The following is a 72,089-nucleotide window of genomic DNA, read 5'->3' as shown; positions in this document are numbered from 1 at the left end:
GCATTTAGAGGGAAACAAAGGGTTTGTATTGAATCACTAAGAGGTTAGTGATTGGGTAGCATTTACGAGTGTGAGTGCAAGTGCTTGTGAGTTCAAGTGCGAAGTGACACCTAGAGTTAGGTGTGGGGATCACGAGTGTGATCATTTGTAATTGCTTTTGTTTTTCAGAGTTGATTAATAAAAGTAATTAGAGTAGTGGAGGACGTAGGCTCAGAGTTGAGCTGAACCTCGTTAAATCTTTGTGTTGATTATTTATTGTATTTTCTGTTTCCGCTGCAGGACCAGTTCATCATCTGGTCTCCCTACATAAATAGAAGAAAATCCAATAATTTCTAACACTGCCCTGTACTCAATTCAACCCCCCCCCCTTCTTGAGTACCAGCTGCACTTTCAATTGGTATCAGAGCCTCGGCTTCTTGTAAGGGTAACACCTAGAGAAGTAGATCATGAGTACTCAGGAAATGAATGCTATGGGATATGACAACAAGACACCAAAGTTCAATGGGAAGAACTATGCATGGTGGAAGAACAGAATCAAGAACATCATCATTGGCATTGATTATGAATGCTGGTTGGTTGTTAAGAATGGTCCCTTGACCATTGAGAAGTCTGATCCAGAAGGGAAGCTAGTCCCAAAGACTGAAGATGAATACATCTCCACTGATTACAAAAAGCTGGAGAAAAATCCCTTGAACTGGCTCAGTCAATACTGCAACAGGCTATTGCTGAGAATGAGACAAACAGGATCTCAGCATGCACCACTGCCAAGGAGATCTGGGATACCCTTGAACTTGCCTTTGAGGGTACCAGTGAGGTAAAGAGGTCTAAAATTGATTTACTTATGTCAAAATATGAATCTTTTAATATGTTTAAGGATGAAGATATTAATACTTGTTTTGGTAGATTCATGACTATTGTAAATGATTTAAAATCTCTTGGTAAAAGCTTTACTGATGAAGATCTTGTTAGAAAGATTTTGAGAAGTTTGACAGGTGAATGGACTCCCAAGGTTACAGCCATTTATGAAGCAAAGGATCTTTCAATTCTATCAGTTGAACAGTTGATAGGTTCCCTCATGACCCATGAAATGCTGGTTGGATCTAAGTCAGAGAAGGTACCAGCAAAAGGAATTGCACTAAAGGGAACAGTCGAAGATGAGGATGATGAGATAGGAATGATGGCTAGAAGGTTTGAAAGAAGTTTCAGAAACCAGAAGGGAAAATTCATCAAGGGTAAGTTTAATAATGCATCAAATAAAAAATCTAACAACTTCTCTGCAACAGGATGCTTTAAGTGTGGTGAGAAGGGACACCTTGTGAAGAATTGTCCTCAATGGAAGGACAACCAGTCCAAGGAAGCAGACAAGATGGCCTACAAAAAGGCCATGGTTGCTGCTGTTTGGGGAGATACAGACAGTGATGAAGAGGGAGATGATTCAAGTCAGTCAGATGTATGTATGACAGCAATACTGAATCAAAGTTCAGAAGAAGGTACCAGGAACAGCAGAGGAACCAGCTCAGATGTCCACTGCCTCATGGCAAAGAAGCACCCCTTGGATTAACATCAGGTAAACATTGATCAGATCAAAAAGGATATGCTCTTTTATGATAGAGAAAACTTGATGGAATGTGCTAGTAGTGCTTTAGATCAATGTTTAGAACTTGGAATTGCTTATCATGATTTTAAGAGAAAGTTTAAAGAAAAGTCTAAAGAATATGATATTGCTAATTCAAGTTGTGATCTGTTGGAAAGTGTCTGTGCTAACTTGAAGCAGGAAGTAGCTGAACTAGAGATTGCTTTAGATCAAAGCAAACTTGAAATTCAGAGAATAAAATCTGATATGGGTTTGTGTGATGACAGTGATGATGAATGTGAGAAACAGTTCACAAGTTGTGTCATTAATGTGCTTGATTATAGTGGTGATGACTTGTATGACTTTGATAGTATAAAATCTAGGGCAAGTGCTCTAAATAGGTCTAAACTGTTAGAAGGATTCAACTTGTTAGTTGATGATGTAGAGGAACTATATAAAGCGTATGTCCTAGTTAAGAACAGCAAAAGTACTGGTTCTGAAACTGTTTCTAGTAATATGCATGATGAATGTGAAGCTAAAATTTGTAGCTTGCAGGTTGAGTTAGCCCAGCTTAGAAAGACTAATTCATGTGATTCTGTAGTTTTGCATGATTCAAATATTTCAAAATTGCAAGCTGAGCTTGAAAGAGCTAAGCTTGACTTTGAGATAGTTGTTGACCAGAATTTATCCCTGCATGAGAAAATGAACTTAAAGGACAGAGAGTTCATAGAATTTAAGAAGAGAATGGATAAAGTCCTCCAATCCCAGAACTCATTGAACCAGTTAACTTTAACTGCTAGAAACAGTGGTAGAAGGGGACTTGGTTATACTGGGAAGGGGAACAGGAGGAACTGGTCTCCCAGAGACACTACATGGTTACAGGAATATAAGAAAGGTAAGTATGTCTTAGCAAAACACATGCATGTATGCTATCATTGTGGCAAGAATGGCCATAAGAAATATGAGTGTAAAGACAGGAAAAGTAGATTGGATAAAAATAAGAAAAATGTTAAGCAGATTTGGGTTAGAAAAGACTTGCTTGAATCTGTTGTTGGAAAGGGACCCAAAAAGATTTGGGTTCCTAAAGCTAATGTTTGAATTTCCTGTGCAGGCTGAAGTGAGAGACAATACCTACTGGTATTTAGACAGTGGCTGCTCAAGACACATGTCAGGGGATAGGAAACAGTTTCTCTCACTTACAGCTCATGAAGGGGGAAAGGTGACTTTTGGTGATAACAGCAAAGGTACCATTCTTGGAATTGGTAAGGTTGGTAAGTCACTTTCCCATGCTATTAGTGATGTATATTATGTTGATGGTTTACAACATAATCTCTTGAGTATTTCACAATTATGTGATAAAGGTAATAAAGTTGAGTTCAAAGACAACCTTTGTCACATAGTGAATTTGCAAACAAATGAACTTGTCTGCCAGGGATTCAGACATGAAAACGTTTACATTACTTATTTAAACCAAATCCCTGAGAACAAGTCCATCTGTTTGAGTGCTGTTTCTGATAGGGACCAGTGGCTTTGGCATAAAAGGATGGGACATGTCAGCTTTAGACTTCTTAACAAACTCAGGTCTCAAGAATTGGTGATAGGCCTGCCTAACATCAAGTTTGAAGCAGATAGAGTTTGTGAAGAATGTGCTAAAGGGAAACAGGTCAAATCCTTTTTTAAGCCAAAGAAAACTATCAGTACCAGCAGACCTCTAGAACTTATTCATATTGATTTATGTGGACCCATGAGAGTCCAAAGTAGAAATGGTTCTAGATATGTGTGTGTCATTGTTGATGATTATTCCAGATACACATGGGCTCTATTTCTGTCTTCTAAAGATGAAACTTTTGATGAGTTCATTGTGTTAGTAAAGCAGGTTCAGAACAAGATCAATCATCAACTGGCTGCCATAAGATCTGATCATGGATCAGAGTTTGATAACTCTAGCTTCATAGAGTTCTGCAGGGAACATGGAGTTTCTCACAATTTCTCTGCCCCAAGAACTCCTCAACAAAATGGAGTAGTTGAGAGGAAGAACAGGACTTTGGAAGAAATGGCAAGAACAATGCTCATTGAGAGTTGTCTTCCCAAGTCTTTTTGGGCAGAAGCTGTAAATACAGCTTGTCACATGTTAAATAGGTTGATGTTAAGGCCTCAAATGAAGAAGACTCCATATGAACTACTTAGAGGAAGGAAACCTAACATAGCATACTTCAGAACCTTTGGTTGTAAGTGTTATGTGCATAATAATGGTAAGAACAGCTTGGATAAATTTGATCCAAGAAGTGATGAAGCTGTTTTCCTTGGTTATTCCTCTCACAGTAAGGCATATAAAGTATTCAATAAGAAAACTTTGTGTGTTGAAGAAAGTGTTCATGTAGTCTTTGATGAATTTAATATGTGTTGTGAGAATGTGCAGGTTGATGACTTAGATGAGATAGGACTTTTGTATTTTACAGGAGAATCAACTGCTGTTTCCTTAGAAGAGCCAGGTTCACCTACTGGTTCACCAGATGCTGCTGGTGAAGGACTTGGTCACAATGAAGGAGATCCTCAACAAGTAGATACTCATGAGGATGGAGATGAAGGCCCCCAAGTAAATGGAGAAAGCAACACCTCAGGGGGAACAGAAAACCTTCAGGACAAGTTTTCCACCCAGGTAAGGGAGGTAGGGGGAACATCTCAGCATACTGGTCCATCTGTGCAAAACCAATTCGATGGCACAAATGAACCAGGGATGCATGATGGTTCTGATGGATTAAATGAGAATGCACCTAGGCCTAGCATTTTTAAATATAAATCTTCTCATCCTACTGAACAAATTCTGAGTGATATCAGTAGAGGTATTCAGACTAGGAGAGCTGTTTATGAAAACTTTTGTGCATTTTTCTCATTTTTATCTAATATAGAACCAACTGACTACAAGATGGCTTTAAAAGATCCTGATTGGGTTTTGGCTATGCAAGATGAATTAAATCAATTTGAAAGAAATAAAGTGTGGCATCTTGAGCCAAGACCTGAGAACAGGTCAGTCATAGGTACCAGGTGGGTCTTCAGAAACAAATTGGATGATCTGGGTACTATAGTCAGAAACAAAGCTAGACTGGTCGTGCAAGGTTATAATCAGCAAGAAGGCATTGATTATGATGAAACCTTTGCCCCAGTAGCTAGACTTGAGGCAATAAGGATCTTGATTGCCTTTGCTGCTCATAAGAACATTAAGCTCTTTCAAATGGATGTTAAGACAGCATTTCTTAATGGTTATTTGAAAGAAGAAGTATATGTTGAGCAGCCCCCTGGCTTTGCTGATAGTCAATTCCCAAATCATGTATATAAGCTGGACAAGGCACTCTATGGTCTTAAACAAGCTCCTAGAGCTTGGTATGAAAGGCTGTCCAACTTTCTGATGGAACATGACTATAGAAGGGGAACGGTTGATAAGACCCTCTTTATCAAAACCAGGAATTTTGATTTGATTGTAGTACAGATATATGTAGATGATATAATATTTGGTGCTACTAATCAAATTTTGTGTAGTGAGTTTGCAGATCTGATGCAAAGTGAATTTGAGATGAGCATGATGGGAGAACTAGGATTCTTCCTAGGATTGCAGATCAAGCAAACAGTTGATGGGATCATGATACATCAACAGAAGTATCTAAAGGAACTAATCAAGAAGTATGGATTGCAAGACAGTAAATCATATGCAACTCCAATACCTACAAATGCAAAGCTAGACAGTGATGATAAAGGAGAGAGTGTGGAAGCTACACTGTTTAGAGGTATGATTGGTTCTCTTCTCTACTTGACAGCTAGTAGGCCAGATATAGTGTTTTCAAGAGAATACTTAGATACTTAGTGTTTTCAAAAGAATCTCACCTAAAGGCTGTCAAGAGAATACTTAGATACTTAGTAGAAACAGATGATCTGTACTTGTGGTACCCCAAAGGTGGTTCAATTGAACTATTAGGATACACAGATGCAGATTATGCTGGATTCCTAGTAGACAGAAAAAGCACATCTGGTATGGCACATTTCTTAGGTCCCTGTTTGATTTCATGGGGATCAAAGAAACAAAATTTTGTTGCTTTATCTACAGCAGAATCTGAATACATAGCTGCTGCAGCTTGCTGCTCCCAGCTGTTGTGGATAAGGAACCAGTTGAAAGATTTTGGTATTTTCTATGAAAATGTACCTATTCTATGTGATAATACAAGTGCTATTAACATTTCTAAGAATCCTGTGCAGCATTCCAGGACAAAGCATATTGAGATAAGACATCATTTCCTAAGAGATAATGTTGAGAAAGGTCTTGTAGAGCTGAGTTTTTGTAACAGTGAAGAACAAATTGCAGATATCTTCACTAAGCCATTGGGTAAAGAGTCTTTCTGCAAGTTTAGAGTCATGTTAGGTCTGACTAGGTCAAACTAAGAGACCTCTCTCAGCTGTTTTCCCCAATGATTGGCTAATTAAGTATTCTTTAAATGTGTGCGTGCATCATACCTTTGCAATCTGTCTATTATCTCAATGTTAATTGCTTATCTCTATGTGAGCAATATTGTAGCTAATCACTTTCAGGATTGAAGGTCATATTGAATAGATAAGCAACTGTTTCAGTAACCCTACCAGTAGAGGAAACAGCAGCAAATACGAACGGATTAATTTTGAAATTAATTTCAAATTAAACCGTGAGAAAATATTTTTTTATATTCTTATTTGATTTTAAAATCTTTCAAATATGGCAGTTATTTTCCTCTGACGGCAATTTGATCTGACAGTTGCAATTATGGCCAGTTGTTCATTTATGGAAGTTATTTCTAAATCAAAATAACTTCCAAATATCTTCTGATTCTCTGATTTTATTTCTGTTTGTCTCTATAATTTCTCTTGCTATATATTTGCTTCCCTTTCCTTGCTCCGTGATTATTCATCATTCATCAAAAATTCTCAACTTCTCTCTCTACACAAGATCAATTCTTCGAAGCTTAGACTAGCAACAATGGTGAGAAAGGCTGGAACTGGAAGGAAAGGAGGAAGGAAAGGAGGTTCCAAAGGAAGTTTGGCTAGTTCCCCCTCTTCAAAATCTCAAGAAACAATCAAGGATGTTCTTATGAACGTCTCTGAGCAGACACCTTCACAAGCAACACCAGAAATCAACCCCTCTGAAACTGAACCCATCAAGGCCGTTCCCTTGAGACAAACTCCTTCAAAAGAGAATGTCTTGAAGGAAAAACCTGTTTCACCATCAAAGACTAAAACTTTAACCCCATCTCCACAAAAATCCAAATCCAAAAAGGCCCCAAAAGAAAAATCCATCGAAACCCTCACTCAAATAACTGAAACCGTTTCTTCAAACCCCAAATCACCATCTGAGGGGGAACCTGATAAAAAGATAGCCAAGAAACTTGAAAAACAGTTAGAGGAAGTGGCTGATGAAGGATTGGATGAGGAGAAGGAGGACAAGAAGATGGAGGAGGATCTAGATGTAGTGGTGACCAAGGTGGTTGCTGGTACCACTACTGGTTCTGTAAGGAAAAGGCAGACTAGGGCTGCTTCAAAGGTCATTAAGGGCTCAGATGAGAAGGAGACTACACCATCTGAGACTAAGAGAGGAGAGAAAAGGAAAGCAACATCATCTGTTTCCCGTATCTCCAAGGCTGCTAAAGGTAAACAACCTGTTACCCCCAGTACTGGTGCAACTTCTTTAAGTTCTAGGACTGTGTTATCTGGTTGTGGTGTTGAGAATGAATATTTTGATATTCCTGCTTTGAGTCAAGTTAAGGAACTTCTTGAGTTCCAAGGATGGATGTCTCTGTTTAATGATTTAAATGATGCTTTTGTTGGTCCTGTTCGTAAGTTCTTTGTTAATCTGAAGCAAAACATTGATATGTCTGTGGTATCAACTGTTTCTGGTAGTGTTGTACATGTTTCTGAGTCTGTTTTATCTGAGTTGCTGGGTATACCTAGAGATGGTTTTGGTAGATATAGCAGTGATGGGTGGCCCCTAATGGGAGGAGTAACACCTGAGGTAGTTACTCAGTTTTTGTTTGGAAAGAAGGAAGAAGCTGGTTCCCCTAGTGACTTTAGGGAGGCAATTATGTTGGTTCTGCACTCCATGTGTTTGAAGGTCTTTCTGCCCAAGGGTCAAGGCAGAGGTACTGTTAGGATCATGGACATGGTCCTGATCTATCTGATCATGAAAAAGGTTAAGGTAAATCTGCCAGCTCTAATGATGGAGCACATGCTGTACTGCCATGCTTCATCCCACAACTCCCTGCCCTATGGTTCCTTTATCTGCAAAATCATCAAGGAGCAGAATCCCAAGTTTTCTTTTTCTGGTGAGGTGGTGAGTCTTCAGTTGTTCTCCAAGAAAATACTCACTCAGAAGAAGATTGACTACTCTGGAAAGAGGCTGACCTTTGTAGGTCAAGAAAGTAGCCCAAGGGATGAAGGGAACCAGGAGGAAATCACTCCTGAGGATGTGGCAATGCTTCTTGCCAAGTTGGAAAGGCAGGATGAGAGGATAATAAAGTTGGCTGCCAGTCTAGTGCAGGCTGAAGAAGAAAGGAAGCTTGATAAGCTTATGAACAACAGGAAATTCCTCACTATTTGCAGGGTGATTGATCACCTGTTGCCCCCAGAGTCTGGGATGAAGTTTGACCCCGCACACTGTAGGATCATTGAGACGGATGATGAGGAATCCTCCAGTGAGAAGGGTCCTGATGCTGAAGGAGGAGAAGGCTCTGAGGAAGAAGAAAATGAATCTGATGAGGACGAAGAAGAAGAGAAAGAGGAAACAGAAGAAAAGGAGAAGAAGGAAGAAGAAAAGACAGATGAGGAAGGGTCTGACTTCGAGGAGGAGATCAACCCAGAGGGTGAAGAAGAGGATGAAGATGATGATGAATGATCACTTCAGTCTCCCCCTCCCCTTCCATTAACTGCCATAAAATTTGCTGTTCCCCCACACTGCTAGACTGTTTTTAATGCAGTGTGGTTTCTATTATGTTTCTAACCTTCTGGTGTGTAATCCTGAACAGTTTTAAGCTTTTTCAGTTTTATGTGATTGAATAACCTGTTTGTGCTAACCACTATTGGACCCATATCATGGACCAACCAAACTGGATTGGCTGTTTTCTTAAAATAAAGTTTTCAAAAACAGAGAGAAGAGAAAAGAAAAGAAAAGAAATAAAACTTTCCGCAACACTAGACCTTTCCACACTTTCGTTTCATTCGATTATGATTCGACGTGAAAGGCACTCATCACCGGGTTTGGTTTTGGGGAGACACAAATGGGTGTCTATAGAAGCCCCCACTTTGACTGAGTTTGGAGAAACGCAAGTTTCGAAAAACGAAAGCCAAAGTAACGATAGGGACGGAGAATGATTCAGAACGTTCTGCAATCCTAAATCAAACTTGTAACGCCGATACCTGCAAAACTAGCATTAGCTAAACAGATAAAAGAGTTAAGAAACGCGTATCTTGCACCGTCGAGCACACGTCTCTGAAAGTAACCGATTGCTTTGATGACCTCCTGCAAGCTAGAGAATGTCATCCCGCTTGAAAACCGCTATGCCTTGTAACTGCTTCCAAATTAGAAGATTGCTTCGCCTGAAACGATCCTCCTCCGCCGTGATAATATTCCACGTCCAAGGGAATATCATCGAAAATTATTTCTCTTGAAATAATTCTCATCCGCATTATGATCATCTTCCATGCCTTAGGAACTATGATTGAAGACAATTTCGCCCGAAATCACCTTCAGTTGTTTGTGACAACTTTCCGCAAGCTAGGGAATGATGCCGAAGACATCTTCTCTCGAAGTCATCCTCATTTGATGCGATAATCTCCCAAAGGAAAATACCGAAGATCCACACCCGTCGATCTTTAAAAGTTCGCCTGAACTTTGCTTTTTGCTATGCCTGTACGTCGACGCTCTTTGCTCTTGAACCTATATGTCGGTGCCCTTTTTTGCTAATGAACTTGTATGTCGGTGCCTTTTGCTAATAAACTTGTATGTCGGTGCCTTTTAAGCTTAGTGAGACGATCTTTTCATCAGGTCGATCACTTCATGTAATCAAGCCGATTACCTAATCATGTCAAATTGCTCAGAGGGCTAACTGGCGTACCAAGGAACCCAAAATATATTGCAGAAGGCTAGCACTACCCCAAAAGGTGGTTGGCTGCTTTGGCGTCGCTGAAAATCTATCAGCGCCAAACATATGGCATTAGCGCCATGCGCTGAAATTGGCGTCTGGCGCCAAGCACATAATGTGACGCCAATGCCTAGAGACTAGCGCCAGCACGGGAATCACTTTAAATTCCCGTTTTCAATTTATTTCGTGCTCTGGTTTGTTGCGAACGCTGCTCGAAAGAAGTCGGAACTTCAATTGATCGTTGCTCATTCGTTTCTCAACCGAATTTGCTCAAATTTGTTGCAAATCAAAGCTCTTTTCATCCATATTCCCGATCTATGTAAGTTTCCTTCCAACTCGCACCGGTTTTTATGAATTATTGGCATGTTCATTCACGAATTTCATGAAAATTCGAAACTTATAATGCTCAATTTGCTTTGTTTATCAAGTTTTATGCCATGAAATTGCTTGTTTATGTTTGTATATTGCCTTGGGAGTAATTTGAGACTTGTTTGACTCAATTTGGCGAAGAAATGAGCAATCCGCCATTGTTGGACCTCCTAAGGTCGTGAAAACAATGTGGCTCGTTCTTGATGTTTTTGCTAGCAATTCTTGTTCAATTTGTCACAATAATCACTATAGTGTTGCAAGAAATTGTTTGATTGCTTGAAAAATGCTTATCATGCTCAATTCGAATTTGTGCTCTGTTTTAGTACTACGTACTCTGTTTTTGCGAACATAGTATCATGCGGCTAGGCAAACCTTTAGATACTATAGAACCTTGATTTATGATGATTCTGCACAATGTAGCATGGCTAGACAACGAGGCTCCGGTTCACGGTCCCGAAACACTAGACGGGAGCATGAGCCCGTGGAGGACGACACTACACCGTCCGCTTCGCTTAGTCAGTTCCCAGAGTGGGATGAGCGGACCTTGTTCTTTGCCCCTGTCCACCATATTTCTGAGAGGGTGAGACGGGGAACCGAGCCGGGAAGGAAACGACATCACGGCTCTGGCTGCGATGGTCTCGGTGATTTGTATAGAATGCATATCGCCAGAGATCGAGAGACGAGACTCCTATGGGAGTCTTGCGGGTTGGTTGCCCTATTTGAGACCTCCGAGGCTATGGTCGCCTCCAGCGGGGGTCACCACGTAGTACGCGCTCTGGTGGAGTTCTTTTGGGACACCACCAACACATTTCATTTTCCATGGGGTGAGATGATGGTCACTCCTACAGACTTCAGTCTCATCACAGGACTGGATTTCTCTTCCGTGCCGCTGCCATTCAACGGCGGTATCGACGTCTTTTCTCCAGAGGTCGAGGAACTACTGGGGCCGATTGCTGTTCGGGCCCGAGCTGAGGTCGAGACGACTCAGTTTAGTGCTAGAGGGATTCGCCGCTCGACGTTGGCAGCGGCTCTTGATGACGATGCGACCACCCGAGAGCAGCGGGTGCGCATCTTTGTGCTGATGTTGTTGTCAGGGACATTCTCCCCTGATAAGGGTAGTAGGGCGTTGCTTTACTATCTCCCTGCTGTTCGCGATCTCCGGCGGATCGGGACTTATGACTGGGCCAGCTTGGCCTATACTGACTTTGTTCGCGCACTGAGGGACTCGTGTCGCCACCGGTCTCTTAGGACGAATGTCGCTTTGTCCGCTTTCTGGAAAGTTGTAGAGGTAAACATTATTCCCTATAAAATTTAGCCATATATGTTTAGTTAGCATTTACTCATGCTTTAGCCTTTTGTAGATCTGGTTCTATGAATACTTTCCTTCCATTGCGCCGGCGAAACCATCGCCGAGGGGGTATCCGGTGAGCGCCTCTTGGGGCGGCCACCATGTGGACCTGTCTACTGCACGTGTCCGGAGTCGGATCATCTCGGTGCGATTTTTGGCGCTTATCTTGTTCTTCTGCGACGTTTTATACATGTTCTTACCCGATTGGTATTTTTATAGGGACCTGAGGTAGTATACCGGCCATGGGGTGGTTGGACAGTCCCTGGATTAGCTGCACAGTACTCTTCTTAGCGCCGTTACTTTCTGGGGACCTACGGAGCAGTTGCATATTTAGGAGAGAGAGTTGCTAGACAGCACTCTTCCGATGTCTTTGTCGTTCCTGCTCCTTCACCACGCCACATGTTCGACGAGAGAGAGTTGTTGAGCATGGCTGAGGAGCCTGGTTCTCTTTGGCGGTCCCATGTGATCCTTGGGCTGAGTTATGCTGAGGAGCTACTTCCTTTGTTAGCTCCAACCCCCGTGCCGGCCGAGGATGTGAGGGTAAGATTCTTGGCTTTTTGTTTTTCGCTGAGTAGCCCCCAAGTAACACCTTACTGATTTCTTTCTGTTTTATCAGGATGGTCCCACTGAGTTTGTGCCACCCCGTATGTCCATCCACTACCAGGGGATGTACGGGCCGATCGAGGAGATGATTTCTCCGGCTCCTGAGGGCGAGCGCTTCGTGGAGCGGTCGATTCCTCGTCATCAGACCAGAGTAAGTCTAGCTCTAATTCAGAATCTTGTATTCAATTATCATGAATTTTTACTGACTTAACTTTCCTTGACAGTTCTCACGCGAGGTGGTTTCGGCTATGGCACGATGCATAGATGCCTTCCGGAGCCAACTCGTCCGGATGAGGAACGCAGCTACCTGTCGTCGAGACGACGCTATCCGAGAGGTAACTTTTCTTTACTTATTGTTTCTGCACTATGCTTCAGTTTTCACCTTGTTTCTGATTTATTTCTTTTTGCAGGGTCAGCCGATTGCTTCTCACACCCGTACGATGCCTGAGGGGCGAAGAGAGCCGGCGAGGTCTAGCTCGAGACGTCATCGCACTTCGTCAGGAGGTAGAGGTGGTCGTTCCGAGGCTGTTCGAGCCGACGTTGCTGAGGGCTCAGGGTCTTCTTCTGAGGAGGTTCCGGCTGCACCGTTAGGAGAGGCTACCTCGGCTTTCAGAGGTGGTGGGATGTACGAGGTTGGCTCGTCATCGCAGCAACCTCCGCGATCTCAGCCTCAAGTTGGCCTTGGCTGGAGCGGTCCTGTTTTGAGTTTCCCTCCTCCTACGGAGACTGGGACTGGTGCTGAGGCTGGAGCTGGTGGAGAGGTGACTCCTCGGACGGCGCAGTTTTATGGCATGATGGGCCTACGTCCTCCGGCGCCGTAGTTTATTTCTGTATATGCATTTTATTTTGACTTTTTATAGAACTTTGCCTTTGACTTGTTACTTAGACACTCTGTTCTGTAAATCGACTATTATGTATTATTATTATGTTAGTGTATGTTAGTGTGTGCAAATGTGATAACAATTTTGCGCAAAAATTCCGTCATTTTTATTATTGATGGAGGGTATTATCCGACTCTCTCCCCCAAAAGGAAAAAATAAAAAGGAAAAATAAACGGAGAGAAAGGCTAATATTTGAATTTTAATAAAAAATCCAAAAAAAGAATAAAAAATTAACTAAACATAATTGCTATATTTAATTAATTAAGAAAAGGATAGAAAGAAATTAAAACGGGGCCAGAAAGTCATTAACCGACTCCGATTTAATATCAAAACGCAAACTGAGCACACGCGGCTGTCCTGCTGACTTGGCGCCAGCTGGCGCCAGCCTGTGGCGCGTGGCGCCAGGCGCTATTGCTAGCGTGTGGCGCCAAGAGCTGCTGTGTGGCGCCAATTTCGGGTGTGTGACGCCAATTGACGCTGACTACGTATTCCAGTCAGGTTGAAATTCCTCGAAATTTGTGCATAAATAGCCCCCTGCTCAGTCGATTATTCACATAATTCCAGCGAAAAAATTATTCTTCTCTTTAGAAAAAATAGTAATCATGTCTTTAGCCACTAAAACCTTCACCCAATATTCTCATGAATGGCGTCGATCTCTCAATGCTAGAGAAAGAAAAGAATTGGATTTATTTCACTTGGGGGGAATATATGGCATTAAAGGGGTAGATCTAGACATAGACTTCATACATACCGCTTTAGAATATTGGAACATTGACACACATTGTTTTAGAATAGGGTATGATGAAATTAGCCCTTTGCCAGAGGAATTTGGTGCTATTTTAGGCTTCTCTGCAATAGACCTGGTAGTGATCCCTAGAGTAGATGCATATTACTATAAGGATTTTGAGCGCTTCTTTAATTTGAAGGAAAGGGATTTATCAAGGATAGTGAATGGCAACGTGGTGAACTTAAAAGAATTCGTACGCTATTATTTTGATAAACCGCTTTCTGAATCTCTTCACATATATAGAAGAAGGGCGTTCTTATTCTGCATGCTTAATCAATATTGTCTTAGTAGTGGTAAAATTAATGAGGGTCGATCAATTATAACCACTGTGCTAGAACAAATTGAATCAGGGAGAAATCCGATGCCTTTAATAGTTGGAGAGACTATGATTGGTCTAGATGAGTTGAAAAGGGACCCAAAAGCACCTCTTCGCGGTTCTCCAATTTTATTACAGGTAGAAAAATAATATTTTTAATTACAGAAATTAAAAAATATATTTTTGTATTGTAATATTGATTTATTTGCATTGAAATTTTTTTTTTTTTTTTTTCAGATGTGGCTAATGGAAAGGCTAGGATTAATTAGCCCTCCGGACGACATTGAAAGTTATACGCCCACCTGCTTTGTAAGAAGAAAGAAGTGCATCCCTAAAATTGGGCGCCATGGGTGGAAGAAAGTCTTTGAATCACGTGACTTTGCTATCAAGTGGGTCATCCCATGGTGGAAAATAAAAAGGATGGTTGGTGTTAACAAGCAACCTTTCTGCCGTCTTCCAAGCTTGTCTCTCATGACATATTATTATCCCTGCAGAGTAAAGAGACAATATGGCTTGCTTCAAAATATTCCTTCCGGGGATCTTCGTCCTCCCTATGAGTATCCCATATCTCAAGAAGTAGATAAATTTGACACGTACTGGAGCGCTAGACCTTTATGGGAAGTGATTACCCAAAAGGTTCCCCCTTCTTTGCCTAATGATGTAAAGAAGTGGTTGCTGAAGAAGTCTTCAATTGATCAGGGTAGAACTGATGTGAAGAATCGTCTAGGTGACAGGGTGACACCGGCCAAGGAACGCTTAGGTGCAAGAATTGAGTTCAAGACACCTATAATGCCTAAGAAGAAGCATTCTACTAAAGACAAGGGGAAAAGGAAAGCTACCACTACAGACAAAAAGGTTTGGGTGGAAAAGAAGCATGGGGTGCTAGCGGAAGGGGAAGCAATCCATTCCAAGATTGAATGTAGGTCCTCTAAAGGATGCCTACTAGCTAAAGTAATGGATGAAGAGGAGGAGGCAGAAAAGAATTGGAAAAGAGCAAAGAAGGAGAAGAAAGATTAGAACATTGCTTAGCTTTCGATTTATTAGATTCTTAGTTTTTATTTAAAGTTAATTTATTTCAGCTTTATTTAAATTCCATTAACAATGCAATTTTATTTTATTAATGAAATTTCAGCTTTCAATTAAATTGTTACTTTAAATTTGTTTTATTAAAGCAATGAAAAACCGAAAAAATTGATTTTCCAGAAATTCTTCGAGTACGGAAGTCGAAAATTTTCCGAAAAAACACCGAAATTCGCCCAGATTTTATTACTGAATTGGCGTCAATAATTGCGAATTGGCGCCAGATATTGAGGTCTGGCGCCAGGCGCCAATACTGTCGTCTGGCGCTGATGGCCTTTTGCTGGCGCCAGGCTCTGTTCTGCAACGCCAGTTGCTTTTCCGACTTTTGTTGACTTTTTGTTGATTCTGGAATGTGGATATGTCGGAAAATAAAGTGGCCGCACCCGTAATGGGTTGCCTACGTATCCTTTACTAAGGAATCAGGCCGAACGTAGCTCTCTTGAGTGTCCTACTCAAGTAATTATGGGTAGTATTTTTTAAGTTGGTCAAGATTGGTCATGTTTGAGAATTCATTGCCATCCATGTCAGTTAATTTTGCTGCACCACCTGACAGGATTGTTTTGACAATGTAGGGGCCAGACCAATTAGGTCTAAACTTTCCCCTTGGATCTAAAACATTTTTCCTTAGTGCCTTTAATACTAAATCTCCTATTTTGATATTTCTTGACTTGACCTTCTTATTAAAATGTCTAGCCATACGAGTTTGATAACACTGAGTGTGATGTAGAGCTTCTAGTCGTTTTTCGTCGAGTAGGATCAATTCTTCATATCGTGCCCTAGTCCATTCGAATTCATCGAGTTTACTTTCTAGCGCGATACGTAGAGATGGTATTTCTAGTTCGACAGGTTGTACGGCATCCATTCCATATACCAAAGAAAATGGTGTATTTCCTGTTGACGTACGGATTGACGTACGATAACCCCACAATGCAAAGTGAAGTTTGTCAGGCCAATCCTTGTAATTTTCTGTCCTTTTCTCGATGATAGTCTTTAAATTTTTATTAGCTGCCTCGACTGCTCCGTTTGCTTGAGGTCTATAAGGGGACGAATGATGATGTTGGATACCATATTTATGTAGCAATTCTTCACATTCGGCTTGAAAGTGAGTTCCATTGTCACTTATCATTTCATGTGGGACTCCATATCGACAAATGATATTTCTCTCGATAAAAAGTGCTACATGTTTTGCGGTGAGTTTAGCATATGATTGTGCTTCAACCCACTTCGTAAAGTAATCAATCGCTACTAGAATAAATTCATGGCCTCCTGTTCCTAGAGGAGTGATCTTGCCAATTATGTCAATTCCCCATGTAGAGAATGGCCATGGTGATGTGTAGGTATAGAGCAAAGATGGAGGAACGTGCTGTAAATTGGCATAAATTTGACACTTAGGGCATCTTTTTACATATTGATGGCAATCCCTATTCATGGTAGTCCAATAATACCCTTCTCGCATTATTTTCTGGACTAACATTTTGCCATTTATATGAGTTCCACATATTCCTTCGTGGACCATTCTCATTATTCTTTGTGCGTCCACCTTCCCTACACATAGGAGAGCTCGACCCTTAGGTATCCTTTTATGTAGTTCGTTGTCTATGAGTACATATTGAGAAGCCAAAAGTCTCAAGGCTCGCTTTGCTCTTTTGTCAGCATGAGGAGGGTATTCTCCATTGGTGACATAGTTGAGAATGTCTGTGTACCATGGTTCTTCTTCTTGTTCTTCATCTTCGTCTTGGACTGGGTTGTCGTCTTCTATAGCCTGTATATATGCTGGTTTGTGCCTTTTTTCGATAGTTAGAGGCATTTGCTCGATATCCGTGGGAATCCTAACCATTGAGGCTAATCTTGCCAAGGCATCAGCAAATTGATTTTCTTCTCTTAGTAGATATGTGTATTCTACCTTCTCTAACTGATCAGTAAGAGTTTCCAGATAAGTTTGGTAAGGAGCTAGGCTTTCACTCCTTACTTTCCACCTTTTAGATATTTGATTGATGATTAGAGAGGAATCTCCGAATATCCTTAACTTCTTTACTCCCAATGCCAGGGCTATTTCAAGGCCTACCACGCATGCTTCATATTCAACAGCATTGTTGGTAACGTCGAAATCAAGCTTTATTGAGATTGGGACGTGTTCTTCTTTAGGTGATACTAATAACACTCCGACACCACATCCCTTTTGGTTTGAGGCTCCGTCAAAATACAAGGTCCAAGTATCATCTTCAGTGACCATCAAATCTTCATCTGGAAATTCACTGTCCTGTATTGGTGTCGAGTCTTCTATTGGAAAGTCTGCCAGAAAGTCTGACACCACGGATCCTTTAATAGCTTTTTGTGGCATAAACCGTACATCGAACTGGGCTAAGTTGACTATCCATCTTGAAATACGTCCATTGAGCGTTGATTTCTCGAACAAGTATTTGAGTGGATCCAATCGAGATACCACGAACACGGTATGCACCAACATGTAATGTCTTAACTTAGTTGTGGCCCACACCAAAGCGAGGCACAATTTCTCGAGTGGTGTATAGCGTGTTTCGTATTCGAGCATCTTCTTACTTAAGTAATAGATTGCATTCTCTTTGTTTTCTACCTCTTGTGCTAGCATGGCTCCCATTGTCTCTTTGGTAACCGTCAAATATAACCTAAGAGGTATTCCGGGAAGTGCTGGCGCTAATACGGGAGGATTTGCGAGATAGGCTTTGATCCGGTCAAAGGCCTTTTGACACTCGTCATCCCATATTACTGGTACATTCTTCTTGAGCTTTTTGAAGATTGGTTCAAATATCGTTGTTAATTTTGATATGAACCTACTTATGTATTGTAACCGGCCAATGAATCCTCGAATCTGTTTCTCGGTCTTGGGCAGTGGCATTGACATGATTGCTTTAATCTTGGTTGGATCTATCTCTATTCCTCTAGAGCTTATGACGTATCCCAAGAGCTTGCCCGAGGTAACTCCAAAAGCGCATTTTGAGGGATTTAACCTCATATTATATTTTCTTAGCCTTTCGAAAAATTTCCTTAAGGCTACTTGATGGCCTGGACGGTCTTTTGATTTCACAATCATGTCGTCTACATATACCTCGACTTCTTTGTGCATCATGTCATGGAGCAAGGCAGTTGTTGCACGTTGGTAAGTAGCACCTACGTTTTTCAACCCAAATGGCATTACCGTGTAACAGTAAGTGCCCCATGGTGTGATAAAAGTTGTCTTCTCCATGTCTTCTTACGCCATGAGAATCTGATTGTACCCTGCGTATCCGTCCATGAATGAGAGGAGCGCGTGATTTGCTGTGTTGTCTACTAGAATATCGATGTGTGGCAAAGGGAAGTCGTCCTTTGGACTTGCCTTATTTAGATCTCGATAGTCGACACACATCCTTACCCTTCCATCTTTCTTTGGAACTGGGACGACGTTAGCGACCCATTCGGGGTATTTGGATACCTTGATGAAACCTGCAGTTATTTGTTTTTGAACTTCTTCTTTTATTTTAAGTGCTACGTCGGGTTTCATTCGACGTAGCTTTTGTTTTACAGGTTTCATTCCTGGAATTAATGGTATAGTGTGTTAAGCTATTTCTCTGTTAATGCCTGGCATATCTTCATATGACCAAGCAAATACATCGATAAATTCTTTAAGCAAGTTAATTAAATCGGTTCTTTCTTGTTTATTCAATGTTAGTCCGATTTTAACTTCTCTTTTATGAGTTGAATCTTTTGAGATGTCAACTGTTTCAGTCTCTTCAATTACTGGTGTTTTCTTTTCAAGTGTTTCCATTGCTTTAATAAATTCTTTATCTTTTTCATCGTTAGCTAAGCAATGTTCGTCATCTTGGGTTAGGGAAGAACACGAGAAGTAAGGAGAATGAGCGATATTATTATACTCTGAGATCATTACATCAAAGAGTGATATGTCCTCAGGGACTGGATCACTAACTATCCTAGGAGAAGAAACAGGAAGGGAAGGCGTTATAACTAAAGACTAAGAAGATTCTAAAGGGAAAGACTCTGACTCAGACTCTGACTCTGACCCTGACGATTCTTCAAACATTGGCCCTTGTCCTGTCGTGATTGATATCTTCCTCCCACTTGGAGTAATCACCTTGATAGTCTTGTGCCACCCTTGCAGTAATCCTTCAGCTGGAGTAATTAGCTTCGAGGGATCGAAGTTTTCGCTTTGTAGGATCGTTTGAATGAGTGAGGAGTTGTCTTCCTCATAAACTGGCTCATTCTTTTCTCGCCCAAACAGTAATCCCATGACGTTAAAGTCAAAGCATGGAGGTGCTTTCTCCTTATGGACGAGAATTGGGATTTCATCAGTGGAATAGCAATCCAAGAAAATCTCGAATCCTAGTTGTCGTATGCCATTTACAACAAATAGTTCGGGAAATTCATAGTATGGATAGTCCTCTCCCTCTTTTATAAACTGATCGTTAAGCGTAAGAGGGTACTGATCCATTGGAATTGCTTTCTTTTGAATGCGAGCGTCCCTGCGTGCTTTCAATTTGTCCTGGGCTCGCTTGAGATCTTTCCGAGTCGGTTCGAAACCAAGTCCGAAAGTATCTAGTTTAGGGAGGCCAGGTGACTCTATCGATTTTGCTATCCCCTTCTTCTTTCCTAAGGTCATCCCAGGGAAGTGTCCTTGTTTTTTCAGCATAGTGTTGATAATCATGTTGGAATGGGGGTCGTGGCAAAGAGATGTCCTTTCATCCTCTTGGATTAAGGAGACTTCTTCGTTAAAGCCCCATAGGTCTTCATCATCTTCGTCGTGCTCCACGTTGATGATTGGATTCTCTATTGACTTGATCCTCATTGGCGAAGCATCAATGGTGATGGGGATTCCTCCAACTATAGCTTTCACTTGTTGGTGAAGAGATGAAGGGACGGCCTTTAGATCATGGAGCCAAGGGCGTCCTAACAACAGATTGAATGAGGCTTTGATGTCTACCACTTGAAAAGTAGTAGCATGTTCTATTGCTCCTGCCGTCACATTTAGGGTTATTTTGCCAAGAGCTTGACGTCGAGTATTATCGTAAGCTCTTATTCCTTGTGTGGACGGAGTTAAATCCTCATTCTTTATGCCGAGCATCCTCGCAGTCCTAAGTGGACAGACGTTAATAGCCGATCCATTGTCTACAAGCGTCATGGGAACATTCATTCTTTTGCAGACTACTGTGAGGTTTAACGCTTTGTAGTGTTTGTCACCTTCTGGGGGTAAATCTTTATCAGAGAAGGTGATTAGATTAATTGGACTAGGGAGATCACTCGTGAGGAAGTTAGCTAGTCCCTTAGGAGTGGTGTCAGAATCTATCCCGATTTTATCCAAGGCATTCATCACAGCCAACCTATGTTCTCGAGATGTTGCTAGAAGCTTCCATACATTCATCTCAACTTTTGTCTTCTTGAATTGTTTAACAATGTCATTGTCTTCGATGATAGGTATGGGAACTTGTTGTACTGTAGGCATGGGTTGTGTTGAAACAGGAGGTTGTATTCTCCCGGATCTTGTGAGGACGTCTATTGATGCATCTTCTTCAGCCCAATGTCGTCTGTGGTGTATGATATGGAAGGTGAAGGTTCTAATATGTCTTTTAGATAGACATCTTCTTCATCACTGTCCCATACTCCATTAACATTTATATCCTCTTCTTGTTGAACTTGGACTAATTCCTTTCTATCGATTATTTTGCGCACCAAATCCTTGAATTTGAAGCAGTTTTCTATGGTGTGTCCTCCTGACTGATGGTATTGACAGTAATATCTATCTGTTCTTTTTAATGATTCAAATGGTCTTGGTTCGAGAGGTTTGACCTTGCCACTCTCGGAGAGCATTTTAAACATTTGTGCATACGGGATCCCAATTGGAGTATAAATTTTATTGCTCTTCTTGGGTCTTTCGGTGACTTGTAAGGGAAAGTATTTTGCCTCATAAGTCGTTTTTACTGGTGTGAATTCTTTCTTAGGTTCTTGATCATATTCCTTGCGAAGTTCATTTAGAATTTTGAGAGTTTCATGTAACAGTTGTGATGTCTCCCTCAGATATAGTGTGAGTATTTGTATCTCTACCTCATTTGCTAGTTCTGGAGGATTATCCTCGACATCGAAAAAGATCTCTTCTTCTTCATCTTCGGTCACTTTGACAGGCTTAATGAGAGATGAGGGGTCAACTTCGCTTTCTTCATCGGAGATAACCAATGTGTGAGCTAGAGGTGCATTATCAATACTTGGTTTCTTACTGGCAGGAGGCAGCGGCAGCTTATTACTGTCAATCAGGTCTTGGATAGCTTCCTTAAGTTTCCAACAGCTTTCAGTAGAATGGCCCCTACCTTGATGATACTTGCAATGTGCATTGGGGATCCAATTAGGCGACCTTTTCTCGACTGGCGGATCTCCAAATGGTCCAATGGGAGTTATAAGACCTCTTGCATTTAGCCGATCAAATGCGGTGTCATAACTCATGCCAATAGGAGTGAAGTTTCTCCTAAACAGTTTCTTTTGTCCTTGGTTGTTCATGGCAAGGACTTCTCCTAGATTAAAGGCGCTAACATTATTTGAGTGGGCGGTTTTGGAAGAAGAAGGATTGTCGTTCTTCTTTCCTTTCCAGCCACTGTTGGAGTTATTGTTGGCAGCTTTAGATTTAGTTAAGTCATCTTCAATATTAATCCCAATATCATAAACAGCCTTAAAGGTATGAAGGTTATTTTGATATTTAAGATGTTTTGAATATTTTTCTTGGAGATTTTTAATGAACAATCTCACGGACTCTTTTTCACTTGGTACCTCAATCATTTTAGCTGAGGTTTCTCTCCATTTGTTAAAGAAAGATGTGAAGCCTTCATTCTCCTTCTGCTTGAGAATTTCAAGTTCTCTATGGTCAGTTTCGACTTGAACGTTGCACTTGTACCTATCAACGAAAGCATTTGCTATGGATTCCCAGGTAGAGGTCTTTTCTTTTTCAAGAGAAAAGAACCATTGTTGGCAAACGGTCTCGAGAGATAGCGAGAACAGAGAAGGGAAAATTTTCTTATCGATACCCTTGATACTCATTATTGTTTCAAATGCCCTTAGATGGAAGTAGGGGTTGTCGATTGCCCTAAACTTTGGGATGTCGTTGGCACTGAACTTCTGCGGAAGAAGATCCTTATCCACCGAGACCCCTTGGGATGTGAGTTCTTGAAACTTGTATTCACTGGACAACTTGCTTAGGCTTTCTTGCATAAGGTCCATTTGTTGTTGCTTCGCGGGATCCTCGATCTTAAGTGTGAGAAGCTTTAGTGTCTCAGTTACAGTAGCCAATTGGTTTTTGAGATCGTTAACTTCTTCTTGAGTTGCCATTATAACTCTTGCTTTCCTCTTGCGAGCTATAGGTTTGTCGAAAAGTTGGACTTGTACGAAGAGGTTATCTTTGATTAATCGTCCTTCCTTTCTTGACCACGCGCTGTAGATTAAGCCAGTTTGCGTTTTAATTACTTGACTCGAATCAGTTTGACTTTATGGCTTTTATATATAAAAAAAAGTATGCTTATTTTTAGGGAGCAATAATGTACATGTGTTTAGGGAACTTAAGTACTATTATTTATTGGAGGATTAATATCCGACTTACCCCCCTAAAAAAAATGACGAAAAATAACTCGCGCACACAAGACTCCCTTAATCATGGTCAAGATATGTGTAATGGTGTGTGTATTGAGTGTAAGTGACATGCTTGGACTCTTGTGTAAGACCACGAGACTTAGTGCCTAAACTCGAATATTGATTCAATTAAGCAAAATTAACCGAATTAAACAGGAAACTGAATAATTAGACATTAGGTGATGACTCGACAAATAATCCGAACTGTCGGCCAAGCGACAGGACTGGCGTCACAATATGGTGGTTGGCGCCAGACTTTTTAGTAAATGTCTGGCGCTACACACCATACAGTGGCGCTACAGCCCAGATTTTGGCACCAACATTGGAGCCTCGGTCTGGGACTGTTTTCGATATTATTAGTCAACTTGGGTATGCCTAAAGTCTTACTAGGTCAATTTCGATTAAAAGAAGAAAAATCTTATTGACTCGAATTAATTAATTAATTAATTAATTAGGCAAAGTTCTTTAAGTCATTGATTATAATCTCAACACAAATCAACAAACGGTTAGGAGGAGCATAGAATATATATGCACAACAAATAATGCACAACTAGGCAAGTAGGCACAATATGATGCAATGAGTTTGCAACCTAACCATGGCTCTAGTTCTCTAAAGTTCGGGATATGGTTTAGTCAAATAGGGTCCATGGTTAATTGTTCAGATGCACCGCGTAGAAGCCTAACCGTGAAGGGTTAACGCGTGTGGATAGAACATCGCAAGTTTTTTTAGAAAAAAAAAAACTCACTTCCACGGTTTGGTGAATTCAACATCTCAGATGTACCCTTTGTTGCCAGGAGCGTTCAATCGGGTAGATAGAGCATGAATTCCCAGAGGGTTATGTCCATATGTAGAACACTTATGGGTTTCAGAAAAAATGAGAAAAAATTCAATCAGGAAGTAGGATCGAGCAAACAATACGAAAAACCGGTCGAAATTAGAACGCATATTTCTGGCTCGGTATTGGGGGAAATTGGCGCCAGCAAACAGAGACTGGCGCCAACTTTTAACTGTAGCGCCTGGCGCCAATACTGGCGTCTGGCGCTACGGCTAAAAGTATGGCGCCAAGCTCCGGCCCCTGACGCTACTTCCCACATGCCTCAGCAGCTTTCTGTGCTCAATAAAATCATCCAGTTTCGCGCGGTGTTATTTCAGTCCTAGTTGTGAAAGACATTTCTCAAATTTCCTACGTGTAAAATCCTATGTTTTTGACTCATTACGGATGGTCTTTCCAATGAGAACCTTTTTATGCATATGCCACAATGTTAATCAAAATTACGCACATGAAATACTTAGAACTTTTCGAGTCTCATCCACTCATTCTAAATCATTGCCGAAACAAATTCAGGAATTAAAATAGAAATCCTCCCCAGCGGAGTCGCCAAAAACTGTAGAGAATAGTTTCAAGCCTTTAAAAATCCCACTAGCTTGAACCCCACTGTGATCATACACTAAAGTACGGTGGCGTCCAAAAGGGAAGAAGATAGAGCAAAAGAGTCGCCAACAAGTTTTTAAGGAACTTGTAAACCGTTCACGAGGTGAAGGTTACACCCCTTAACGATCCAAGAGATCGTCAACTCCATAAGGTCATGAACCAAATAAGGGTCCGGGGATGAAGGTACAAATCCAACCTAAAAGAGATTGAACCTGCCCTAATAATAGGCCTCTACTTTATTCTGCTCGTATTCATGTGCGCTTTCTGACTAACATACAATCAATAGATTTAACCCTAAACCTGTTTAATCTATGTTGGTTGAATTTAATGCACAAACAAATCTATTATTGGCGATCACTTGAATTATAATCACAATTAACCTAACAAGATTATTAATTATCTTATTAAGCGTGATTGCAAATACCAATTCCCTTTAACCTGCAATAAAAGGTGATCAAGCAATAACAATATACAATAATATGCATATCAAGCAACATAATGAATAATCATCATCAATCATAATCATAAATGTTAGAAAGAACATAGGAAGCATCATATTCTTAATCATGCTTAATATTAAAAACACCCTAGACATGATACTAGGAATATCATAATAATAATATAAACATGATGTCTACATCACAAAAATCAATTAATCAATAAAGTACTTACTTGGATGCCTCGTACCTCTTTCTAATAACAAAATACACACGTTAGTAACTTCAAGGAAAATAATAAACAAAACAATTAAATTAAATAATTGAAAGAGAGATTTGGGACCAAACCCTCAGAAATTAAAACCTTTCACGTCTAGGGCGAAGGCAACTTCGAATATGGCTAGGTGTATCAAGATCTTGTGAATGTGGAATTTTGTGTAAAAGAATAAAGTATTAGAAAAGAAAGAATTAATGAAAGATTAATGATTCATAAACTAATTTGTTGACGATTGAAGATTGTAGATGAATGAATGAAAACGGAATTTATTAAAACTTAAGAATAAAAAGAAGTGGTGAATGATAGATGATAATCCGTCCATCAAAACGGAGTTTTTGATACGATATTTATAGAGAAAATCGGCCAAAAAAGATAATTTATCAAAACAGAGTCTGAAGATCGCAAAAACAACTTGGCGCCAACCCTGGCTCATTAGCGCCAGGACCAGTGGCTAGCGCCAGGCGCCAATGGCTGGCGTCTGGCGCCAATCCTGGTTCCAGGCGCCAAGGCCTGGGGTTGGACGCCAAACCGGCTTTTAACACGTTTTCGAAAAACTGATAATTTTACCGTACTGGAAGATAAAATAATATAATTTCAGTCGAAAATGCTATTTGATCTTGATTAAAACTCTAAAGAATCCTAATTGAATTAAGAATGATAAGAACCTTCTAGAATGTTCTAGAAGACCAAAACCATTCCTAATTACATTAGGAATGATAAATCATATTAGGCCCTCCCCTAGATCATTGGGCCGTACTTAAAACTCAAACCGGGCCCAGTTTAGTAAATTGGCCATAAATTCCTCAATATTCATCGGAATTGGGCTTATAATATATCGTTGGAAAGGTCTTTACAAGCCCCATCCAACTACATCACTATTGGACCCATATTATGGAGCAACCAAACTGGATTGGCTGTTTTCTTAAAATAAAGTTTTCAAAAACAGAGAGAAGAGAAAAGAAAAGAAAAGAAATAAAACTTTCCGCAACACTAGACCTTTCCACACTTTCGTTTCATTCGATTATGATTCGACGTGAAAGGCACTCATCACCGGGTTTGGTTTTGGGGAGACACAAATGGGTGTCTACAGCCGGCTGTACGGCTTCAGTTATTTCCCTGGAGAAAGCAGAGGGTTGATCTCCAAGGTGTTGCAGCCTAAGCTGCCAGTCCATCGGCTGATAGCCGTATGCCGCCTGTCCTCCAAAGAGGGCAGGTTGCATGTAAGGTAAAACTGGCGCCTGGTACAATGGTTGTGCCATGTACTGGGCCGACTGAATCATATGAGGACCAGACTGAACCCGTTTGCTGCTTGCTGGAGTCTCATGTACAGATTGGGAACACCTCACAGAGGTATTCCGAAAGCTATCATGATAAGTCGACGTTGAAGCCGACTCTGATAGCTGGGTTCTCTTCTCCTCAATGTATTGCCGAGCGTCAGAGAACGTTTTCTTGCTACCATCCGGCTGTATGTGCCGGATGGCTTTTCTTGTGCCCATTTCTGGGAAACGGAGCCGAGTAAGGTCAAACTGGGGCCGGGCCTTCTCCTTAGGGGCAGGATGAGGAGTTGGCTGACGGTCCCTGACCGACTTCTGTTTGCCAGCTTGGGCTGGCTTCTTAGCCGACTGCTCCTTTCTAGGAGCAGGCGACTTCTTTGAGGCGAGTTGTTTGATTTCACCCCTGAGGCTGCTCAGGAGTGTCATTAGTTCATCTCGAGTGACGGGAGTCGATCCTGCCGCCTGGGAAGGATCAAATGGCCGCCCCAAGGGCTTCTTTGGCTGACCAGCAGTTTTGCTTGGGCCTGCCTGGTCATGGTGGCGCTCCCGCCTCTCCTTACTGCGGATGCGTTTAGAGATGAGGGATCCATTTGGATCCACATAGGTTTCGACATCAGCGTCGTCACCTGAGTCATGATCTGTTTGGACCTCTACGTCTTCTGGAGGCCGATTGGCCTCTAGGTTCGGTACAGGTGCTTGTGAAGCCATTTCAGAGGTACTCTCCCCACAGACGGCGCCAAATGTTTCTGGGGTTTTTGTCCCTTGGGAGAGTTACAACACTGAGACTGGATTCAACAAAGGACGCCTGCACCTGCAAAGCAAACGGACCGCCGGATGGTCGGTGGTCCGCCTCCGAAGATTAAGTTAGTAAGCGTTCGGTAATAAAACGTGCGGAAGTAAAGTTTATCTGCTCGGATTCCAAGCTCAGGTAAAGTGTTGTGTGTTCCTTGAAAACGACAGCTCTGTGGTAAGTGACGTGTTGTCTCGTATTGCGTGTATATTCTCTGTCTTGTCATAAATGTAAGAATGTCCCTATTTATAGGGTCCTTTTGGAAAGTGTGCCCTCCCTAGGATCTGGTGACCTAGGGATTAGGGCACGCCGTTTTTTAAGGGCCCCTTGGGATTTGGGCCTTGAAAGCCGCCAATCCCAGGGGGCAATATCTGCTCCACATGTGTCACCATCTGGATGGTCCAACTAAGTGCCCCTTCCAGTGACATGTGTCATGCTCTGATTAGGCCACTTGGCAGGGTATAAAATACCCAAATCATAGTGCATACACTTTCCAAACCTGATCAAGATTATCCGGAGCCACCGGACGGGTCATTTCAACAATGAAGTCGGCAAACGCCCGACCTTTCACTGCCTTTCTTGGTTCATAAGTGATTTCAAGACTTTGCATTTCAATAGCCCATTTCAACATTCTCCCGGATGAGTCCAAAGTAGACATTGGCCGCTTGAGTGGCTGGTCGGTGTAAATCACCACCGGATGGGCTAAAAAGTAAGGCCTCGGTTTTTTGAATGCCATATACAAAGCAAGGCCAAATTTTTCAACCATGGGGTACCGGAGTTCAGCATTTTTAAGAACATGGCTAATGAAGTAAACCGGGAGTTGCACGCCGTCTCGCTCAGCAAGGAGAACGGCACTGAGGGCATGATCTGAGACGGATAAATACATGTACAACGTCTCCCTAGGTAAAGGACTTACCAACCTAGGTAGAGAATGTAAATGCTCTTTCAACCTCTGGAATGCCGCCTCAGCATCCTCCCCCCATTCAAATCTGGTCTTCTTCCTGATTGCTTGGAAGAAGTTGAGGCACTTGTCGCCTGACCGACTGAGGAACCTCCCCAAGGCAACCAGACAGCCGGTGAGCCTCTGCACTTCCTTGACAGAACGGGGTGACTTCATGTCTATCACCGCCTGTATCTTTTCAGGGTTAGCCTCTATCCCCCTTTGATCAATCAGGAATCCGAGAAACTTCCCAGACTCAACACCAAAGACGCATTTCTTAGGATTTAACATAACCTTATGCCGCCTGAGGGTGGTGAATGTTTCTCGGAGATCAGCAAGGTGATCCGTCTGTAGCTTGGATTTGACTATCATGTCATCAATGTACGCCTCCACATTCCCCCCAATCTGATTAATGAAGACCGTATTAATCATCCGTTGGAAAGTGGCAGGCGCATTTTTCAAGCCAAACGACATCACAGTATAACAGAATAACCCCTGATCAGTGACGAAGGCCGTCTTCTCTTGATCTTTCTTCCACAGGGGTATCTGATGGAAGCCGGAGTAGGCATCCATAAAGCTCATCAAGGCGTGACCAGCTGTAGAATCGACCAGACTGTCGATCTTTGGAAGTGGGTAACTGTCCTTTGGACACGCCTTGTTGAGGTCTGTGTAATCAACACACATGCGCCAGGTCCCATTCGGTTTCTTAACAAGGACCACATTGGCCACCCAGTTGGGAAAATTACAAGGCCGAATGAACCTGGCGTCTAGCAGCTTTTTGACTTCGGCAGCTGCCGCCTGACTCCTTTTCTCACCATGGTTTCTTTTCTTTTGCCGGATGGGCTTCTTTTTGGGGTCCACGACAAGTTTGTGGACAGCGAGATCCGGGCTGACGCCTGGCATCTCTTCCACTTCAAAGGCAAAAATGTCTTTGAATTCCTTCAACAGAAGGTGCAAGCTTGCACCCAAAGTAGCATGAGCAACCGTCCCAACCTTTATAGTACGTTCTGGACGGATGTCATCCAGAACGAGATCAATGCTTTCACCAGCCGGTTGAGGACGGAGCTCATCTGACCGTTCACCGGACAGTGATTGCTATTTTTTCTCCTTCTTCACCTCCACCAGCATAGGTGCCTTTCTTTTCTTCCCGGCTGCTGGTGGGACAGGCGCTGGGTCGGCATCCTTGACATTGTCAAGGTCTATTGGTTCCTTGCCGTCTGGGGCCACATTGTCTCTGACGGCTGAGAGATAACACTCTCGGGCCGTCTTCTGATCCCCATTAAGGGAACCAACAGTGCCGTCATCCCTCTCATACTTGATGAGCATGAGAGACGGGATGATTACTGCCTTGGCTACATTGAGGGTCAGCCGGCCAAGGATAATGTTGTAGGCGATCAACTCCTCAACGACCAAGAATCTGACGACAATATGTCGTCCTTGGCCCTTCTCTCCCAGCCGGATGGGTAAGTCAATTCTTCCGGCTGGGTAGACCATCCCGCCCCCAAAACCAACCAAGGGGTGGGTGACCGGATGCATGCTGCTGACGTTGTATTTCAGCTTTTGCAAGCACCGGAGGCTGATGATGTCTGATGAGCTGCCGGTGTCAATAAGGATTCTTCCAAATAGTTGGTTGGCAACCTTACATTCAATGACCACCGGGTCATCATGTGGACGGCGGACGCTGCCCCTATCCTTCTCAGTGATCAAGACGTCTGGGAAGGAGGTGCTTGCAGACGCCTGTTCATCATCATCCTTGTCCATCTTTCGAAGATGTCTCTTGGTGCCCCGGATGGTAGGGCCACCACAGGAGAACCCGCCTGCTATTGTGTAGACCGGCTCCTTGTCGGTATCCGAGCTACTAGCAGGCTGGGGGGTAGTCTTGGAGGACTGACCCTTGTTTTTCTTTTTTTCCCCGGCTGGGGACTTAGAAATGTAGGACTTCAACAGCCCTTTGTCAGCCAGACGGTCCAACGCCCGCTGAAGACTGAAGCAGTCGTTGGTATCATGGCCGACCTCCTCATGGAACTGACAGAATTTATTTTTGTTCCGTGACTGGACAGAACTCTTCATAGGATTCGGCTTCTCAATGGACAGCCGGTCCTTTACCTCCATGAGGATGGAGTTGCAGTCTTTATTAAACTCGTACTTGGGGACGTACGGTTTGAACTCTTTCTTTTTCTTTTGGGACGGTTGGTCAAAATCATTAACCGCCCAGATTTCTTTTCTTTTCTTGCTCTCTTCTTTATTTTTTGCCGGCTGAGCAGACCGGCTGTCTTTCTTCTTGTCGGACTTCTTAGAGTCCGACTGGCTACCAGGCGAGCAGAGGTCGGTAGCTTGAATGTAGCTTTCCGCCTCCCTCAGGGCCGCCTGTAGGGTGAAAGCTCCTTTTCTGACTAGGTTGAACTTAAAGGTCGACCCGTCTCTCAAACCCTTGAAGAAGCCTGTAAAAGCTACCTCATCAGACAGTCCCGGAATCTGAATTCTGATCAGATTGAACCGCCTGACATATGAGCGCAGCCCTTCTCTCTCTCCCTGCTTAACAGTGCTCAAATCAAGGCTTCTTTTCTTAGCAGGGATGTTCATTGAGAAGTTGGAAGCAAACAGGAAGGCGAGCTTCCTGAAACTATCGATGGACCCGGCTAGCAGATTACCAAACCATTGTTGGGCAATGCCCTTCAATGTAGCCGGGAAGCACCGACACCAAGTGGCATCATCCAACCCCTGCAGATACATGAGGTTGGTGTATGCCATGAGGTGGTCTTCCGGATTGGTGGTACCATCATAGGTACCAACCAATACATTCTTAACCTTGGCCGGCTGGGCCGCCTCGGTTATCTCCCGAGTGAACGCAGAAGGCTGTTCACCCAGGCGCAGCAGACGAAGATGCCAGTCCAATGGCTGGATATTTGGATATGCCGCCTGACCTCCAAAGAAGGTCGGCTGCATGAAGTGAGGGGGATACTGTCCGTAAGCCTGAGTAGGCACATACGGTACAGCTCCAATCATGTGAGGGCCAGAATGGACGGTATTTCCGCCTGTCTGGCTCTCATGCAAGGAGGGTGCACTCCCTGCAGAAATGTTGTTGAAGCTGTCTGGAAAGTTCGATGTTGAAGCCGACTCGGACAGCGATTGGTTTCTCTTCCGGTTGATTATCTCCCGGGCATCAAGAGTTGATTTTTTGCTTCCCGCCGGCTGTTGAGTCCGGCGGGTGTTGTTGTTGTTCCTCCTAGGAAGGAGAATTTTTTACCAATCAATGGTCCCGGCTGCCTTCTCCTTTGGATGAGGAGTGGGCCGCCGGTCTCTGACTGACTTCCCCTTCTCTGGAGGAGTCTTCTTCGCCGACTGACCTTTACTTGGGCCAGCCCGGCATTTGGTGATCAGCTCTTTAATTTCACCCTTGAAACTTGTCATGAATCTCATGGGTTCGTCTCGGGTGACAAGGGCTGATCCAGCGGCCGTTTGGGTTTCCCCTTCCGGCTGCCCAGATGGTCGGCTTGGACCCGCCTGGGAGGCACCCCGCTCCAGAGTGTCTCTGGGCCGGATGCGCGTGATTCTGAGTGAGCCGTCTTCGGGTGTAAAGGTTTTGACCTGAGGATCTTCATCCTCATGGTCTGTAAAGACTTCTGGGTCTTCGCCCAGATGGTTAGGAGGTGGCACAGACTCTTGAACCATCTTTGAGGTACTCTCCCCACAGACGGCGCCAAATGTTTTGGGTGTGTTTGTCCCTCGGGAGAGTTACAACACGAAGTCTGATCCGGCCGAGCTGTACCTGCAAAATAACGGAGACTCCGGGTGATTGGAGCTCCGCCTCCGACGGTCAAGTTAGTAACTTGAAAAAGAATAAAGAGGACGGAAATTTAGGTGGGTATCTGCTCGGATTCCAAGCTCAGGTGTTTCTCTGATGTGAGAGAATGCAAGTGTAATAAATCATAAAACGTGCCCTCGAAAAGAGGGACATTTCCCTATTTATAGGGTCTTTGGAAATTGTGCCCCTGATTAGGTCACTGAACCCTAATCATTGGTGGGCTGCGCCGCTTTGCGGCTTTCTCGGGATTTGGGCCTGAAGGCCGCCCCTTTTTTCCCTTAATTTCTGGAGTGACATGTGTCAAGCAGGGATTGGTCCACTTTGGGCCATCCTAAGGCTGACACGTGTCATCCTCTGATTGGACCACGGGGCGGGGTAAAATTACCCTAAACAGAAGTCACCTGGAATCGACTCCATTGAAGTGGGGTTATGAGCTTGATGCTAAAAACGATTGACAAGGTTTGATTTACCCAATTCTTTTTCTGATTTTGAGGTTTCGATTTGTGGGTATTGTAATGGATTAATTGCTTTGGTTTGTAGAAATGTTGATGATAATCGATTTGTATCCCTGTTGTTGGTGATTTGGCTTCTTAGTTTTTGGCAGCCACCAAATCCTGACCACCCATAAAGCCCCTTCTAATTCCGACCACTCTAAAAACCCTAGCCACCACCAAATTTCTCACTCCTAAAACCCTAACCACCACCTAATTCCGACCACCTCCCTAACCCACACACCAAATTCCGGCCCCTCCTTAGTCACACACGAAATTCCGACCAACCGAGGTAGTTGATTTCGTTGCTGGTTGGTTTACACGGAAGATCGGGGAAGATGAAGAAGAAACGTCAAAAAGGTGGGCCCTACTAACGGATTCGTGGACGGAATCCGTTAGTTGGTGGTAAAATCGATTTTTTGGAAATTTTGTTGGTGGTAAAGTAAATCTTTTTTTTTTTGGAGGTAGTAAATTCAATTAAGTGGTTATTTGAAGGTGGTAAAAGTCAAAATTTCCTAGAAATAATTGATGTCAAATATTGATTGCAGATGAAGAAATTATAGGTTGATATAGATTTAACATTTAAGCAAGGTGTATTTGACATCTTTTCACTTCTTATTTTCCGATGGGAGGCTTGAGCACATCACGCAAAACAAGAAAAAGAAGTTTGGCCTTAGATTTTATTGATTCGATTATAGATGAGATAAAGAATACATTATGGAATTTTAAGAGAACTCTAATTCTTAAGATTAAATCTTTCTTTTCAGTGTAGTGCTGTTGCCTGGAATGTTGATATTATTACTCCACTACTATTATGTCATGCTTTTATAATGCCAACTATAATAGAGGATTGTTATTAGTGGTTTAAAATATTGCTTTGGTTGATAATAATAATATAGAAATTTTGTGTAGAACTACCCTAAAGATAGGGCATTTGTGAACAACTACCCATTTTTTTTTTATTTGTGTAGAAATATCCACAAGTTTGAAAACATTTGGGTAGCACTACCCATTAACATTTTTCGTCGAATTAAGACGTTAGCGGAGCACACTTTTTTCACTTTTTTCACCCAATTAACTCTCTCAGTTTGTATAAAGGTTTTAATTTACTTTATAACCTAATTAGGGTTTTAATTAGAATTCATTTTAGGGTTCATGAGTTTAGTGTTATTTGGGGATTTTGAATTCTAAGGTTCGGGGGTTTAATTGAATTGGGGTTTTTGCTTATTTTAGCATGAATTAGGCATTGTAATTGATAAAAGTGAAAAATATAGTCAAAATAACATTTTAATTGGATGGAAAACGTTAGTGGGTAGTGCTACCCAAACGTTTTCAAACTTACGGGTAGTTCTAAACAAATAAAAAAAAATTGGGTAGTTGTTCACAAATGACCCTATCTTTAGGGTAGTTCTAAACAAAATTTCCTAATAATATTTCTGAATTATGATTTTCTATACTTGATAATCAATTGTGGTTGTCCTTTCTACTGAATATAATTATTTACTTGATTGACATTCTATTTATCACTTTGGATAGCAAATTAGAATAGAAAGGAAGAGGATAGGGAAGGCGGATCTCCTTTTTTTCTCCAAATCCCTCCAAATAGAGAGATGGTGTTTATTTAAGGAGAGAAAATATATATTCCTCCCTCTCCCTCCCTGTCTTTCCCTAACCCCTTATCTAAAATGGAAACTTTTTCCCTTCACTCCCTTTCTCTTAATTCCTTCTTGTCTTAACAAAGCGTAAGTGTATGTATTTTGTGTTGTGTCAATTTTGTATATATGTTTGTACATTAGAGGTTTTTATCTTTAGTGTAAGTTAAATGTTCAAGGATATCATGCACTTCTACATAAAGAAGGTGAGTAGTATTTTTACAGTTAACTTTTGATGCAAAAAAGAAGGCAGCGCTAGCTGAAATTTAAGGTAACACTAGTTTTTAATCTAGCTTTTGTAGATCGATGTTGGTGGTAATGTGTAAAACCTCTTGATTATTGAATATAATTCTCCAATCAGGCATGACTTGAAAGTACATTTCACTTGTGTCCTTGTATTACTGTCCTACATAACTTACTTGACTTTCGTGCATCTCTTTACAATTGTGGGATCCAGAGTACTTTGAACATCTTATGCAGGTAGTGATTAATTTATCCTCAATGTTGTATGTTGCTACTTTTGGTTAACTCAAGCTAAGTTTCTATATATGAGTCTCTAGATATAAGGTTAAGATTGAATATTTACATATATTTTGTTAGCATGTCTGAACATTTATATTTATTTTCTTAGCATGTCTATATTGAATATGATTAGAATTTGCATTTGGTCGCAGAGAATAAGCACTAGTTCTTGATCCAATGCATAGAAACTTGAGAGCCTAGCTTATCAAGAAAGAGAAGCAGTGGCTAAGTTGCTTTGGTTCAGTATCACTTAATTCTAATCTTTATCTTCGAATGAGACAATCAGGGTAGTGGTCGAAGGGTTAGTTACTCATTTCATCACTTCCTCTTAATTAAGTTTGTATAAACTTTTTAGCATTTAATATTTAAAATGTTGAACGATTATGCAGCTTGAATTACAATGTGCAAATGAACCTTCAGACAAGGGCATGTTAGTCCCATTGAACATTGATAAAAGGTAGTTGCTTCTGTAAACCATAAAAATTCAAACCTGCAATATATAATTAAAGAGGTTAAAAAATATACGGGAACAATTATTTCATTGATAATTAAAGAGGTTAAAAAATATACGGGAACAATTATTTCATTGATAATTAAAGAGGTTACAACTCACGTAGATCTCTTGATTCCTCTCTCCAAAGGGCTAGGGCTTAAATCCATACTATGTACCTACAATGTTTGGTAGTAGGGAGGAGATGGGTCTTTGTGACTTATTCCATCTGAGCCTACAATGTTTGGTAGTAGGGAGGAGATGGGGTCTTTGTGACTTATTCCATCTGAGCCTCATTAAACCCTAGATTCGACCCTCTTTATATAGAGAGTCGTAGAGTAAAAGATAATAATCTATGAGATTCTGAATATAAATATCTTATAATTTTTTATATTATCTCCTTATTTACATATATGACACCTAATAATTAACAAAATTTCGGTGTCAACAGCTTCAATCTTCTATCTCAAATTATTTCTTTTAGATGTCGATGCAGATGCTGCTCCTGTTGTTGCTTCCTGCAAGACGGTTCTATTATTGCTTCCTAGTCGAGCTATTGTTGTTGCTACTACTTGCTTTATGCCACTGACGCTGCTGGCCTGCTGCCTTCTATTATTCTTTGGTCATTAGCTCTTAGTGGTTTATGATTTTGTATAATGTTAAGCCGCTAAATGCTTGATATGTTGTCCAATTGATTTTTTATTCTTTTGATAGTGTAATTTTATATGACAATGTAATTTTATAAGCTTTTAATAATGGAAATATTTGTTTTTTCACTTACTTTTCTTTGAGTAGCAATTTAAGGTGCATTTTGTTTTCTCTACAACTACAAATTAGAATTTTGGTAATTTTTTTTGGTTGAATAGTAGATTAGTAATGGGTTAAACATATATATATATATATATATATATATATATATATATATATATAAAGCAACAATTAAATTTTTGATGAATTGTAAAAAAAAATATTTATTTGCAGGGGTTATTGGAATAACCGCTGCAAATCAATTAATTCATTTGCTAGGGTTAACAACAACCGCAGCAAACTAATCCATTCATTTGCTGCCCTAGCGTTTGCTGCCCCTCCAAAAATGCAGCAAAAGAATAGTTTTTAATCGCTGCAAATAAATGTTTTTCTACTAATGTTCAAGGAAAATAATAAATCAAACAATTAATTTAAATAATTGAAAGAGAGATTTGGGACCAAACCCTCATAAATTATCAACTTTTCACGTCTAGGGCGAAGGCAACTTCGAACTTGGCTAGGTGTGTCTAGAACTACTGTATGTGGAATTTTGTATGAGGGAAGGTTTAGAAAAATAATAGAGAGAGGGAAAGCTTCTAGCTTTTAGACAGAGAGAAAGAATAGAGATTGATGGTTGTGAATGAAAGAAAACGGGGAGATACGACCCCTATTTATAGAAAAATAGTCCGGAAATAAATCCAAAATACTTCCAGTTCTATACGTAATAAAATTGGCATATGTCACCAAGCGACAGGCACCACCGTTTGGAGACAGACATTAGTGTCTGGCGACAGACATTAGCGCCAGGCGACAGACATTGTCATTTGGCGCTAATTAAAAGATAAAACGCGCTTTTTACGGAATCATTTTCTTAATATGATTAAGCAGCAAATTCGTGTTTATCAAATTAAAATCGGATGTATCATAAAACACTTATTTTGTTCCAAATAAAACTCTTTAAAATATAATTATCAATCCTAATACTATTAGAATTTTAAAAGAACCTTCTAGATTATTCTAGAAGATTAAATGTCAATCCTAATAACTTTAGGAATAATAATTAATAGGCCCTCCTCTAGATCATTGGGCCGCATATAAAATTCATTTCGGACCCACTTTAGTGTTTTGGCCATAACTTCCTCATTATTCATCGAAATTAGGCTTATAATATATCGTTGGAAAATACTTCTCGAGCCCGATCCAACTACACTATTATTGGACACTTATTATTTACCAAACTAAATTTGACTTGCTATATTTCATAAACAGGGTACGAAAAGGAATATTTTTGAAAACAGAAAGAAGTATTTTTATTAATAACAACCATCACTAGACTTTTAACACTTTCACCTCGTTTGATAATCAAATGACGTGAAAGGTATTCATCACTGGGTTTGGTTTTGGGGAGACACATTTGGGTGTCTACAAATGTGCAGGCGATGTTCGGTTATTTCAAGAATCTTGAGCTTGGTCCGTCTGCATATTGTGAAGGCGGCGCTCTTATAAAATCTTGAGCTTGGTCCGTCTGCACATTGTGCAGGTGGTGCTCTTATAAAATCTTGATCTTGGTCCGTAGAAGGCCTTAGAATGTCCATGCCCCATTTAGCAAATGGTACTGGATTATGGATTACCGTCAAGTTAGTGGCCGGGCGATGGATTAGCTTGCCAAATTTTGACACTTATCGTATTTTTAACCATCTCCATAGCGTTTGACGCAAGGGTGGGCCAGAAGTAGTGCCGCCTAGCTCTGACGGTCAAGGATCTGCCACTTATGTGAGAGGCATAGTATCCCGCATGCAATTCTTCGAGAACTTCTTTCCTTTTTTCTAGGGTAACACACTTCAATAGAGACTTCAAAAAATCTACTTTGAAGAGATCTCCTTATCTCATCTCAAAGTTTACAGCTCGCTTCTTCAACACGGCCGCCTCCTAGGGTGAATCAGAGAGTGTGTCGTTTGTCAGATATGCCCGGATGCCATCCATCCAGGTAGAGCTTCGATCAAGTACTCCAATGAGATCTTCATCAAATATACTCCTTTTTTCCATAACTTCCCAGAAGACTAACCGAGGCGTATCACAGGAGGCGGAGGATGTTAATTTTGACAGAGCATCCGCCTGGTTGTTTTCAGACCTGGGCACTTGACTTAGATGAAATTCTTCAAGTGTACCAGCTTCAGCTTTGACTGCTTATAAGTATTTGATCATGGTCGGATGGATGGCTTCATAATCACCATGTATTGGCTTACGACCAACTGGGAGTCAGAGAAGGGGTCAATCTTTGTTGCCCCTGCCGCCTTGCAAATGCGGATGCTGGCTAGCAAGGCTTCATATTCGGCCTCATTATTTGAGGCCTCGAACTTGAACCATAGTGCATGCTCGTACTTTTCCCCTTCAAGGGACTGATATATTACTCCTTCACCACAGGCGTTCATAGTGGAGCTTCCGTCCACAAACACTTTCCAAACCTGATCAGTATTATCCGGCTCAGTCGGCCTTGTCATTTCGACAATAAAGTCGGCGAATGCCCGCCCCTTTATTGCCTTCCTTGGTTCAAAAGTGATTTCCAGTCCCTGCAACTCAATGGCCCATTTGGGCATTCGGCCTGATGATTCTAGGGTTGTCATTGGCCGCTTGATCGGTTGGTCAATATAGACCACAACCGGATGTGCCAAGAAGAAGTAAGGCTTTAACTTCTTGACAACCATGTAAAGAGAAAGGCCAAATTTTTCGACTATGGGGTACCAAAGCTCTACGTTACTGAGAACGTGGCTAATGAATTAGACCGAGAGCTGGATGTCGTCTCTTTCAACTAAGAAAATAACACCGAGGGCATGGTCTGCGACATCCAGGTACATATAGAGCGTCTCTTTGGGTAGAGGGCTAACCAGCCTTGGCAAAGAGTGCAGATGTGCTTTCAATTTTTGAAAGGTCGCCTCAGCATCATCCTCCCATTCAAATCTAGTCTTCTTCCTAATCACCTAGAAGAAGTAGAGGCACTTGTCACCTAACTGGCTGGGGAATCTCCCAGGGCCGCAAGGCAACCTGTTAGTTTTTATACTTCCTTAACATTGCGGGGCGACTGCATGTCGATGACCACCTGTATTTTTCCAGGGTTGGCCTCAATCCCCCTTTGGTCAATCAAGAATCTGAGAAATTTTCCAAACTCAAAACCAAAGACACACTTCTTGGGGTTAAGCAGGACCTTGTGTCGCCTTAGTGTGGCGAACGTTTCTTGGAGATCAGCAAGGTGATCCGCCTGTTGCTTCAATCTTACAATCATGTCATCAATATATGCCTCTACGTTCCTCCCAATCTGTTTAATGAAGACTATATTAATCATTCGTTGGAAAGTAACAGACGCATTCTTCAAGCCAAACGGCATCACAGTGTAACATAATAACCCCTGATCAGTGACGAATGATGTAGACACCCAAATGTGTCTCCCCAAAACCAAACCCAGCGATGAATACCTTTCACGTCATTTGATTATCGAATAAAGCGAAAGTGTGAAAAGTCTAGTGATGAGGATGTTTTTATTAAAATATCTCTTCTTTCTGTTTTTGAAAATATTTCTTTTCTCACCCTATTTTTGAAAAACGTGCATTTCGGTTTAGTTTGGTCCTTGATATGGGTCCAATAATGGTGTAGTTGGATTGGTCTTGAAAAGACCTTTCCAACGATATATTATAAGCCCAATTCCAATGGATAATGAGAAAGTTATGACCAAAATATTAAACTGGGCCCAAACCGGTTTTTACCACTACAACAATTCACCACTTGTGCCACGAATTATGCCACGGGAATTCTAAATTTGTGGCATAATTTGATCTTGCCACGGGAAAAATTAAAATCAATAATAAACTTAACATGACAACAAATATTATGCCACGGGAAAAATGATGTTCGTGGCTAACCAAAACTAGAGCCACGACTTTAGTTTTTTCCCGTAGCAAATAAACACTTATGCTACTTGTATTTATCTTCTCGTGGCAAATAGACAATGGTGCCACGAGAATAATGACAACATTATTCTCGTGGCAAACAAACACTTATGTCACGAATATTTTTTTCAATGTGACAATCATTATAACACTTGTGCCACATAAAAATTTATTTTCGTGGCAAACATATGTTAATATAAACCGACCATATTTCTTTTAAGGAAAATAAATTTAGTCTAATGATAGGAATCTTACGACAACATTTCTTTTTTCTTGTTTAAATTTACAGTTAGTTTCAAATATGAAATACAAATTAATATGTAAAAAAATAATTTACAAATTCTTTCAAATAAAATTGATGGAAGTATGATTATGCATTATTATAAATTTATAGATGTATGACATTTACCCAAATAATATTTAAATAAATTCATTTAAAAAATGTTGTATCTTATAATTATTGATTTTTTACAAAAAAAAAAAAAAAAAAAAAAAAAAAAAAAAAAAAAAAAAAAAAAAAACCAATGTAGTGTAAAAATGGCCAAAATAATATTTTGTTTTCTGTTTTATAATTATAATTTTTTTTAAATTTGCAATTTTAGAGCATTAGCTTAGTCTTTATGTTACAATAATTTTGAAAAAGTGGAGTACCAGTACACATTTGCTACGGTTTTATTCAAACCTTTTGCTCTGATTTTGAACCGCAAAACTAGGAGTAACACATAGCAACATGTATTTGCTACGATTCAAAATCACAACATTTTTTACCTATTTGCTACTGTTTTATGAAAAAAACCGTAGCCTTTTCTTATTATTCGATGTTGTTCTTAATATGCAAATAGTAATCCAAAAGAATTTTATTTTCTTGTTTGCATTGTTAAGCATAATTAATGTTGAGATTATATCTTCTTCCTTTGCTCCTATATTTTTCAATGTATTCTCAATCCACAACTTCTTATGTGTACATGAAATAAAGGAATGAGAATCAAGATCAAATTTATATCGAGTCAATAAAACATGGTCCATTTCCTTTGTATTTTGTTTATTTTTTTTTTATAAAACCCACAAAGGGGAGCTAATTAGATATATCAAGAAGAGCTATTCCTGATAGGGAATTACATCAAACCACATATGTTAACCCACTTCCCTATGTTGAAACTGGGCGACCTTGTTTCACAAAAAACCAAGAAACATTAAAAATGTTATTGCAAAATAACAAAATACCCCCTAAAATTACAGAAAATTCACTATAGCCAATATCTTTGCTCTTCATAGCTTGGAAGACCTGCAAACAATTACCCTCAACAACTATATTATGGGCCCCCATATTCGCAGCAACTGCTGCCCCCACCACACGGCTTTTGCTTCAGCCATCCTCACGTCCCACTTCTCACTGCCCTGCTGGACCCCTGCAGCCTTAACAGCACCAAGACCATCCCTGATCACTGCCCCCAAACCACACCCGAAGTCACCTACAAAGTCAGCATCAACATTAACCTTTAAGAGACCTGCATATGTTGTCCAACCGACAGCAGCCTTCCCTAAACAAACAGCAGCAGCACATCAGAAACCAGACTTGGAATTTCCAGCTTCGGCAGCTTCTGCATTAGTCTTTATAGCATAGCTCAGCACTTCCCCATAGTCCCTACACTTCTCCATAATCTGAAAGTCCCTAGCACCACAAATAGCCTAGCAAATGGCTATAACGTTTGCTACATCACACTCATCCATCTTCAGAAAACAGGACTCCCACCATTCAACTACACTGGCAGCACACAGTATAAAAACAAAATCATAACTGGACTTACCCAAAATAGCCCTCGCCTGAGCACAATCTTTGAGCGCATGAATTGTAGACTCAGGCTCCCTGCAGCAAATAAAGCAATCAAGGTCATAATTGTTAATACGAGACTGAATGGCACATTAAGTGAGCAAAGCATTCTGAAAACCCCTCCACGCAACCAACTTAATCCTCGGAAGGACATTTAATTTCCAGATTTTCCTTTAAATCGTAGAGGCATTTGTCTGGTCAGACTAGTGGATCCAAGGCACGCTGTCTCGCTGCATAATTTCACCTAGAGACAATCATGATGCAGGCTTAAAGGTTTGTGATCTGATTTGATACTACGACTAGCTGCTAGAAAGTGGAAAAAATTTCAGAAGTTCTATTGCATTTTGAAGTGAAGAGGGTGCTTAACATTCCCCTGAGTTCGAAGTTACCTTCTAACTCTTTGTGCTGGGATCAGGGGGGGATTATTCTGTCAAACATGGTCTATTCTTAAAGTTAGAAGATATTTCTACAAGTCAAAAAATGAAAATCTCAAGGTTAGAAAAGATCTTGGACTTCAATACTTCATGCTTCTCAGCTTCAGATGTAGTCAAGGTAAGTCTTCATTGATTTCAAAAGGCGAGTGCTCTTTGCACCCTGTGTACAGAACAAAGTCAGGCCAAAAAAACCTAGGCCACTAGTAAATTATAATAAAAATTAAAAGTACTTGGTTCTTTCTTATGATACTCTCGCACATTTTTATGTTACCAACATACTCCAACAGAAACTGAGCTAGCCTACTAGTGCAAGCTAATGTATAATGTATAATAAACAGAGAGGAATGGGGTTATAACGTAGTCCGTTAACTTGATAATGCTAGCAGAAAGAATTAACAGTTTATTGTCACTTTAAGTGGATAGAAAAGTGACAATAAACTCAATAAAATTGTTAAAGGATATATTTATCACACTTTACATAACTCACTTCTCAAATGAATCAAGTTATGAAATTGTTGACATCGCAATATAACAATCAACCAAAATAATTAATCAATACTCTAACAGCAAATTAAAAACGAATCTCATAAAAATTCCCTATTAGTTTCAGATAAAAAAAAACCAATTAAAAGTCAATGAAAAAGAAAAAGCTTTATGCATTCTTACACCTTCTAACAGGAAAACCAAGAAGCTTGTAACGGAGAGACTCACATTGAGCAATAGCGCAAAGTCCCCTATTGTTAACCTTCTCAGCGTAAAATTCAATGGTGTTTTCTAGAAATTTGATTCTCTTCTGCAGAATCGAGGTCAGCTCCCCTTAATCCTTCTTCTCTTCTCACGTAATACAATCAATCAAAATAACAAAATCAGAAACAAAGAATTGAAAAGATCGAATCCAAAACACAAAAAAGGGGTAAATTACGAAGAACATTCTGGGTACAAGTAGCCCTAACTCCGTCACCAGTGTAGCTATCTTCAGTGAGTTCTCTACTGAAAACTTTATTCAGTTCAGCGTAAATGACACCATCAGCACCGAACTTCCAGTTCTTGCTCATCTGAGTAGCCATTGTAGCAGAGATCTCCAAGGAGAGAAGAAGTGTGTGAGAAAGAGAGGCAAAAATCACAGAATACTTAAGTCCAAATTACTTTCAAGGTACGATATATCCACAACCAGATGACACACTTGGTTTAGCTCGATCTAGATGATCACCTAACCATCGGTTACAACTTACAAACCAATTACTCCATTCCTCAATTACAAGAGTATATAAAATTCTTCTCGTCAAACAAACTTTGATGTTGTCACAGGTTTATAGCCATGAAATTCACATAAAAGCAAAAATGCCATGTTTGACAACAGCAAAAACTAACAGCACAACAATGATTATATAGTTCTATAATTCTATTAACTCCGGAAAATAGAAACATTGTAAAAGATATCAATTTTTTATTTCTTTCAATTTAGTAGTTGACCACAAATTGTTATAAGAAATTGTTTTCTGGCATCCAATAGATGTTATTTATGAAAGTTGACATTCATTAAGACATAACTCGATGTGATTAAATTAAATTCTATTAATTTATAAGAATCAGACCATGCCGTAATCTCTAAATTGATCCAAAACCCCACAATCTGGAAAAATCGATGCTCTATTTCCCTAAAACCAAAATTTCAAAATTTTATTATACCTAAAATTCAAATCAAATTATTGTAATTCAAGAATACTGAATGAATTATATCTGCAAATTAATTAAATAATCCGAATGAATTAACAAATATATCAGAATTAGATTGACAATTTCACCTGAATCAAATTATTGTAGAATAAGAAAAGATAGAAAGCCTACTTGGATGATGCAGTGGTAGGGCAACAGTGCGGTGGTGCGGAGGTGCGGAGATGCGGAGGTGCAGTAGTGCGGCGGTAGGAGCGGTGGTCGAGTGGTGAAGCAGTATCGTTATTCCAGAGCAATATCACCAAGAAGCTTCTGTTAACCTTATTAAGTTCTCTGGAGCTTAGATGTGCCTTGGAGGGAGTTTATCAGCAGAATATTGCTCTCAGTGAAAATAGTATAGTGCACCCGGTGGTGCACCCGAAAAGAACATTAGACATATTTTAAAGAATATGGGCAAAAAAAAGAACATGCTAGTGTTAAAAAAAGAACATACCTATGTTTGACAAAAGAACATATTTGTGTTTGACAAAAACATGACAGTACAAAGAACATAAAGTCTTTAAAAAAAGAACATGTTATTTTTCATGGTTATTTAGGTGTTGAACGTGTTTGAAAAAGAACATTATATTTGACAAAAAAGAACATGTTCGTGTTTGACAAAGATGTAGGTGATCATTGGGTGGGCCAGGCCAAGGTTAAAAAATCAGCTCACTTCTTGAGTCGGGCCAAATTTTGGGCCAAAGTTTTTGTGCCCAAAATTGTCCGGCCATGCGGGCTTTTCAGGTCGAGTAAAAAAATCAACTAAAACGCATAAAACGCATTCCCAAACCCGCCCAATAAATTAAATTTAAGGGTCGGGTTCGACCAGATTTTGGGGGCGAAAAAGTTCTGCCCAAAACCCGTCCAAAATCGGGTCGGGCCGTTATAACTTTGATCACCTCTAGCCAAAGAACATAAAGTCTTTACAAAAAGAACATGATAATACATTAAAGAACATGTTCTTTTTTCTGGTTACTCGAGTGATTGTTTTTTTTTTTTTTTTTTTTTTTTTTTTTTTTTTTTTTTTTAAATGTACATACATTAAAGAATATATTGTATAATATAAAGAACATATTGTATAATATAAAGAACATATAGTTCAAACTCAAAGAACATAATCATCAAACTTAAAGAACATATTATGCTCATGTTCTTTATAAATATATATAATGTTCTTTTTTTGTCCATGTTCTTTTAAATATACCTTATGTTCTTTTCGGGTGCACCATGCGCATGGTGCACCCGGGTGCACCAACCATACATTATGCTCTTAGAGGGAGGAGTTTCCCACGAAATTTTAAGTAGGTTAATTAGAGGGAGGAGTTTCCCACGAAATTTTTACTTGTATGAGTATATTTGTAAAATATAATATTTGATAGATGATTATTATTATTATTATTATTTAATTCACTTATGTGTAAAATTGTAATTTTATATTCGATTTTTCACTAAATAAATATTAATTAATATCGTGTATAACAATTATTACATAATACTATTATGTAATAACATGAATAAATATAATTGAAGATCGTGTATAACAATTTGCTATAGGTAATTCGAATAAAATTGAGCCAAACTGAATTAGTAATTCGGTTTGAAAATTTTTAAGAAATAATTTTGTTCGGATCGGGTCAAAAAAGTAAAAATGTTCAAACTTAGGGTTGAACCTAGTTCATTTAGCTTATAAGTGGAGTCAATTCGGTTGTGATTAGAAACAGGTTCGTTCGGATTCAATTTTATTTTTGTACGATATGTATTCGTTTTAGGTTATAAACAATCCGCATTAGAAATGACTCGAGTTTAAATCAAGTTGGTTTGAAACACATCGATTTTGGAGAGGGTTTTCTTAGGTTAATGCAGGTTTAATTTGAGATCATATTGATTGAGCTTTATACTCTATGCGGTGGCTAAAGGGGTCTTGTTAATCAAGTAACGTGTTAAAATGACTCGATTCAAACATGCTTTAACAATAAAATAATATATTTCTAATCATTTTATTTAAGATCGTTAAGATAGTATTTTTAATAAAATTATATTGTTGTTACATGTTTTTAACAATAAAATGATAAAATTATGTAATAATAGTTATAATCAAACGATATTGTTCTTACATGTCTTTATAACCTTATTTCATAACGCATGTTTTCAACACTTAGCTTACTTTTCAGATCGATAAGTGATCATCAATTACATATTTATACATTATCGCCTATAATTTTACACAACCACATTAAATTAGAGTACTTGTCAAAATAAAAATAAAAATTAGAGTAGTAGATAGTGTAAATAATTAAGGAAAATGATATAAATAACTCCATCTATTTCAAATTTGAAGGAAAGTATATGTATAATTCTTAAAATCTTAGGTAAACCACAATATATTCATTTGAGAAAACAATAAGATATTATAAGAATCGGTTGTTATTGTACTAATTTCTTCATAATAATAATTAAGTTACTGTCAAGACAACATATAGTATTAATTAGGTTACATAAATATGCATGCAAGTTTCATTGATTATTAAATGTAATAAAACACAATTATGTTTCTACTTGTTCCAATACATATAGTTCTTGTTTCTATCAACTCAAGATTCAAATTATATTAACTTTGTTTCTAATGTAACAAAATCTTACATTAGTTATATATAGAGTAGTCAAAAGTTAGTTGACCCGACCCGAATATTTTAACAGAACGAACTTAATCATCATGACTAAGTACATTTGAACTCAAGAAAATAATGACCAGAACCTGACCAAAATATGAGAATCACACAAACTCGTTCTAACACATTGAAACCCAAATTAATCCTGACTTGTTACTTATTCGACCCTAATTTTAACTCAACATCTTGTTGATGAATGAATCAAACCGAATCGGATCATAAGAATAACTCTAACTGATTTGACTTAATTGATTAAAAATGAATTGACCTGTTTTAGACTCGATTGGAATAAAACCCGTAATAAATATAAACAAACTGAACTGATGACCCGGTAACTTTAAAAAACAACCCGAACCAACGTATTAGCTCTTTGACCCCGCTATAACCAAACCCATTATTACATGAAACCGATAAAATGTAACCCAAAATTGAACCGTTGACCCGAATTGACCCCTAAAAATGATCAATTGATCATCATTCCTCTACAAAAAAAAAAAAAAAAAAAAAAAACAAACAAACAAAATTTACTTCTCTAGTAGAGCTGGCTATTAGGCGGTTAATTAAAAAAACTCAAAATTTTTAGCACAAAAAATCATTAGCCGCCAATTTGATTATAAGAAAAAGAAAAAACAAAATAAGAAAAATCCACTAATTTTGCCTCAAAACAAAAACCCTCGTTGCAGAAGGATTTCTGTTCGAAAATCCGAGAATCCCTAATTCTAAGAGTCGATTATACTCGCAAGATCACATCTTCAACAAAATTTCAAGGTAAGATCTATTTACTGACTCTTGCTGCTTGATTTCTTTTTTGCAATTTGGATTTTCATTATTCTGATTCAGTTTCTTATAATCTGATTTTTCTTATAATCAATTAATACTTTCTACTTTAATCTCAGTATTTTTTGCAAGTTCTTTTATTGTCTAATTATTTATCTTTCATTTCAGTTATTTTGTATAGCATCTTGCCTAATTTCATGTAATTAATTTAATTTCTGTAATCTCTCAAAAAAAAAAAGGTTAATTTCTGTAAAAAGTAATTACTTTGATTTTATTTCTGTGTATAATATAATCTCTTTTTTTCTGATAACTGTTTGCATGCGTTTCATTTTCATTTTTTTTATTGTGTTCTCGTAAACAAATTAATTATTAGAAAATATAATCTCTCTAAAAAAAACTAATTATATTTTAATGATTAAAGTGTATTCAATTTAAAGCATTATAATAAGGTTGTGTGGTGGACTGGTGGGTGATGTATGTGGGGAGGGGTTGCATTTTATGGGGCGGTTGTATGGTGGGGGGGGGGGCAGAATGGCAGATGCAGGGAAGGGGAAGAAGTTGGGAGGGTGTAGGTGCAGTGAAGTGGCAGGTGCAGGGGAATGTTGTCCTTCCTATCTGAACTAGTGCCCAGAGTAGGCAAAGTGATTTAGGCCACCAGAATGAAGACACATTACTTCATGATTTTTTCTACTTCAAGAATTTAGGAGCAAGTTAGATGTTCTTGCTTAGACATGATTATTAACTTTGTGATGTCGGCCTTCTTGTCTGGCTTTAAAGCTAAGACTGCCATAGTTTGTTGCTACTTTCGTGCATTTTTTTGGTTGTTGATTGATCCAAAGAGCTGCCGATGCTATCTCTGTGAAGCTTGTAACATGGTTATTTGATGCTATGGCTTGTGGCTTTTTGTTATCTAATAAGTGTATACTACTTTGCTGGTTATGATATGGATCTAAGTGATTCAAGTAGTAACTCACATGCAAAAACTAACTTTGAACAATGTCGTGAATTTTGTATGGCTCAGTTGATTTGGGTTAATTTTATTTTCTTAATTTCGAGATGGTTCCTTAGCTGATTTAGTTTAATTAATTTGGTATTTGTACGGTAATTAATTTTATTTTTTGGGTTAAATTTGTTCAATTTTCTGATACATTATTTGCTTTTTTGGGGTGTAATACTACAAGCGTATTCACGGTGGAGGAAGCGGCCAGCAGCTTTTGAAGACAATGCCAGGAGGCAGCTTGAATGAAAGCAGAAAAACAACATTAATACTCCACTAAGGATAGGGGTATTGGTAGCCTGCAGTGTTTGAATTTCTGATTCTCTTTAATTATTATCTATTTGACAGTCTTGGTGGCCATTAGGCCATTTTAGTTTCATATGATGTTCCAATTTTTCACCTTTGTTGAGTTGTTCCTTCTTTCTCTTTGGTGGTCTTAGTGAGAGAAAAGTGTTTGAATTACTTGATAGTTAAATATTGGTAAATGAATTTGTACCTTAGAAAGCTAGACTAGTGATATGAAAAATGAAAATTGATGAGTACAATTAGTTGCAGCCTTTGATTGACATTTAGTGATAGTCTCCATGCTAATTGCACATGATATCTAAGAGTAGCTGTGAATGTAGAAATCCATGTTTGATTTTCTGCTCGTGTACTATATAGTATTCACTACATGCATACACTGCCGGTGCAACCTGCTGCCAGCTGCTGCACTGTGATCCGCTGCTGTGAGCCTGCTTGTTATATATATATATATGTGTGTGTGTGTGTGTGTGTGTGTGTGTGTGTGTGTGTTATTCTTCTTGTGTGTGTGTGAGCCTGCTTACATCACAGTAATATGTTATCATAATAAACTTGTTTATTAGGTTTATTCTTTCACTTATTCATTAGTAAACATTGCCAATTTCCCTTTGAGCATTAATTTTCTAGTTTTTATCTTTTGCTTGAGAACTGGTCATTTGATGATCATGAAAATAGGCGGGAGAGTATTGTAAAACAAACATGAACAAGCTCTATTTAGAGTTGCAAGGAACAAATTGAATTCAAAGGATTTTATAAAGAGTTAAAGACAAAAGATGAATGTCTCAAAAATAAGCCTAGTCATTTGACTAAAATTGAATGGAAGTTCTTTGTTGACTATTGGAGTGATGAAACAGTTATGGTAATAATATACACCATTATTATATGTTTATTGTTATGTAGATAACACATCTAATTAATTAAATCCTTTTTACTATAGGAGAAGAACGAAAAAGCAAGTGAAAGTAGGACTCATCAGGAGATGCCTCACTACAACGGCACTAAACGCTTCGGTCGCACTAGACAAGAAATTTGTATGTAACTTTTTACATTTAATTTTTTATCCTTGCATTTTATATTTTAATGGCTACATTATGTGCACACTAGCCCTGCCCACTACTTGCACACATTCCACTGGCTCCCCCCTTCCCCCCCCCCCCCCCCTTGCTTGGATACATCCCGCCCCTCTCTAGTGATTTAATACTCATTTTCTTATCTGTATTCATCATTTTATTCATTCCCACAACCAAGAATACTAATTCTTCATTCAGAATCATTTCTGCTGATGTAAATACTGTTTGAGCTTAGCATACTTAGTTTTGGGTTCATTGGTTTTTGAGTATAAGATAAGAAAGGAAAAGACTATTTTGTCCTTGCATGGATGGCTGGATTCGTATATGTGTGCATTTATTTTTCCCCATCCAAAATTTTCAGACTTATAAAATATATTTCATAATAGAATCTGAATACAGATCTTCACCATCCTTCCATAATTAAGATAATTTACATTCACACAACTAAAAAAAACTGCCAAAATCTTTTAGATGTCATAAGCCACCGTAATTTACACCAAGGCTAGCCTTCTGCACAAGGAACCAAATCCTGTAAATCTTTGACAACTTCAGCTTGTGTGCTTTGCCTAGCCAGCAATGACATCCACTGATGATGCATTGTTTTCACAAATGAATCCCTGGAAAATATATTCTGCATACACATAGTAGACAATCAGAATTCTTTTTGCTTGCTTAAAAAAAATTATTTTCTTCATCTAAAAGGGGGTGGGGGTTGTGGGGGGGGGAGGTAATTGTTTAGATGCAGAGTCAGGTGCTGTAGTAAGTGCCGGATTAGAAGTCTATAGGCACATGATTTGTGAAGATTACTCTAGAATAGTGATAGAAGCTATTGAAAGGAAAGCATGAAATCAGTGTTTCACATAATTTGCACATTTTGATTGAAATGGAAGGTGAACCTTCTCCAACTTGCCCAACCTACAAGGTTCATTCTGTAACTAATTGTAGTTTTTGGCAAACTGAATTCTTTCTTACTTCATGTTTAGAATCTAGTCCATTATTGGTAGGGTTTTATCTGTTAGCTCAATGTGGGTTAACTTATTGAGACATTGTTGTGTGCTTGGAGTAATTTTGTTTTAGATTGTATCTTTTACCTCTAAGGGCTTTGACTGATAGTTCTAGTTAAGGAGGTGAGGTCTGTAGCCGTCAAGGCTTGGAAAAATCAACCCAGACCCAATTCATAATCTGGATCCAAAACAGTGACCCAAAACTTAACTTGAAAGCTGATGTAACTGAACCGAAACCCAACCTGACCCAAAGTAGAGTTGACTTGCTTTTGACATGATACTTGATTTTACCTGAACTTGAAGTTAGGTAATAGCATAAATGGTAACTTCTGAAAATGAACAACTGAAGAAGCAGCCTATAGAACTTTTTAATTTTGTAAGGTGTAGTTCCCTGCTTCCCTGTATTGTCTGTGATGTTCTATTGCTTCCAGGAGCTGTTTTGGTACGCACCACACCAGCCTCCATGCACGCACACCAGCCTCCCTGCACACCAGCACCACACACTCCTGCCACCTTCTTGTATACACCTGCCTACCCTCCTGCACACACCCCCTCGGCGTCAGCTTGCACAAACTTGACCCCTTGGCACAAAATATGATTTTAAAAACTCTTGAATGTTTTTAGAGGAAAAAAAATGGTGGGAAGTGTTCTCGAGTTGGTGAATTTTTACATGGACATCAGTATGATTAATCAACTTGAACTTTTTATTATTGTTAAGTCGTTAATATTTATAGGTCATCGATGCTTCATTCTTGGAACTCTGTTATACAATAGTTACAATAAATTTTTCCTCTTGTACTACTTTATATTTACAGTCAAGCTTCTTTTATATTCAATTTCAATAAGATTTGAATGTTGTCAATTTGATATTTTCGTTTAATTGACTTGATTATATATTTATGTATTGTAGGTAAAAAGGCGCGAAGGAGCATTGTCGCATGCTATAAGAGTTTTTTTTTTTTGGGGGGGGGGGGGGGGGGAACGAATATGTATTTATTGGTCTTTAACAAAAAGATTATTTCAATTATGTTTGTAACGATTGCCGAATTCTAATATGTTTGAATGTATGGGATGCTGTGATTATATCTATTTCAGCAATGAAAAATGTTATGTTTGAGAAAAATTCCCTTTTTAATATTTAGCTATGCTTGTACTGTTAATTCTACAAAAAAAGCTTAATCCTATTGAATTTAGTAGCTACGGATAGTAACGTGGCAATGAACTACAATAGTAATGTGGCAATAGATTTATTTGCCACAGTATTAATCGTGGCAAAGAAATTAATTAGTCACGGTAATATAATTAACTAGGCACGGTAATATGTGCGGTGACAAAGTTTATTAGCCACGGTATATTATGTGGAAAAAAAGCTTATTAGCCACGGTAATGTTTGTGGCAACAAAATTTATTAGCCACGATAAAATTCGTGGCAAAGTACTTTTCAGCCACGTTAGTATTCATGGCGAAAATAATTAGTTTGCCACGGGCATACTCGTGGCATAAAATTCAAAACTTGCCACGACATCTATTTTCCCGTGGCAAATATCCTAGCCACGACCTCTTGTGTCACGGGAGTAAAATTCAAAATTCCCGTGGCTATATTTCATGGCCACGGGAATTTTAAACTTGTGCCACGATTTTACACGTGGCACAAAGGTCAATTTGTTGTAGTGTACCTACGGCCCAATGATCATGTAGAGGGTCCAAAGGTCTAATTCTATTCCCAAAGAAATTAGGATTAATTAGAAACTTCTATAAGTTTCTAATATATCTTAATTATCCTTTTTTAAAAGATAAGATTAAAGAATTTGAGTTAAATAAAAACTTTCTTTTTATAAAAACTTTCCTTTTTTTAATCCTAATTCTATTAGAATTTAAAGATGTTCAAAGACAGTAAGATATAATTTTCATGCCTCATAATATTTATCCAAATTTTATATGGTTAGATAGATATTGAAATTATCTTTCCAATGATATATTATAATATTAATTCTGAGATATAACGAAAAAGATATGAATGAGATACGAAACTATATCCAAATATGTCACCGTCCTACTATTTCAGCCATTTTTTTTATCTACAAAAGATTTTGATCTGATTCTAATTGGGTTGGAAATTAGACTTCAAGAGCTTTCCAACGACATATTATATGCCTTATTTAGACAATTGGATCAAAAGATATGATAAAAACAATATCCGCAAAAACTGTTGTCCATCGAGTTTTATTTCGATTCGAATTCGGATTCTTTTCTTTATTTTTCGACTCTCTTTATTCCTATAAATAGAGGTCATATCTCCCCTTTTGCAGTCACCAACTCTCATCAAGAAAATCTTGATATTCTCTGTCTCTCTTATTCTAAACCAACCAACTTTTCACAAACAAAATTCCGCATTCACAAGATCTAGACACACCTAGCCAAGTTCGAAGTTTCCTTCGCCCTAGACGTGAAAGGTTTGATATTTCAGAGGGTTTGGTCCCAAATCTTTATTTCAATTATTTAATTTAAACCGTTCACGAGGTGAAGGTTACACCACTTAACGATCCAGGAGATCGTCAACTCCAATAGGTCTGGAACCATGACTGGTAGTTCGGGGATGAAGGTACAAATCCAACCTAAAAGAGATTGAACCTGCCCTAATAATAGGCCTCTACTTTATTCTGATCGTACTCATGTGCGCTTTTTGACTAACATGCAATCAATAGGATTAACCCTAAGCCTGTTTATCTATGTTGGTTTAATATTAATGCACAAATAAATCCTATTATTGGCAATCACTTGAATTGTAATCATATGAACCCTAAACAAGATTATTAATTATCTTATTAAGCGTGATTATAAGTACTAATTCCCTTTAAACATGGATAAAAGGCGTGATCAAGCAATAACAATAATATCAAGCAACATAATAATAATCATAATAATAATAATAATAATAATAATAATAATAATAATAATAATAATAATAATAATAATAATAATAATAATAATAATAATAATAATAATAATAATAATAATAATAATAATAATAATAATAATAATTATAACCATAATCAAAACAATTATAAAAATAATCATGTTAAAGTATAATAATAGCAAGATCCTAGGCATGATACTAACAAGATTAATAACAAACCCTAGCATGTTACTAAACATAAAAGATAAAATATTTAGCTCTAACATGATACTAACATGAATATTAGGAAAGAACATTGGAAGCATCACAGAAATCATAATAAGCATATTTGATATTATAATTTTTACCCTAAACATGATACTAGGAAGATCAAAACACCCTAACATGACATTAGGAATCATAATAACAACCTAGACATGATTTCTATATCATAAAATCAATAAATCAATTAAAGCACTTACTTGGATGCCTCGTACCTCTTTCTAATAAAAAATACACGCGTTAGTAACTTCACGGAGAATATAAAACAATTAAATTAAATAATTGAAATAGAGATTAAGAAAGTTTAGACTAGCTTTTTTTTGTAAAAAGCTAGGCTTAGAAAGAGAGAGAGAATCAAGAATTTCTTGATGAGAGTTGGTGAGAGAGAGAATTGATGATTGAAAACAGAATTTTAAGAGGCTATTTATAGAGAAAATCAACCGGATGTGATAAAAAAAACGAATCAGAGTTTCAACGAGAATAAAACACGATTAGCGCCAGCTGCTGGTCATTAGCGCCAGGCGCCAAGCCTTAGCGCCAGGCGCTAATGCTTGTCGTCAGGCGCTAATAATCAGTTTCACGCGTTTTTTGTTTTTATCATATCTTATGATCCGGAAGTCCAAATAAGGTATATAATATGTCGTTGGAAAGCTCTTGAAGTCTAATTTCCAACCCAATTAGAACCAAATTAAAATACTTTGTAGATAAAAAAATATGGCCGAAATAGTGGAAGGGTGTCAGTTTTGGATAGAGTTTCATATCTCATTCATATCTTTTTCGTTACAAATCGGATTTAATATTATAATATATCATTGGAAAGATAATTTCAAGATCTATCCAACCATATAAGATTTGGATAAATATTATGAGGCACAAAAATAATATCTGAATATAGTCCACTTCGTACAAAACAAGGATTTTAAAAAGGAGTAGTTTTATTCAATTTCATACTCTTTGAAACATAATTATCAATCCTAACTCCATTAGGATTTAAAAGAAACTTCTGGAGTATTTTAGAATACTATAATCAATCCTAATAGCTTTAGGAATGATAATTAATAATAGGCCCTCCTCTAGATCATTGGGCCGCATATAAAAACCAAATCTGGCCCAATTTAGTATTTTGGTCATAACTTCCTCATTATTCATCGGAATTGGGCTTATAATATATCGTTGGAAAGAAATTTTCAAGCCCCATCCAACTACACCATTATTGGACCCTTATAATGGACCAAACTAAACTTGAATGCACGTTTTTCATAAATAAGGTAATAAAAGAAATAATTTTAAAAACAGAAAGAAGAGATGTTTTAATAAAAACATCCTCATCACTATACTTTTCACACTTTCGCTTTGTTCGATAATCAAATGACATGAAAGGTATTCATCACTGGTTTTGGTTTTGGGGAGACACATTTGGGTGTCTACACCCGTGACACGGTGCCCCTGCTGTGACACGGGGCAATTCCGTGTCCTTTGCGCGTAAACCCTTCACGCGTTTTATTCCCCGTACCCTAAATATTTCCCGCGTCACACAAGTGTTCACCGTGTCACGGGGACTTGTCCCGTCTGACGATGCCAGGCACCGTGTCACGGTGCCCTCTGCCGTGTCGAGGTTTAATTTTTTAGGGTTTTTTTTATTATTTTTTTAGGGTTCTGTGTGTTCCCTCAGCACATTTTTTCTATAAATACCCCCTCATTTCTGATATACGGGGCATCAATTAATTCTCTATTTTTTTCTCTCCTCTATGCTCTAGCCTAAACACTAGCCTACCCTTCTTGTTTCAAAATTCCTTCTTCAAGCACTCCAAGGAGTCCATACTTTACTCGTGGTTCTGTCCTTAAGCCAAGGCGTGAAAGGTAGAACTGTTTGAGGGTTTGGCCCCAAATCAATTCTATTTAATTTAATTTAATTTAATTATCGTTTTATTATTATTTCCTTGAAGTTACTAACTCGTTTATTATTTTATAGTTGCAAGCAAACAGAATCAAAGTAAGAATTATGTTCCTTCTATTTCTATTATTCTAACGATTTTATATTTTTGGATTTATTGTTAAATTGCTTCCAATATTAATGTTTATTCTATTATTTTTTATGATCACCATATTGCATGTTTAAAGGGAATATGTAATTGAAAATCACGCCTAATAAGATAATTTGGACAACCGGTTTAGGTTCCTTTTTGATCTTGTTGATTAATTTAAGTGATCACAAATATTTTAGAATAATGTGTTGCATCAATATTAAACCAATTTAGATTCATAATAGTTTGGAGCAAATTGAATCTCTGTTTGTATGCCTTTGAGATCGCAGGAATCATTTCTTCGCTATAAGAATCGAGTAGAGGCCAATACGGGCGAATGTGACTCCATGACTCAATTCGTACCATCATCCCCGATCCTCCTTTCGTGGTTTCGAACCATATGGAGTTAGTAATCTCATGGATTATGAATGGGGTGTAACCTTCACGGGTCAATCGTTGTTGCCTATCGTTGTCCCTTTATCGTGGTTGCCTTTTATGATCCGTGAACAGTTTACAAGTTCCTTAAAAACTTGTTGGCAGCTCCCTACTTTCCTTGTCCCTAATCATATACGTCAATTCCCACTTCCTAAGAGTGCGAAGTATATTCACACATGCTTTAACATAGGCGCACATCGAACGACGCCTACAATTTGGCAACTCCACTAGGGAGGATTCTTGGTTATTTATCGATTTGAGTGATCGGTATTTAATTAAGATGAGTGGATGAGACTTGAAAGATTCTTGAAAAATATTCCTGTGATTAATTTGGCATTTTTTCATAAGCATAGATGTTTTAACGTCGCATTTATGTCTGTCCCGTAGGAAAAATTAAATAACTTGATTGTGTACGAAGGAAAACAGGGCACCAGTCAGATTTTCTGACTGCCGTGCCACGGCAGAATCTTCCGTGTCACGGTGCAGTACACCGTTTGACGGTGTGCAGCACTGTGGCACGGTGATCTATGGCGTGTCACGACAATCCTAAAATCAGTTCAGTGGCTTGTTTTCTCTTCTCACAGTCAACTTCCTTCGATTTTTCTGAAAAAACGTGTGTGTTCTACATGCGTCTTAGCCCCGGGGGATATAAGCTCTATCAACCCAAAAACGCTCATGGCAATAAGGGTTCATCCGAGTTATTAAATCCACCCAAACCATGGAGTCGAGTTTGATTTCATCACGAACTCGCGGAGCCGCCCAATGGCATACACCCTCAAGGGAGGTTGCCTTGCTAACGCGTCCAAACTCTTAACCATGGTACCCTTTGACACCCAAAGCTTGACCAATATTTGAACATAGATCTTAACCTTAGGTTGCGAACTCTTTTTACATCATCGTGACTAAATGCTACATGGTATGTTTGGTGCTAACCCTTATGTGTTTTCTCTTTTTGTTTAACCCATGACCGAGGGTTCTTATTTCCACATAGTAATTAGTACGGACTAAAATTGATTAAAATCTAGAAATTACACAAATTTAGGCCTGCAATTGCGCACCGTGTCACGGGAGGTTTGCCGCGCCACGGTGTGCAATGCCGTGGCACAGTGCATTGCCCCGTCTGACGGTGCTCTGTACCGTGTCATGACAGTCAGCACCGTGACACGGTGCCCAGGGGTTTTGTCTAGTCAACTTTTTTTGGTCTTCGTGCATGCTCATGTGGTTCGTATGTCTAGTTTGGTGTCCTGTCTAGCTGTACGGTCATAACACGTGTCCATAACCTTCACTTAATCACTCACATGTCGTGTTCACACACTTTTTCTGTTAGTCGTGCACCATTTCATGACCGTATTTTAGGGTAGTCTTGTGTCGTTTTTTTTGTGTTGTTTTTTTTTTCGGAGTAAGTCGGATGGTATCCTCCCACATTTAAAAAAAATAATAAAGTGAATTTCAAAATTCAAATTTTTTTTATTTCCGGATGGGTTAAGGTTAAGTTTGGTCATTAAAGGTGCGTTTGTTTCGGTGTCACATCACTTAGTCAAGAAGTAGGGGTAGATTGTTACGGTTCGAGTCAATACCTCAACAACCTCTTATACCAAAGAGGCGTACAAGGAAACCACCACAATCATCTCCACAAGATCCATCTCCAGTCTACTTTCAACCAATGGCTACTAAGGAAGATATCGAGAACATCAACAAGATAATTGAGATGTTGTCTAACATGATGCAAACACTCACCACTAGAGTCAACACGGTAGAGCAAGACAATCAAAACAATGTCACTGCCGCTGCAATGGACAAGATCAAGGAACAGATGAGTAAGATCTCTGAAGAGTTCACTTATGTGGAGCAGCCTGTCACCTCTTTGTCCATAAGGGACAAACTTCCTGAGAAGTTTTCCACGGCTGACATTCCCAAGTTCAAGCCTACTAATAATCCTCTTTTCCACTTGAAGGCCTTTTCTAGATCATGGCTCTTAAGGGATTAGATGTGACACTCTTCCCTACCATGTTCCTTCTTTCCTTGGAGCATGCCTGTCAATAGTGGTTCTACTCTCTGGAATTCAAACATGTTGCGACCTGGGAGGACGTTACTAAAAGCTTTATGAACCGTTACAAGTGTAACATCCAAGCCAAGACTTCTGAACGTGAACTCTCCATTCTCAAATAGAAGGAGAATGAAGGCTTCACTACTTACCTAAGCAAGTGGAGAGAAACAGCTGCGCTCTTGGTGGATCCTCCCAAGGAGAAAGAGATGGTTTGCCTGTTTATTGCAAATTTGACTCATAAGAACAAGCAACACTTGAAGTTTCTGCCTTTGAGTACCTTCGAAGCTGTGTACAATATTGGAATCAATATCGAAGATGGACTGATGAATTGAAGACTGCTGGTAGCAACAATAATAACAATAGTACTTGGAAAAACAAGAAGAACGACACTCCTTCTTCTTCGTCTTCCAAGCCCAATAATGCTACCAATAATGTTAATATCAATGATGTGCTGGCTCTTAATGCTCCCCCTCAAATATTTCAAAGGCAAAGGAGGGTTTACATGCCTTTGGGAATGACTTATGATGCTGCTTGTGATCGCTTGCATAGTCAAGGACTGATTATGCCAATTGGACCTTTTCTAGAACCTTGACCAGAGAACAGAATTGCTAGCTATGACCCCAATGCTCATTGCAAGTTTCATCAAGGAAAGGGTCATAATACTGAGAAGTGTTGGAGGTTAAAAGATGCGATCCAAGACCTGATTGATGCTAATCAACTTCTTGTCCCTCTAGGGGGCAAGAAGCCTAACATTCAAACAGGTCCTCTTTCTGATGCTTTGGCTCAGTTACGGTCACAAGAGAAACGATGGGGGCAATGCTAGCACAAGAGATCGAAATCAAGGAGAATGCAATTTACTATTTGAGCAAGAAACTTCAAGGATATGAGACACGATACACACCACTTGAAAAGTTGTGTCTCACACTTGTGTGGGCCGCATAGATATTAAGACATTACATGCTCACTCATACAGTGCATGTTGTTTCCAAGATGGATTCTCTCAAGTACTTGTTCGAAAAAGAAACACTCAATGGCAGATTATCAAGGTGGATAGTCAAAGGTTCTGCAGTTTCTAACTTCTTAGCAGATTTTCCGCTAGAAGAAGTTGAGAAAGAAGAAGATGAGTACAATTTCCCTAACGAAGATTTACTCATGACCGAAGATGATAGCTGGATGCTCTACTTTGACGGAGCTTCAAACAAAAAAGGTTGTGGTGTAGGGGTCTTGCTCGTATCACCCAATGAAGAGCATATCCCAATTTCCATGAAGCTCGACTTTGATGTCACCAACAATGCCGCAGAGTACGAGGCATGCATCTTGGGATTAGAAACAACTGTGGCCTTAGGAATTAAGAAGCTCAGAATCTATGGTGATTCATCACTAATTATTAACCATATCTCCAAGAGATGGAACCATATCTCCAAGAGATGGAAAGTGAGAAGTAAAAGTCTCGCTACGTATCAAGCTCATCTGGAAACTCTCACTGAGCAACTAGATGAAGTGGAATATACGTACTTGCCTAGAGAAGAAAACCTGTTTGCTGACGCACTGACTAAATTAACATCAATGGTGCGAATTCCAACAGACACAATCAGAATGCCATTGACCATAGAAAGAAGATATGAGCCGGCTTATGTTCACGCACTTGATGACGAACAAGAAGCACAAGAAGAAGATGAAGAACCATGGTATACAGATATCCTTAACTACGTGACAAAAGGAGAATACCCTCCTAATATACTGATAAGAGGGCATACCATGCTTTGAGGCTCCTGGCCTCATAGTATGTGCTCATCAGGGGATAACTCCACAAGAGGACTACACTAGGGAGAAATTTCTTATGCATAGCCAAGAAAGAAGCACACAAAACCATGGAAAACCTTCACGCACCAGTAGAAAAATACAAAAAGGCATCCCCATAAAGGCACTGGTTCACGCCAAATCGGTGTCATAAACTGGCCTAAAATTGGGCGCAATTTTCTACAAATAGAAAAGGCACCGGTTCAGCCCAAACCAGTGCCAAAAATGAAAATGGCACCGGTTTGAACCGATGCCAATTGAACCGGTGCCATTTTAAAAAAAAAAAAAACGCGGCCTTATACTTTCTTTCTTCTTCCTTCTCTCTTTCATTTCACTGTTTCATTCGATCCCTATTCCCTTAGCTTATTGCACTCTCGTTCTGCATTTTCCCACCACCATTACAGCTGCCACCATCGCCGGCCACCAGCCCCACCCTTCTCTTTCTCCCCTGACCGTGTTTTCCTCCCCTGTTCCTTCTCTTTCTCTATTCAATTTCAAGTGGGTTGTGAAGGTGTTGAAGCTAAGCCGCGCCACCACCTGCTCGCCGCGCCGCAGTGCTTCTGTTGCCCTGTGGTCGCCCCGCCGTGCTTCTGCTGCCCTAAGCTCGCCGTGCTGCTGCTGCCCTCTTCCACCACCGAGTTAATTACCTCACTAAGTTCAAGGTTTTTCCTATTTTTTATTTCACAATTATTTTCTAATTATGTACTTATATTATTGTGTTTTGCATGTTGAATCATTTTTTGCAAATTAAAATTTAGGTTTGAATATAATTATACTCTATTTTTTCTCAATTTTAGGTTGTTTTATTGGGAATTTGTGAAAATATTAGTGATTTTTCTCAATTAGTTGGATTTTATTATGTTTTAATGGTTAATTTAATGTGTTTTGGTGGATAATTTTGAAATAATTATAGAATATATATTAACCTTGGTACTTAAATAGGTGAAATTTGGTATGTTACTTTTAATGGTTAATTTGAAGTTGTTTTGATGGATTATTTTGAATAAGTTAGAGATTAGTGAACTTTGTTATTAAATTAGTTGAATTTTGGAATGTTTAAATGGTTAATATTAAGCTGTTTTGATGGGTATATTTGAATAAATTTGAGATTAGTAACCTTGCTTGTTACTAAAGTAGATGAATTTTGGAATGGGTGAATGGTTACTTTTAAGTTGTTTTGATGGGTATTTTGAAAAAATTAGAGATTAGTAACCTTGTTAGTTTAGCAATTTTGAATAAATTAGATGAATTAAAGTAGTGAATACATTGTTTAGCAATTGTTAGTTCGATGAATGATGTGTTTTAGCTTATAAATAAATTAGTGAATTGACATGTTATGAGAAAGATATAGTACATACCTAATATTTAACCTAATTTTTGTTTATTGTTTTTTTTAATAGATTTGTGAATTGAAGCACGAGTTTAGCTTGAGGACTACATATTGAGCTCAAGTGGGTAGTTGCTATATTGGTATGACTTATAAACTTTACTTAGCTATATTTCTTTCTATTTATCCATTTAATAAAAGTTTATTCATGAAATTGCAACTTGTGTATTGTTTAATTGCAAATAAATACAACAATATATAGAATACTTGCATCATCATATGCCTAGATACCCGTTCAAGGCTTTCTCATTAGGAGAAAGTCTTGAATAGTCCCTGGTTGGGACTGTTCTTGAATGTGTACTCTCACTTAGGTGGTGAATGTATGTTTTCTTTTCGATTTTAAGGAACATCTTGGCTTACCATTTCCTCACTATGTTCTCTAGGTACATATGTGGGTAATTAATTATCTACATCGTGTACTTGGAGAACTAGGGGGAAATGCTGCCGGATTTTCCTTAAAATTGGAAAGTTGACATACATTCACTAGTGAGAGTAGACATTCAAGGATGGGTTAGGTTTGAGTGATAAGGACCCTTTGGAAACATGCATTTTTTCACTATATGAATGGTATATTCACGTTTTGTACTTGAATTTGATTTACATAATATATGTAGCAATTACACATTATTCATTATATGTTGCTTTATATGTTTAGAGACAATTTACTAAATGGAGAAGGATCGTGGTTGGATGTATGGTAGACGCGATACATTGGAATTTTAGAATGGGGCTCAAGAGTTTTGCGAGAGGGCTTTAGCTTATCAACGCAAACTGGGTGGCAAAGGCTTTTATTGTCCTTGTGTTGATTGTAATAATGTGAATGTGGTCGATAGTGTTGAAATCATTAGAGATCATGTATTATGTCGTGGGTTTAGGCATTTATACCATGTGTGGATTTGGCACGGAGAAAGTGGAGAGTACAGTGGGGATCTTGATCGGAATGATGTGCGTGTTAGAAGCAATGAGATTCATGTGGACGAGAAATACGAGAATGATGACTATGATGTTGATAATGGTGAGGATGGAGCCGATGATGATCAGGCGGATGAGGTCAAGGATGAACAAGTGGATGAGATGTTGCATAGTGTTGAAGGTGGAGTGTTTGAGTTATTATCGGAGACTTCCAAAAAGCCTTTGTATCACGGGTGCAAAAAATACTCCAAACTATCGGCCGTGCTAACACTTTTCAACATTAAGTCGAAGCATGGGTGGTCGAATATCATTTTTACTTCTTTGTTGACCGCATTAAGTGATATGTTGCCTGATGGGAATGAAATTCCTAAGTCTTACTATTACGCAAAGAAGCTCATGTGTCCCTTTGGTTTGGAGTATAAGAAGATACATGCGTGTCCTAATGACTGTATTCTGTATCGAAATGAGTATGAACAGCTGCAGGAGTGTCCACGATGCAAGCGGTCGCGGTACAAGCGCATGAGTTGCAATCCTGGCACGGAGGGACCTCCTGCTAAGGTGTTGTGGTATCTTCCCATTATTCCAAGGTTTAAGCGTCTGTTCTCAATACCAAAAGACACTAAAAACTTGAGGTGGTATGCAGAGGGAAGAAAGAAAAACAGAATGCTGAAGCATCCAACTAACTCTCCACAGTGGAAGAACATTGATTTGAAGTTTGACGAATTTGGTGACGAATTTAAGGCTTGGGTTGTGCACGGATGGGATGAATCCATTTGGCACTCTTAGTACCCAACACAACATATGGCCGGTACTTTTAGTGATTTATAATTTGCCTCCTTGGCTGTGCATGAAACGTAAGTATGTAATGCTTTCATTGCTAATAATTGGTCCTAAGCAACCTTGAAACGACATAGATGTTTACTTGCGCCGCTTATTGACGACTTGAGAAAGATGTGGGACGAAGGGGTTTCCGTTTTCGATGCTCATCAGAATGAGATGTTCACATTGCGTGCAACCCTTATGTGGACCATGAATGACTTCCCTGCATATGGTAACTTGTGTGGGTACAAGGTCAAAGGGAAAAAAGCATGCCCCATATGTATTGATGACACATCAAGCATACACCTGACTCATTCTCAAAAAGATGTCTACCTACGGACTTGAAGGTTCCTTAGGCGTGATCACCCGTACCATAGGCAGAAAAAGGCTTTCGATGGAACAGTGGAAGAGGATATTGTGCCTAGACCATTGACTAGTGCTGAGATTAGTGCTCGGGTGAAAGGGATATGAACGGTGTTTGGAAAATCAGAAAAAACTGTGGTCTCAGCTGCTCTGTTTAAGAAAGAATCAATCTTTTGGAAGCTTCCGTACTAGAGAGAACATGACATTAGGCATTGTCTTGATGTGATGCATATAGAGAAGAATGTGTGTGATGCTCTTTTGGGAACGCTTATGAATATCCCAGGCAAAACAAAGGACGGAAAGGGTGCACGGTTAGATTTAAAAGAGATGGGGATTCGTCCAGAATTGTGGCCTCAAGAAAAGGTTAGAAAGGGGAAGGAGCCGAGAATAGAAGATGAAAATGTTTCGAAAAAAGGGAAGGAGAAGAGCAAGGGAAAGGGAAAGGCCAAAGATGCGTCAAAGAAAGAAGTTGAGGGTAAAGGGAAGGATGAAAAGAATTATTTACCCCCGGCTTGCTATACATTGTCAAGGGTAGAGAAATTTATGTTTTGTGCATGTCTGTACGACATTAAGGTTCCATCAGGGTACTCATCTAACATGAAAAGATTTGTAACCTTAAATGGAGAATTGAAGTTGACAAGTATGAAATCCCATGATTGTCACATTATGATGCAAGAATTCCTGCCGATTGCAATCCGTGGTATTCTACCGAAACACGTGAGGGAAGCGATTACAAGCCTTTGTTCGTTTTTCAATACAATTTGTAGCAAAGTTCTTGATCCTTGTACACTAGATGCTTTGCAAGCAGATGTGGTTGTGACTTTGTGCAAATTTGAGATGTATTTCCCACCCTCATTTTTTGACATAATGGTTCATCTGGTTTTTCATTTGGTGCGTGAGATTAAGTTGTGCGGTCCAGTGTTCATGAGGTGGTGCTACCCTTTTGAAAGACACATGGGTACATTACAAGATAAAGTACGGAACCGGGCTCACCCTGAAGTAAGTATGATGCAAGGGACCGTGGGTGAGGAGATAGGTAACTTTGTGGCGGACTACATAGCCCTTGCTCAACCTATTGGTCTTCCTACTTCTCGACATGAAGGTAGACTTGATGTTCATGGCACAATTGGGTCAAAACGAATGTCACCATACCGAGATCAGTTCTTACAAGCACACCTTTATGTGTTGCACCATGTTTCAGATGTGCACCCATATTTAGACGAGCACATGGCTAGTTTGCGTGACGAATTTCCATCCAAAGGTGAAAGGGCACTTATGTAGTTGCATAATAAGAGGTTTGTTAATTGGTTTCGTGATCGAGTAATGAGTGGATTAGATGATACTAATGTGACCGATACAGTACGGTGGCTTGCATACGGTCCTAGGGATGATGTCCGTTCATTTGAGAGATATGACATCAATGGGTACACTTTTTGGACCGAGGGTCGTGATTTGAAATCTTCCTCCACCCAAAACAGTGGTGTAACTCTTGTGGCATTGTCAAGGGAGTTTGCAAGTTCTAAGGATAAATCACCTGTCGATGCAGAGTTGTCATACTATGGTCGAATTCAAGAAATATGGGAGCTTGATTATTGTGACTTCACGGTTGCTCTTTTCAAGTGTAATTGGGTTGATAATATCAAGCGTAACGTCAAATATGAGGACTTTACTCTTGTAGATCTTGGCCACTTGAATGATAGTGCGGAACCATTTATCCTTGCATCTCAAGCTAAGCAAGTGTTCTACGTAACTGACCCAATGGATTTAAAATGGTCTATAGTGCTAGCTGGAAAAAGAAGAATCATAGGCATTGGAGATGTTGAGGATGAGGAAGAATATGATGCGTTTGATGATTCAGCACCTTTCACTGTTCCTAGATCTGTTGTACTAAATGACATAGACAACGAAGCAGGTTATATGCGATCAGACTCAACGAAGGAATTTCAGATTGAGGTGGTTTGATTAAAAGTTAGTAATGGTTTCATTGCAAATATAGTTTAGTTATCATGTATATAGGAGCTTAATTAGGCAAAAATGACCATAAAATAACATATTTGTAGTTTGAAATTGCCTAAGTGTACTCATTATCATGCATATACAAGGTTATAGGACCATAAGTAGGTGAAAATGGCTTAAATAGCTTCTACTTAACCCAATTCTTTTGGTTTGTGTATGAACTAACATTTATTCATTCTAACAACATGTAGTCATTATATTTAACATGTTTGTAGTTTGAAATTGCCTAAGTGTACTCATTATCATGCATATACAAGGTTATAGGACCATAAGTAGGTGAAAATGGCTTAAATAGCTTCTACTTAAATTTGAACCAAGTGTGGAGAATGACCCTTTCACCATGGCTTAGGGAAGGCCATACCATCCAGGACGAGTAGTAGGTTCAGGAGGGTCATTGCTTGGATGGAATAAGGTGATGGGTCCCGAATACAAAAAAAATCGGGTAGATCTCGAGCCAGTGTTAACTCACCGGGGGAGTTGGATGCCAAGGTGGCATCAATTAAGGAACAAGTACGCAACGAGTTAGTTGGTGAATTGAATGCTTGGGCGAAGCTGATGAACTTACCGACTTTGCTGTTCCTCACGAGTACCCCGGTCGACTCATGTTCTGAACCAAAAGGACAAGGAAAAGGTGATAGACATGGAGGAGATGAGATACGTGGTGAAGATGTGCCACCTGAGGTAAAATCAATTGGGTTATTAAAAGTTTTAAAATACTGAGTTAATTGAGATTTTAGGTGCAATGATTGATGTATTGTTGCAGGTTCCTACTCCTACACATGCGGACTCGAGGGAGCTTGAAAATCCAACACCGCATGAATTTCCAGAGTTACAGGTGATTTGTAACCCTCTACCTTAATGAATTTTGTTCTATTATCTATGCTGTTGTAAAAGTCCTATTTAACTATCTTCTTTTTATATATATACTTGTGTAGGAAGACACCCAGTGTGCACTTCTAGCCCCGGGGAATGCAAATAGTACGGCGTTGAGTTGGGTGGCGTATGGTAGTGCCCAACCGACGACGGGTGCTACGGCGGGGCCACATCATTACTCGGTTGGGATCGATTCAGTGGTTGCGGGGTTCGAAGACATCCCACTACCCGTACCGATAGAGGAGGTTGAGATAACAAAGCTTTGGCAAGCTATAGGTAGCTTTGATGATTGGTCACGTGCATGGGTCAAGTTGATTAATAAGGAGGTAAATTATTTATTTCTTAATTTTTGTAAGTGTTAAATAACCGTTAGACACTCTAAAAATAAAACCGCCAAAATAGCACGACTCCCCGGCCCCCATCTCCGATGTCGTGGCAGCGGCGGCCACGGCTGGTGCTCCCTACGCTGCTCCGGCATCCGGAGCGGTTGCCCGGGCAGCTCAGACCTCAGGAGCCGCTGCCCGGGCAGCTCCGGACTCGGCAGCCATTGCCCGGGCAGCTCCGGACTCGGCAACCGCTGCCGGGGCTGCTCCGGCATTAGAATCACGCAGCCTCGGGAGCGGCTGCAATGGCTGAAGCAGCACCGATAGCCGGCTGCCTTGGCTGCACCAGCCCCGACAGCGGCTGCCTGGGGTGCAGAAGTCCCGACAGCGGCTGCCTGGGCTGCTGCACCCCAGGCAGCCGCTGTCGGGGCTGCTGCACCCCAGGCAGCCGCTGCCAGGGCTGCTGCAGCCTCGGCAGCCTGCTGCCATGGCAGCCGCCTGCCGAGGATGCTACAGCCTTGGCAGGCGGCTTCCGTGGCTGCTATGGCCTCGGCGCGGGCTGGCTTTGCTGTTCCGACAGCGGGGGCGGCTCCCTCGGGTGTTCCGGTTTGGCAGAACTTGCATATTTAAAAAAAAAAAAAAATTAGAGCAATTTTATTTATTTTTTTAAAAAAAAAACTCTGCGGAATGGCTTTTCGCATGCCTATTTTCTTCAGTTCTAACCTTATAAACTCCTTGCATCCCAAAACATCTCATAATTACATATTTATAAGTGGTTGTTAGTTGAAATTACATAAAAATCACTAAGTTCTAAGGTTTTGGGTCCAATTCATCAAAATAAAGCCATTTTAAGCCAAAAAGGCTTCTTACTTGCCTATTTTCTTCATTTCTCAACTTATAAACTCCTTGCATCTCAAAACATCTCATAATTACATATTTATAAGTGGTTGTCAGTTAAAATTACATAAAAATCGCTAAGTTATAAGGTTTTGGGTCCAATTCATCAAAATAAAGCCATTTTGAGCCAAAAAGGCTTCTCACTTGCCTATTTTCTTCATTTCTCAACTTATAAACTCCTTAGATCTCAAAACATCTCATAATTACATATTGATAAGTGGTTGTCAGTTGAAATTACATAAAAATAGCTAAGTTCTAAGGTTTTGCGTCCAATTCATCAAAATAAAGCCATTTTGAGCCAAAAAGGCTTCTCACTTGCCTATTTTCTTCATTTCTCAACTTATAAACTCCTTGCATCTCAAAACATCTCATAATCACATATTTATAAGTGGTTGTCAGTTGAAATTACATAAAAATAGCTAAGTTCTAAGGTTTTGGGTCCAATTCATCAAAATAAAGCCATTTTGAGCCGAAATGGCTTCTCACTTGCCTATTTTCTTCATTTCTCAACTTGCAAACTTATTCATTCTCAAACCATATCATAATTAAATATTTATAAGTGATTGTGAGTTGAAATTGCATAAAAGAAGCAAAGTTCTAAGTTGTTTGGCGTATTTCATCAAAATAAAGCCATTTTGAGCCGAAATGGCTACTCACTTGCCTATTTTCTTCATTTCTCAACTTATAAACTCCTTGCATCCCAAAACATCTCATAATCACATATTTATAAGTGTTTGTCTGTTGAAATTACATAAAAATTGCTAAGTTGTAAGGTTTTGGGTCCAATTCATCAAAAGAAAGCCATTTTGAGCAAAAATGGATTCTAACTTGCCTATTTTCTTCATTTCTCAACTTGCAAACTTATTCATTCTCAAACCATATCATAATTACATATGTATAAGTGATTGTGAGTTGAAATTGCATAAAAGAAGCAAAGTTCTAAGTTGTTTGGCACATTTCATCAAAATAAAGCCATTTTGAGCCGAAATGGCTACTCACTTGCCTATTTTCTTCATTTCTCAACTTATAAATTTATTCATTCTCTAACCATATCATAATTACATATTTATAAGTGGTTTTCAGTTGAAATTACATAAAAATCGCTAAGTTTTAAGGTTTTGGGTCCAATTCATCAACATAAAGCCATTTAGAGCCAAAATAGCTTCTCACTTACCTATTTTCTTCATTTCTCAACTTATCAAATCCTTGCATCTCAAAACATCTCATAATAACATATTTATAAGTGTTTCTCAGTTGAAATTACATAAAAATCACTAAGTTCTAAGGTTTTGGGTCCAATTCATCGAATTATAGCCATTTTTAGCCGAAATGGCTTCTCACTTGCCTATTTTCTTCATTTCTCAAATTGAAAACTTATTCATTCTCAAACCATATCATAATTACATATATATAAGTGATTGTGAGTTGAAATTTCATAAAATTAGCAAAGTTCTAAGTTTTTTTGCGCATCTCATCAAAATAAAGTCATTTTGAGCCAAAATGGCTACATACTTGCCTATTTTCTTCATTTCTCAACTTATAAATTTATTCATTCTCAAACCATATCATAATAACATATTTATAAGTGGTTGTCAGATGAAATTACATAAAAATCGCTAAGTTCTAAGGTTTTGGGTCCAATTCATTAAAATAAAGCCATTTTGAGCCAAAAGGCTTCTCATTTGCCTATTTTCTTCATTTCTCAACTTATTAAATCCTTGAATCTAAAAACATCTCATAATCACATATTTATAAGTGGTTGTCAGTTGAAATTACATAAAAATCACTAAGTTCTAAGGATTTGGGTCCAATTCATCAAAAGAAAGCCATTTTGAGCCGAAATGGCTTCTCACTTGCCTATTTTCTTCATTTCTCAACTTGAAAACTTATTCATTCTCAAACCAGATCATAATTACATATGTATAAGTGATTTTATGTTAAAATTGCATAAAAGAAGCAAAGTTCTAGGTTTTTTGGGGCATTTCATCAAAATAAAGCCATTTTTAGCCGAAATGTCTACTCACTTGCCTATTTTCTTCATTTCTCAACTTATAAATTTATTCATTCTCTAACCATATCATAATTAAATATTTATAAGTGGTTGTCAGTTGAAATTACATAAAAATCGCTAAGTTTTAAGGTTTTGGGTCCAATTCATCAAAATAAAGCCATTTAGAGCCAAAATAACTTCTCCCTTGCCTATTTTGTTCATTTCTCAACTTATAAAATCCTTGCATCTCAAAAAATCTCATAATCACATATTTATAAGTGTTTTTCAGTTGAAATTACATAAAAATCATTAAGTTCTAAGATTTTGGATCCAATTCATCGAAATAAAGCCATTTTGAGCCGAAATGGCTTCTCACTTGCCTATTTTCTTCATTTCTCAAATTGAAAACTTATTCATTCTCAAACCATATCATAATTACATATGTATAAGTTATTGTGAGTTGAAATTGCATAAAAGAAACAAAGTTCTAAGTTTTTTGGTGCATTTCATCAAAATAAAGTCATTTTGAGCCACAATGGCTACATACTTGCCTATTTTCTTCATTTCTCAACTTATAAATTTATTCATTCTCAAACCATATCATAATCACATATTTTTAAGTGGTCGTCACTTGAAATTACATAAAAATCGCTAAGTTCTAAGGTTTTGGGTCCAATTCATCAAAATAAAGGCATTTAGAGCCAAAATAGCTTCTCACTTGCCTATTTTCTTCATTTCTCAACTTATAAAATCCTTGCATCTCAAAACATCTCATAATCACATATTTATAACTGGTTGTTAGTTGAAATTACATAAAAATCATTAAGTTCTAAGGTTTTGGGTCCAATTTATCGAAATAAAGCCATTTTGAGTTGAAATGGCTTCTCACTTGCCTATTTTCTTCATTTCTCAAATTGAAAACTTATTCATTCTCAAACCATATTATAATTACATATTTATAAGTGATTGTGAGTTGAAATTGCATAAAAGAAGCAAATTTCTAAGTTTTTTGGCGCATTTCATCAAAATAAAGTCATTTTGAGCCACAATGGCTACATACTTGCCTATTTTCTTCATTTCTCAACTTATAAATTTATTCATTCTCAAATCATATTATAATCACATATTTATAAGTGGTTGTCAGCTGAAATTACATAAAAATTGCTAAGTTCTAAGGTTTTGGGTCCAATTCATCAAAATAAAGCCATTTTGAGCAAAAAAGGCTTCTCACTTGCCTATTTTCTTCATTTCTCAACTTATAAACTCCTTGAATCTCAAAAAATCTCATAATCACATATTTATAAGTGGTTGTCAGTTGAAATTACATAAAAATAGCTAAGTTCTAAGGTTTTGGGTCCAATTCATCAAAATAAAGCCATTTTGAGCCGAAATGGCTTCTCACTTGCCTATTTTATTCATTTCTCAACTTGCAAACTTATTCATTATCAAAAATATCATAATTAAATATTTATAAGTGATTGTGAGTTTAAATTGCATAAAAGAAGCAAAGTTCTAAGTTGTTTGGCGTATTTCATCAAAATAAAGCCATTTTGAGCCGAAATGGCTACTCACTTGCCTATTTTCTTCATTTCTCAACTTATAAACTCCTTGCATCCCAAAACATCTCATAATCACATATTTATAAGTGTTTGTCTGTTGAAATTACATAAAAATTGCTAAGTTGTAAGGTTTTGGGTCCAATTCATCAAAAGAAAGCCATTTTGAGCAAAAATGGATTCTAACTTGCCTATTTTCTTCATTTCTCAACTTGCAAACTTATTCATTCTCAAACCATATCATAATTACATATATATAAGTGATTGTGAGTTGAAATTGCATAAAAGAAGCAAAGTTCTAAGTTGTTTGGCACATTTCATCAAAATAAAGCCATTTTCAGCCGAAATGGCTACTCACTTGCCTATTTTCTTCATTTCTCAACTTATAAATTTATTCATTCTCTAACCATATCATAATTACATATTTATAAGTGGTTTTCAGTTGAAATTACATAAAAATCGCTAAGTTTTAAGGTTTTGGGTCCAATTCATCAACATAAAGCCATTTAGAGCCAAAATAGCTTCTCACTTACCTATTTTCTTCATTTCTCAACTTATCAAATCCTTGCATCTCAAAACATCTCATAATAACATATTTATAAGTGTTTCTCAGTTGAAATTACATAAAAATCACTAAGTTCTAAGGTTTTGGGTCCAATTCATCGAATTATAGCCATTTTTAGCCGAAATGGCTTCTCACTTGCCTATTTTCTTCATTTCTCAAATTGAAAACTTATTCATTCTCAAACCATATCATAATTACATATATATAAGTGATTGTGAGTTGAAATTTCATAAAATTAGCAAAGTTCTAAGTTTTTTTGCGCATCTCATCAAAATAAAGTTATTTTGAGCCAAAATGGCTACATACATGCCTATTTTCTTCATTTCTCAACTTATAAATTTATTCATTCTCAAACCATATCATAATAACATATTTGTAAGTGGTTGTCAGATGAAATTACATAAAAATCGCTAAGTTCTAAGGTTTTGGGTCCAATTCATTAAAATAAAGCCATTTTGAGCCAAAAGGCTTCTCATTTGCCTATTTTCTTCATTTCTCAACTTATTAAATCCTTGAATCTAAAAACATCTCATAATCACATATTTATAAGTGGTTGTCAGTT

The 72,089-nt window shown here is 38.8% G+C and overlaps 3 long non-coding RNA genes across 5 annotated transcripts; 2 read left to right on the top strand and 1 right to left on the bottom strand.

Moving 5' to 3' along the window:
- The first annotated feature begins 34,497 nt into the window (after positions 1 to 34,497).
- LOC145613328 (uncharacterized) lies at positions 34,498 to 35,517 on the top strand. The gene is made up of 3 exons (XR_014106907.1): positions 34,498 to 34,667; positions 34,756 to 34,823; positions 35,341 to 35,517. It is a non-coding gene; the product is annotated as an uncharacterized LOC145613328 (long non-coding RNA).
- A 5,005-nt stretch (positions 35,518 to 40,522) lies between these two features.
- On the bottom strand, positions 40,523 to 43,866 carry LOC145623948 (uncharacterized). Of its 3 annotated transcripts, none has more exons than XR_014110317.1 (3): positions 43,658 to 43,866; positions 42,476 to 42,888; positions 40,523 to 41,411 (listed from the first exon to the last, which is right to left on the bottom strand). It is a non-coding gene; the product is annotated as an uncharacterized LOC145623948 (long non-coding RNA). The 3 variants fall into 3 exon arrangements; XR_014110315.1 differs by having other exon boundaries at positions 40,523 to 41,969; positions 42,521 to 42,888; XR_014110314.1 differs by having other exon boundaries at positions 42,521 to 42,888.
- Positions 43,867 to 46,797: 2,931 nt separating this feature from the next.
- LOC145613322 (uncharacterized) lies at positions 46,798 to 51,293 on the top strand. The gene is made up of 4 exons (XR_014106905.1): positions 46,798 to 46,959; positions 48,150 to 48,253; positions 49,206 to 49,299; positions 51,253 to 51,293. It is a non-coding gene; the product is annotated as an uncharacterized LOC145613322 (long non-coding RNA).
- The last annotated feature ends 20,796 nt before the right edge of the window (positions 51,294 to 72,089 follow it).

Source organism: Chenopodium album, chromosome 3 (genome assembly GCF_948465745.1).
Source record: "Chenopodium album chromosome 3, dcCheAlbu1.1, whole genome shotgun sequence".
Taxonomy (NCBI): domain Eukaryota; kingdom Viridiplantae; phylum Streptophyta; class Magnoliopsida; order Caryophyllales; family Amaranthaceae; genus Chenopodium; species Chenopodium album.
Note: the sequence above shows the minus strand (reverse complement) of the source record. Positions and strands in the feature narration are given on the sequence as shown.